The sequence below is a fragment of the Bubalus kerabau genome, chromosome X, assembly GCF_029407905.1.
Source record: "Bubalus kerabau isolate K-KA32 ecotype Philippines breed swamp buffalo chromosome X, PCC_UOA_SB_1v2, whole genome shotgun sequence".
Lineage (NCBI taxonomy): Eukaryota > Metazoa > Chordata > Mammalia > Artiodactyla > Bovidae > Bubalus > Bubalus kerabau.
The window spans coordinates 102,050,552-102,122,640 of record NC_073647.1 but is presented as its reverse complement, the minus strand read 5'-3'; the positions used below and the strand labels follow the sequence as shown (position 1 = coordinate 102,122,640).

At 40.8% G+C, this 72,089-nt stretch overlaps 1 protein-coding gene across 1 annotated transcript; it reads right to left on the bottom strand.

The window, feature by feature from the left end:
- Positions 1 to 14,812: 14,812 nt before the first annotated feature.
- ZNF157 (zinc finger protein 157) lies at positions 14,813 to 48,231 on the bottom strand. The gene is given in 6 exon segments (XM_055563349.1): positions 14,813 to 16,259; positions 16,261 to 17,317; positions 19,297 to 19,392; positions 19,685 to 19,811; positions 45,102 to 45,308; positions 48,108 to 48,231. Coding segments are annotated over 5 exon segments (1,617 nt in total). The 5' UTR covers positions 45,267 to 45,308; positions 48,108 to 48,231; the 3' UTR covers positions 14,813 to 16,087.
- Positions 48,232 to 72,089: the final 23,858 nt, after the last annotated feature.

Sequence of the window (72,089 nt, the reverse complement as noted above, 5' to 3'; positions counted from 1 at the left end):
TCAGCCTAGGGCTAATTATTCCCCATTACTGAGGCAATAGCTTCCTGAATTCTCTACACAATACCCTATTTTTCCTGTCCAGCTATTGAGAACAGGCACTATTTCCAGCCCTGTGTGAGCATTAGAAACCATTTCTCCTTATTCTTTTAGATGGTTCTCTTCTTGGCCTCAGTTTCCTCACACACATGTGCTGATTGGTACTTGATAGAGAATACTCAAGGAGGACCCTAGGCAGATCACCTGGATCTTCTTTCAGTGCAGTTTTCTCCACTGTGGTGGTATGTCCTACAAATTCTAGCTGCCTTTTTCTCCCTAGATTCTCAGTTCCTTCTCAACTCAGGGAATTCACCAGTCTCTTCCTCAGTTTCCTCTCTCTGTGCAGTGGCCTGGCAAGTCTCTCAAGGATATTGGACAAATCATAGGACTCACTTAATTTATTTCCCTTTTCTCAGGGATCACTGTTCTTTATTGCCTGATATCTAGTGTCTTGAAAACAATTGTTTTTTTCCTATGTACTTTGGTTTTTGTTGTTTGTTCCTGGCATGAGGGTAAATCCAGGCCCTGGGACTCCATGTTGGCTGGAAGTGGCAGGCAGGAATTTATAAATGTGGAGATTTGCCCATGGATGTCATCAGTAAGACATATATTTGAGTTGGTGTGATTTTTATGAGTGAGGAATATTGTAACCTGAGTTTGAGACAAGAATGCCAATGAGGCTGTATCTATAAATGGGGAACTTGTATCTATTAAGTGCTCATCAGTGTGGGATAGATTGAGAAATATTTATTAAGAAAATATTATTAATAAGAAAGGGGAGATATGTCAATGTAGGCTCTTAATGTAAGACATTCTCCAGTAGGTGAAAATTTACGTTCAACTGGTATTTTCAATGTATAAAAATTCCAGTGGGCAGGTAGTTCCAAATCAGATTTGTAAATTGGGTTGTCAATGAATGACATGCCTTTGGTGAGTATTTAAGAATAAAGCAATTTGTCACCAGTAATCATTAATGAAGTTATACCTGGTTGTGAGGAGAGGTTTTTATGAATATAATCCTGGTAAATATGGAGCTGCCAATTAGGGATACTTTGATAGGTGAATACAAATAGAGAGATATACAATAGATACTGTCAATGGGGTATATGTCAACAGAGATATTTATGATGGGTATATTTGTAAAATGAGCTGGGCAATAGGACATATGCCAATAGGCAAGTGTTTAAAAAACAGGGAAATTTGTCATCAAAGGTCATAAATAGATTACACCATCAGGTGGGTGTTTAAGACTATAGAGATTTTTCAATGGACAAACAACAATGAAGTATGTATTATGGAGGTTATTTGTAAAAAGATTTTTCAATAAGAATTATAAATAAAGAATCCAATGGATGTTTCTGCATAAGATTTTTCACTGGCAGACATCTACCGAAATGTCAACAGTTTTTATTTCTCAGTGAAGAGATTTGTCAAGAGGGGTCATGAAAGGAGATATTTTAAGGGTTTTTTTTTTTAATGGAGTGATTTTTTTCCCCACTAGGTTTATGAATGAAAGATTTTCCAATAAGTAGATATTTATGTGGAGAAAGAAATGACAACCCACTCCAGTATTCTTGCCAGGACGATCCTATGGACAGAAGAGCCTGAAGGGCTACAGTCCATGGGTCACAAAGAGTCGGACACAACTGAGCTACTGAGCACACACAGATATTTATGAGATGAGAGATTTGCCAATGGGGATCATCAATGGAGCAATGCCAGTGGAATATTTGGGAATAAGAAGGTAGTGGAGGTCTTTCCTCATGGTCCAGTGGTTAAGAATCTGTCTTGCAATGCAGAGGACACAGGTTCCCTGATCAGAGAACTAAGACCTCACATGTTGCAGAGCGACTAAGCCCCCTCGCCACAACTACTGAGCCCAGGATCTTGCACACTCCATAGCCCATGCACCACAGCTAGAGAAGGTGTGCGATGCAACTACTGAGTCCATGTGCCACAATAAAAGATCCCTCACGACACAAGGAAGATTCCGTGTGCTGCAATGGAGACCCAATGCAGCCAAATAAATAAATAAATTTTAATAGATAAAATTAAAATTTATGTTTAAAAAAAAGAAAATAGCACAATGTGATTGCAGGAAGCAGAATTCTAAGAATGGCCTCCAAAATCCCTCTCAGCTTATATAAACATCTTCCCTTGATTGTGGGTCAACCGGTAGGGGTGATGAGTTACAATTCCTTGATTATGATTATATAGCAAATTAATTGCAAATGTAATTAAGGGTACTAATCAGTCTGCTTTAAAATAGGGAGATTATCCAGGTGAGCCTAATCTAATTAAATACATTGCTGCTGCTGCTAAGTCACTTCAGTCGTGTCCTACTCTGTGCGACCCCGTAGACGGCAGCCCACCAGGTTCCCCCGTCCCTGGGATTCTCCAGGCAAGAACACTGGAGTGGGTTGCCATTTCCTTCTCCAATGCATGAAAGTGAAAAGTGAAAGTGAAGTCGCTCAGTCGTGTCCGACTCTTCGCAACCCCATGGACTGCAGCCTTCCAGGTTCCTCCATCCATGAGATTTTCCAGGCAAGAGTACTGGAGTGGGGTGCCATTGCCTTCTCCGAATTAAGTACATCAGCCCTTCAGAAATGCAGAGTTTTCTCCTGCTGGTGACACAGACGCTGGAGAAATTGTAAGCATGGGAAGCAGTTGGCACATCCTAATCGACTTTGAAGACAAAGAGGCCCACATGTGAGGCATGCAGTTGGCCTCTAGAAGCACAGAGCAACCACCACAGGCTGACAGCCAACAAAGAAATGGGAACCCCATTACTACAACTGCAAGGAACTAAATTGTGCCAATAACATGAATAAGATTGAAATTGAGTCTTCCTAAGAGCCTCCTAGAAGAGACCAGTGTAGCCAACACTTTTACATTAGTTTTGTGAGACTATTAAGTAGAGAAGCTAGTCAAGCTCACTTGGACTTGTGACCCACAGAACTGTAAGACCATAAGTAAGTGTTGTTTTAGGCCGCTAAGTCTGTGGTAATCTGTTACACAGTGATAGAAAATTAATACAGTATTTGCCATTTGGGTATTTGTGAAGGGAGATATGCTGCACTAAGAACAGGGTACTTTTCAAGGGAATTGTTTATGCAGGGCTTGGGGATTTGTCATAGGTTCTTGTCAGTAGTAGAGATTTATAAACATGGGGATTTGCCCATAGTGAAGACTGCATAATGGCGAACTATTATGGGTTGTATTGTGTCTTCCAAAAACATGCATAACCCTCACCATCTCAGAATGTGACCTTACTTGGAAATAAAAGCAGGAACAGTATCACTTGGGGAGGGGTGGCTGTCCTCAAAAGTCTTTGACAATGTTGGTATTTCTCAGTGGGAGCATTTGTACATTAGAAATTAATATATGAGCATCATCATAAGAAAAACATTACAAATGAGCATATTAAAGAGAGACTTGTCAAAATCATTAAAGGTGCCAGAGGGCATGAAAGTATTATTACTAGTATTATATATTATTTCCAACATTGTAAATTATCATTCCTAACAAAACATTATTTGCAATAATATAGTCATTACTAAGATTTATCACTACTGTTATAAATTATATTTATCATTACTATTACTGATAATAACTAGTATAGAGAGCTATGTACCTAGCACATATATAATATATAATATATATAATACAATATATATATAATGTCATTTAATGTTCACACTGTCCTTATGAGTTAGGCATTATTTTTACCCCCATTTTACAGATATAAAAACTGAGGCATAGAGAAGTAATAAGATATCCCCAAGGACACACAGTTAGGAAAAGGCAAGATTTCTTTCTCAAAATCATAAGCATGAATTGTTTTGCTTTAAAAAATATTACAATGAATCAAATTGAGAAATACTGACTTAGTTAATATTTTTTATTTTTATAATATTTCTTAAACTTTATTGATACAATTTACATACAATAAAATTTACTCCTTTAATATGACAATTAATTTTAGTATATTCACAAAGTTGTGCAATCATCACAATAGAATTTTAGAATATTTTCATCATCCCCAAAAGAAGCCCATTAGCATTCACTGTCTACTTCTCCCACCTCCTCCCCCAACCCTGGCCAAAGACAAGCACTAATCTACTCTGTCTCCATAGTTTTACCTATTCTGCACATTTCATATAAATAGAATCATACAATATGTGGTCTTTTGTGACTGGCTTCTTTCAGATAACAGGTTTTCAAAGTTCCTCCATTTTGTAGCATACATCAGTACATCATCCCTTTTTATTACTGAATAATATTTTATGGTATGGATATACCACATTTTGATCATCCATTCATTAACTGATGGATATTTGGGTTGTTTCCACTTTGGGGCTACTATAAATAATGCTGCTACAAACATTTGTGTGTAAGTTTTTGTATGGATATATGTTTTATTTTCTCTTGGGTGGATATCAAGGAATGGCATTCCTAGATCAGGTGGTAACTCTGTTTACCATTTTGAGAAACTTCCAAACTTTCTTCCAAAACAGTTGTACACTTTACATTTTACCAGCAATGTAAAATGAGTCCAATTTTTCTACATCTTTGTCAATACTTGTTGTTTTTCTTTTTTATTCTAGCCATACTAGTGGTTGTGCAGTGTTACCTCATTGTGGTTTTGATTTTCATTTCCCTGACGCTTAATGATGCTGTACAGCTTTTCATGTGCTTAGGCAATTCGTTTATCTCATTTGGAGAAATGTCCCTTCAAACCCTTTGCCCATTTTTAAGTTGGATTATTTACTTATGTTTTTATTATTGGGTTATGAGTCCTTTATACAGCCTAGATATAAATCCCTTATCAGATATATGATTTACAAATATTTTTTCCTATTTCTGTGGGTTGACCTTTTACTTTCTTGACAGTATTATTTGCAGAACAAAAGTTTTTAATTTTATTTCCTTTGTTTTATACTATGTGGGGCTTCCCTGATAGCTCAGATGGTAAAGAAAGTGAAAATGAAAGTGAAAGTTGCTCAGTCATGTCCAACTCTATACAGTCCATGGAATTCTCCAGGCCAGAATTCTGGAGTAGGTACTTTCCCTTCTCCAGGGGATCTTCCCAACTCAGGGATCAAACCCAGGTCTCTCGCATTGCAGGTGGATTCCTTACCAGCTGAGCCACAAGGGATCTGCCTGCAATGCAAGAGACCTGGATTTGATCCCTGGGTTGGGAAGGTCCCCTGGAAAAGGAAATGGCAACCCACTCCAGTATATTCTTATCTGGAGAATCCCATGGACAGAGGAGCCTGGCCAGCAACAGTCCACAGGGTCACAAAGAGTCAGACAGGACTGAGTGACTAAGCACTCACTGTATGCATGTGTTTTTGGTGTCACAGCTAAGAAACCACTAAGACTCAAAATTTTAATATAGATTTGGCTCCAGTGTTCATATACTTCATCATAACACTACACTGCCTATCTAGCAATTAAATCACCCTTAGTAATATTACACAGGAACTTATTAAGAGAGTTTTATGTTTTGACCTGAAAAAAATACCCAATGGGTGAATGCACCCATGATTTATCCTCCAACGCTATCATGGACCTCAGAAGGATTCTGGGTAGGGACTACAAGGCCCATCTTAGGGAGAACTAAGAGGTGGCAAGAATACATAGAACTGTACAAAAAAAAGCTTCACGACCCAGATATTCACGATGGTGTGATCAGTCACCTAGAGCCAGACATCCTGGAATGTGAAGTCAAGTGGGCCTTAGAAAGCATCACTACGAACAAAGCTAGTGGAGGGGATGGAATTCCAGTTAAGCTATTTCAAATCCTGAAAGATGATGCTGTGAAAGTGCTGCACTCAATATGCCAGCAAATTTGGAAAACTTAGCAGTGGCCACAGGACTGGAAAAGGTGGGTTTTCATTCCAATCCCAAGGAAAGGCAATACCAAAGAATGCTCAAACTACCGCACAATTGCACTCATCTCACATGCTAGTAAAGTAATGCTCAAAACTCTCCAAGCCAGGCTTCAGCAATATGTGAACCGTGAACTTCCAGATGTTCAAGCTGGTTTTAGAAAAGGCAGAGGAACCAGAGATCAAACTGCCAACATCTGCTGGATCATCGAAAAAGCAAGAGAGTTCCAGAAAAACATATATTTCTGCTTTATTGACTATGCCAAAGCCTTTGACTGTGTGGATCACAATAAACTGTGGAAAACTCTTCAAGAGATGGGAATACCAGACCACCTGATCTGCTTCTTGAGAAATATGTATGCAGGTCAGGAAGCAACAGTTAGAACTGGACATGGAACAACAGACTGGTACCAAATACGGAAAGGAGTACATCAAGGCTGTATACTGTCACCCTGCTTATTTAACTTATATGCAGAGTACATCATGAGAAACACTGGGCTGGAGGAAGCACAAACTGGAATCAAGTTTGCCGGGAGAAACATCAATAATCTCAGATATGCAGATGACACCACCCTTATGGCAGAAAGTGAAGAGGAACTAAAAAGCCTCTTGATCAAAGTGAAAGAGGAGAGTGAAAAAGTTGGATTAAAGCTCAACATTCAGAAAACTAAGACCATGGCATCTGGTCCCATCACTTCATGGCAAATAGATGGGGAAACAGTGGAAACAGTGTCAGACTTTATTTTTCTGGGCTCCAAAATCACTGCAGATGGTGATTGCAGCCATGAAATTAAAAGACGCTTACTCCTTGGAAGGAAAGTTATGACCAACCTAGATGGCATATTCAAAAGCAGAGATATTACTTTGCCAACAAAGGTCCGTCTAGTCAAGGCTATGGTTTTTCCTGTGGTCATGTACGGATGTGAGAGTTGGACTGTGAAGAAAGCTGAGCACCGAAGAATTGATGCTTTTGAACTGTGGTGTTGGAGAAGACTCTTGAGAGTCCCTTGGACTGCAAGGAGATCCAACCAGTGCATTCTAAAGGAGATCAGCCCTGGGTGTTCTTTGGAAGGACTGATGCTGAAGCTGAAATTCCAGTACTTTGGCCACCTCATGCGAAGAGTTGACTCATTGGAAAAGACTCTGCTGCTGAGAGGGATTGGGGCCAGGAGGAGAAGGGGACGACCGAGGATGAGATAGTTGGATGGCATCAAAGACTCGATGGACATGAGTTTGAGTGAACTCTGGGAGTTGGTGATGGACAGGGAGGCCTGGCGTGCTGTGATTCATGGGGTCACAAAGAGTCGGACACGACTGAGTGACTGAACTGAACTGAACTGAGACTTGGGTGAAGGACGGGCCAGCCCCCGGGCTACGCATGGAGCTGGACCCCATGCTGCACACCACACAGGACTGCCACCCTCTTCGTGCTTCTTCTCAGCCATCAGAGTCTTTTCCAATCAGGGATTCACACAGACACATGAATGTGGGGGTGAGGGATAACTCATTTTACTTACCTTAATGGATTTTCTAGAAAGGTAATGAGAAGAAACATAGTGACTCACATCAGGACTCTGAACTAAGCCTCTCTGTAGGGTCTGCTTCTCCAGGGCAGCTACAGCTAAAAGGATCTACTGAAAGGAAGGTGCTCCCTCTGGAGCCTGCAACTACCACTTGTTGTTTAAGGCCCAGATAGCAAAGAATCTGCCTCCAACATGGGAGACCCAGGTTCAACCCCTGGGTTGGGAAGATGCCCTTGAGAAGGGAATGGCAACCCATTCCAGTATTCTTGCCTGGAGAATTCCATGGACATAGGAGTCTAGTGGGCTACAGTCCATGGGGCCATGGACTGACAAAGAGTCAGACAAGACTGTGTGACCAACACTTTCACATCCAGTTTATACAACAGTCCTTGGTGCTGAGAAGTAATTGGAAAAAACAGAAAATAGGCAATAGGAAGTGTGAACAAGCCTAGAATTGAGGTAAGATCAGGGAAGGTAAAGTAATCTATTTCATGTACTAGGGAACTGCTAGAAGAGGCAGTCTCTGGTTCCAGACAATAGGTCAGGGCTGAGGAAAAATCCCCAGACACTAGAAAACAGCCGTACAGACCAGTAAACAGTCACAGCAGCGATGTGACCAGTCAGAGAAACTATCAAGGGCCAAAGAACCAGAAAACAGTCCCTGTAATTAGAGGACAGCCAGAGACACTCCAGAACAGTCAAATGGAAAGAGAAAATACCCCTAAATGTCATACAACAGCTAGAAATACCTAGGAGACAGCAAGACATATAAGAGAACAATCTCAAGCTGAGAGCACAGCCAGAGAAACAAGGAAACAGCTAGCCAGACAAGGGGATAGTGTCTGGACCTGAGAAATAGGTGGGGGGCATCATCAAATATCTAAAGAGACCACAAAACAGTCCTTGTATTTGGAAGACTGTCAGAGGGGCAACAAAAGAGCCAGAGCAACACGGACTAAACCCTGAGGATCAGGCCAATAACATCAAGGGATAAAAAAAATTTAAAAAGCAGTCTGCAGGACTAGGGAACCACCAGAGTCCAAGGAACAGTTACAGAGATTGAAACAGTCAACAAACCAATTTACAGAAATCAGGAAATGATTACTGGTCCTAACATAAGGTCATCAGAAACTGTGGGGAGTAATCACAGAAATCAAATACGGTATATTAATGACTAGTTAGGATTCAACAGACACAGTCATGGGAGCTAATACAGCACCAGCAGATATCATTATGGGAGCTCATGGGAGTCAGACACTGTACTGGTGACTAATAGATCATCAGAAACCATGCATGGTCTAATGGTAGGGAAGGCTCTAATGAGGCCCAGGTATTATGCTGGGGCTCATGAGGATAATACACTGTATTAGAGGATGAAGAACTGGCATCCACAGGATTGACAGTAGCAAATGGGCTGATGCTTAGACGGAGACACAAATCACTTTAGTGGTGGCTAATGGCTAATCAGCAGGATGATAAAGGTCTAATATGAGATCAGCAGACACTAATCAGATTTCTTATGAGGACTCAAAGACACACTCGCTACTCGTGACCAAGATTAGCAGACACAGTGACGACACATTAATACAGGATGAGCAGCAGATACTGTGAAAAAACATGAGGCAAAGACTCTAAACTAGTGCCTGGTTATCATTTGTCCCAGTGTTGAGGCCAGTATTAGCAAATATGGAGATGGGCTGTAACGTGTGGTCAGCATGCACTGAACTGGGGCATCATTGCATTCAGATACTGTATTAGTGGCTAAAGGGGAATCAACTGGCACAGTGATGATGGTTAATACAGGATCAGCAACATTGTGATTGTGACTTACGAAGGTCAGAGACATTGTACTCATTGCTAATGGATGGTCAGAAAGGTAAGACTAGTGTGGAATCAGCAGATACTGTGCTGGAAGCTCCTGGAGGTTAGTCTCTGATCTTATGGCTAATTGGAGATCAGCAAGTATATTGCCGGAACTTCATACATATTGAAGAAAATGTACTGCTGCCTAATTGAAGATCAACAGACACTGATGGGAGCTAATGTGGGGTCAGCAAACTCTATGGCCTCAATGGATCAAAGACACAATGCTGCTGTGGCTGCTCAGTCGCTAAGTCATGTCCAACTCTTTGCAACCCCATGTACTGAAGCTCTCCAGACTCCTCTGTCCATGGGATTTTCCAGGCAAGAACACTGGAGTTGGTTGTCATTTCCTTCTCCAGGTGATCTTCCTCACCCAGGGATCAAACTCATGTCTCCTGCACTGGCAGGTGGATTCTTTACCACTGAGCCACCTGGGAAGCCCCAAAGACACAATACTTGCAGTTAAAGGTGGGGGAGGAGAACTCAGCAGACACAGGGATTTGGCTACTGTAAGAACAAAAAACATGGTAATGGGTCCTCAAGGAGGTCATACTCTGTATTCAGTTCAGTTCAGTCACTCAGTCATGTCCAACTCTTTGCGACCCCATGAATTGGAGCATGCCAGGCCTCCTTGTCCATCACCAACTTCCGGAGTTCACTCAAACTCACATCCATGGAGTTGGTGATGCCATCCAGCCATCTCATCCTCTGTTGTCCCCTTCTCCTCCTGCCCCAAATCCCTCCCAGCAGCAGAGTCTTTTCCAATGAGTCAACTCTTCACATGAGGTGGCCAAAGTACTGGAGTTTCAGCTTTAGCATCAGTCCTTCCAAAGAACACCCAGGGCTGATCTCCTTTAGAATGCACTGGTTGGATCTCCTTGCAGTCCAAGGGACTCTCAAGAGTCTTCTCCAACACCACAGTTCAAAAGCATCAATTCTTCGGTGCTCAGCTTTCTTCACAGTCCAACTCTTACATCCATACATGACCACAGGAAAAACCATAGCCTTGACTAGATGGACCTTTGTTGGCAAAGTAATATCTCTGCTTTTGAATATGCCATCTAGGTTGGTCATAACTTTCCTTCCAAGGAGTAAGCGTCTTTTAATTTCATGGCTGCAATCACCATCTGCAGTGATTTTGGAGCCCAGAAAAATAAAGTCTGACACTGTTTCCACTGTTTCCCCATCTATTTGCCATGAAGTGATGGGACCGGATGCCATGGTCTTAGTTTTCTGAATGTTGAGCTTTAAAGCCAACTTTTTCACTCTCCACTTTCACTTTCATCAAGAGGCTCTTTAGTTCCTCTTCACTTTCTGCCATAAGGGTGGTGTCATCTGCATATCTGTTATTGATATTTCTCCCGGCAATCTTGATTTCAGCTTGTGCTTCCTCCAGCCCAGTGTTTCTCATGATGTACTCTGCATATAAGTTAAATAAGCACAGAGACAATATACAGCCTTGATGTACTCCTTTTCCTATTTGGAACCAGTGTGTTGTTCCATGTCCAGTTCTAACTGTTGCTTCCTTACCTGCATACAGATTTCTCAGTAGGCAGGTCAGGTGGTCTGGTATTCCCATCTCTTTCAGAATTGTCCAGTTTATTGTGATCCACACAGTCAAAGGCTTTGGCATAGTCAATAAAGCAGAAATAGATGTTTTTCTGGAACTCTCTTGCTTTTTCGATGATCCAGCAGATGTTGGCAATTTGATCTCTGGTTCCTCTGCCTTTTCTAAAACCAGCTTGAACATCTGGAAGTTCACAGTTCACATATTGCTGAAGCCTGGCTTGGAGAATTTTGAGCATTACTTTATTAGTGTGTGAGATAAGTGCAATTGTGCAGTAGTTTGAGCATTCTTTGGCATTGCCTTTCTTTGGGACTGGAATGAAAACTGACCTTTTCCAGTCCTGTGGCCACTGCTGAGTTTTCCAAATTTGCTGGCATATTGAGTGCAGCACTTTCACAGCATCATCTTTCAGGATTTGAAATAGCTTAACTGGAATTCCATCACCTCCACTAGCTTTGTTCGTAGTGATGCTTTCTAAGGCCCACTTGACTTCGCATTCCAGGATGTCTGGCTCTAGGTGAGTGATCACACCATTGTGATTATTTTGGTCGTGATGGGTGTCTACAAATCAGAAGACTAATGTGTGATCAGCAGATACACTGATGATCGGGGCTATTTAGGGGTCTTTAGGTAAAGAACTTGGAACTTGGTAAATGGGGGATCAGAAGACAGAGTGACAAGGTCAAGTTCTACAGACATTGTGCTGGGGCTCAAGAGGATCAAAGTCTATTGGTGACTAATTAGGAAACAGCAGATAAATATTGGTGTAACTATGCTGCATTGTGGGTTCATGAGGTCAAAGACACTGTGAAAGTGAAGTGAAAGTTTTAGTCACTCAGTCGTGCCAAACTCTTTTTGACCCCATTGATTGTAGCCCACCAGGCTCCTCTGTCCATGAAATTCTCCAGGCAAGAATACTGGAGTGGGTAGTCGTTCCCTTCTCCAGGGGATCTTGTCGTCCCAGGGATTGAACCTGGGTCTCCTGCATTGCAGGCAGATTCTTTACCATCTGAGCCACCAGGCATTGAACCTGGGTCTCCTGCATTGCAGGCAGATTCTTTACCATCTGAGCCACCAGGCAAGCCCCAAAGACACTGTACTGATGGCTAATTTTAAAAATCAGCAGATATAATGAGGAGATCTAATGTAGGATGAGCAGACATGTCAATTAGAACTCATTGGGTTAAATATACTGTACGGTGGCTGTGAAGAAGGATGAGCGCCGAAGAATTGATGCTTTTGAACTGTGGTGTTGGAGAAGACTCTTGAGAGTCCCTTGGACTGCAAGGAAACCCAACCAGTCCATTCTGAAGGAGATCAGCCCTGGGATTTCTTTGGAAGGAATGATGCTAAAGCCGAAACTCCAGTACTTTGGCCACCTCATGCGAAGAGTTGACTCATTGGAAAAGACTCTGATGCTGGGAGGGATTGGGGCCAGGAGGAGAAGGGGACGACAGAGGATGAGATGGCTGGATGGCATCACTGACTCGATGGACATGAGTCTGAGTGAACTCCGGGAGTTGGTGATGGACATGGAGGCCTGGCATGCTGCGATTCATGGGGTCGCAAAGAGTTGGACATGACTGAGCGACTGAACTGAGCTGAACGGTGGCTGATGGGGAATGAACAGACAAAACGGTGAAAACCAACATGGAGACAAAAGCCACTGCAGTAGGTCTAAAGGAGGTTATAAGATACACTGCTGGGAGCCAATGGAAGGGAGGTTAGTAGCCACCATGCTGAGTCTAAAGGAGGGCAAAAAGATGTGATAGTAGATCATCAGTCACTAAGCTGTAAGCAAAAAAGGAGTGAAAAGATGGTAAGCTGTGAGCAAATGGGGGTCAGCAAAAATTGTAATGGCAGCTAAAAGAGGTGGCAAGACATGATGATATGAGCTAAAGGGAGTGAGAAAGTGGAAGAAGACAAGCTATTGTGAGTTAATGGTAGGTTAGCAAACATTGTGCTCTTGACTAGTGTCAGAGATAAGAACTGCTATAAACTAATGAGGTGTTAGTAGACACTGTGCAGACATGTCATGGGGGTAAAAACTACATCATGGTAGCTAATGGAGTATGAGGAGAGACTGTGCTTAGGCTATCAGGAGCCACATACATACAGTAGTGTTGGCCAGTAGGGTTATCACATAAGTGATGGTAGCTAATGGAGGGCCAGCACAACCCACCATGGAGCCTTAGTAAAGGTCATTTTCATGGAGCAAAACCATTTCTAAAGCCTTGAAAGAATGAAGTCTTCCATTGCCAGTGTCTTTCATCTGATCTAGTGGTCAAGATTCTTGGTTTTTCTCCCAGGCAGCCTACATCTGACTCCTGATATGGAAATGGGAAACTTTTTATTGTTGTGCTTTAAATTTTTAATTGAGAGATAATTTACATACAATAAAATGCACAAATCTTAAATTTAATCATTTGATGACTCTTGTGTATTCTCATTAACACACACTCAGTCAAGATACAGAATAGTTCCACCACGCCTGGGGAAGTTCCCTCCTACCTCTTAGGAGTTAATTCCTACCCCAGAGGCAACCACTGATCTGCTTTCTGTCACCATAGATTACTTTTTTTTATGTTTGACATTTTCCATAATAATAATCATTTTAAAACATCAGATTTAATTTTTTAATGGATGAGCTGAAGATTGGAAGAAGTGAGGAGATGGCATCTTGATAAACGTAATGCTTAGTAAACAAGGGTGCTGCTGCTGCTGCTGCTGCTGCTAAGCCGCTTCAATCGTGTCCAACTCCGCGCGACCCCATAGACAACAGCCCACCAGGCTCCCCCATCCCTGAGATTCTCCAGGCAAGAATACTGGAGTGGGTTGCCATTTCCTTCTCCAATGCATGAAAGTGAAAGTCAAAGTGAAATCGCTCGGTCGTGTCCGACTCTTAGCGACCCCATCGACTGCAGCCTACCAGGCTCCTCCATCCATAGGATTTTCCAGGCAAGAGTACTGGAGTGGGGTGCCACTGCCTTCTCCAAAACAAGGGTGAGGGCATGCTATATACAAAGTGAGAAAAGTGTAATATGTATATTCAAGTGTATGCTGTATTGGAGGGCATCTAACAATTAATTCAAATACCCTGGGTTGTTGTAATCCTTATGGAACACTCAGGGGAAAAAGCAAAAAAATTATGTAATTTAGTATCAATATTTATTATGGCACAGTGCTACCCAGTACTAAAAGAAAAGGATTTGTTTCTGCTTATCAAAAAAGTACAAGGGGAAACATTCACAAGGTTGAGAGATTTGTCATTGATAGACCTCCACTAAAGAAAACTCTAAAGGATATTTTTCATGTAAAGAAGAAAATGATCATGAAGGAAATGTGGGAAAAAATAAAGAGCAACCAAAGTGGTAAATATGTGGGTAAAATAAAATAAATATATAAAACAAAAGTGTTTTCTGGGGAGACATGCACACGTGTATACACACACACTTAGCATATAGATAGATACATATATTACATATATATATATACCCCATAATACATCATTATATTTTAAAATATATGTATATACATATATATGAGCAAATTTTCTATTAAAAGATGAACTTTCAAAGACAATTTCTTAGAGAAAACCATAAAATACTACTTAAAATTTAATAGATTTTAAATGAGTTAAATAAAAAGACAAACACATTCAAGGATGGACGGGCTTAAAGCCATTTTACACGTTTCAGATGGGCAACAATTTATTAAAAAAAAATAACAGATAAGTCCTAGTGAATATGTGGGAAAATGTAAACTTTTTCTCAAACTGCTCATGAGAGTGTAAAATGGTACAATTTTTAAAAACTTTAATATTTAGTCAAGTTGAAAAACTTCTATATCAATCAGAACCCAGCTAGGAGACAGAAGCCATACCAGTTATTTTAATAGAATTTATTATAAAAAAATTTTAACTAGTTATGAAGTTACTAACCACATAACTTAAAAGCAAAAAGAACATTAAAATTCTCATGGACTCAGCAACTGCAGAAAGCAGTGGGGCTAGGGTAAAAAGGGAAGAAGTTGGAATTACTAAAAATAGAAGGTTGTAAGTGGGGTCACATGTGACTGAGATTCATAGTTCTAAGGAGGTGGCACTACCCAGATGTTGCAAGTGTCTCTGAGGGGATGCAGTACCATAGAGCTGTTAGTACTGGGAAAGTGCAAACTGGATTAAACTGCTGCTATGAGGATGTGCTGCTGCCCAAGTGAAGAAGCAATGCTGGGCTGATACTCAGATAAACAGGGAGCCAACTGGAATTGAAATAAAAAAAAGAGCAAGTCCCTTCTTCCTTCCATAGGCTCAACATTTATATTTCATATCTCTTATTGGCAAGACCCAACAGAGAATAGCAGCTGGCAAGACAGGAATGTGTTCTATAGAGTCATGGCTCCAGCGTCACAAAGTCCCAGTATAGAAGGGCAGGTTTGGAACTGGGGCACAATAGATTAATAACTGGCATACTGCCTACACCCTATGACCCATCATTGCCATTTCTAGATTTAAATACTAAACACAGAAATGATACAAATGCCTTTCACTAGGGGAATGGAGAGATAAATAAATAAACCAGAGCTATATTTACCAACATGGATAGATCTTGGAAAGGTAACATTTCATGAAAAAAAGCAAGCTGCATAAACAAAAATAGTGTAATACTACTGATGTAAAGTTTTTAAAATATAGCATTATATATTGGAGACTTCATATTATACAGAAAAAACTTAGGGTAGATTAAAATTTTCAATGTTGAAAATGAAATCTTCACTTTAGAGGAAAGTACAGGAGAATATTATCATCTTGAAACTGATAACATAAAAACATAAAACCTAGGCAGAAGAAAAGAGTTAACAAAATTAAAGAACCAGTCACAGACTGAGAGGAGATATCTGAAACACAAATGACTGAAAAGGGATTTTTATGTTCTCATTTTTTTTTAAAGAACAAGGAAAACAACATTTAAACCAAGAAGTAAAAGACAGCCTATTAGAAAACAATGAGCAAAGGATATGAACAGTCATTGCACAGAAGAAATATAACAATGACCAGTCAACAGGTAAGCTGATTCTCAACCACTAATTATGGAAATCCAAATGAAATGAAAACAACAATGAGCCACTCCCTAAGGGGATCAGGACAATTTTCACACCAAGGCAGGAGCCATATTGTTACAGGTATACTCTGTGTGCCCCAGTAATCAGATGGCCCAAAGGGCTTGATCAAATGGTGAGGGGAGTCTTCTTAGAGAAGCTTTCTCCACAGTACAAGGCAAGGGCTGGCCTAAGTGAGTTCTCTGATGTTCTGTGAGGTGTGCCTTCTGCCAGAAAGCTTTCCCACATTCTTGGCATTCAAAGGGTCTCTCCTGTGTTAATGAGGCATACTTTCACAGAGAAGGCATTTCTTCATTCACAAAGTTTCTCTCCTGTGTGAGTTCTCTGGTGTTGACAAAGGGATTTCTTCATACTGAAGATTTTTCCACATTCACTACATTCATAGGGTTTTTCTCCTGAATGCATTCTCTGATGTTCAATGAGGCGTGCTTTGACGTAGAAAGCATTACCACATTTGTTACATTCATAAGGTTTCTCTCCTGTGTGAATTCGCTGATGTATTCCAAGAGATGAATGCACACTGAAAGATTTCCCACATTCATTACACTGGTAGGGTTTTTCACCCGTATGAGTTCTCTGGTGATTATTGAGAGTCATCTTCAATCTGAAAAATTTTCCACATTCACCACATTTATAGGGTTTCTCACCTGTATGAATTCTTTGATGTTGGTTTAGGGATTTTTTTGCACCAAAGTTTTTCCCACAAGCACCACATTCATAGGGTTTCTCCCCTGTGTGAGTTCGCTCATGTTCAGTAAGAGATATCTTAACACGAAATGTTTTCCCACATTTGCCACATTCATAGGGTTTCTCCCCTGTGTGAGTTCTCTGATGAATCATGAGGGTTGCCTTCTCAGAAAAGGTTTTCCCACACTCAGTACATTCATAGGGTCTCTCTCCTGTGTGTGTTCTCTGATGTAGAATGAGTTGTGACTTCCTGCCAAAAGATTTTCCACATTCATCACATTCAAAGGGCTTCTCTCCTGTGTGAGTTTTCTGATGAGCAATGAGGTATGATCTTGCACTAAAGGTTTTTGCACATTCACCACATTTATAGGGTCTCTCCCCCGTGTGTATTCTCAGATGTTCAATAAGGTTTGATTTCCTGCAGTAAGTTTTCCCACATTCATTACATTCAAAGTTTCTCTCTCCTGTGTGTGTTCTTTTGTGTCCAACAAAGCTCATTCTCTTGTAGAAGGCTTTCTGATATTTGACAGTTTGATCCAAAGTTTGAATTTTCTGATGCTGAAGGTCATTATCATGCCTGAGGGAATTACCCCAAACAGAACTGTTGGCACCTGGCAGTGAAAAAGAGCCTTTAAAAATAAATCAGATCATATCACTCTCACTCAAAACCCAACATAGGCTTTCCCTTGTCACAGTATAAAGCTTAACAAAGCCTATAAAAACTCTATATAATTTAGTCCCCAGCTAACTCTCAGATCTGTGGAAAATTCTGAAAGAGATGGGAATACCAGACCACTTGACCTGCCTCTTGAGAAATCTGTATGCAGGTCAGGAAGCAATGGTTAGAACTGGACATGGAACAACAGACTGGTTCCAAATAGGAAAAGGAATACGTCAAGGCTGTATATTGTCACCCTGCTTATTTAACTTATATACAGAGTACATCATGAGAAATGCTGGGCTGGAGGAAGCACAGGATGGAATCAAGATTGCTGGGAGAAATATCAATAACCTCAGATATGCAGATGACACCACCCTTATGGCAGAAAGTGAAGAAGAACTAAAGAGCCTCTTGATGAAAGTGAAAGTGGAGAGTGAAAAAGTTGGCTTAAAGCTCAACATTCAGAAAACGAAGATCATGGCATCTGGTCCCATCACTTCATGGCAAACAGATGGGAAAACAGCGGAAACAGTGTCAGACTTTATTTTTCTGGGCTCCAAAATCACTGCAGATGGTGATTGCAGCCATGAAATTAAAAGACGCTTACTCCTTGGAAGGAAAGTTATGACCAACCTAGACAGCATATTAAAAAGCAGAGACATTATTTTGCCAACAAAGGTCCGTCTAGTCAAGGCTATGGTTTTTTCAGTGGTCATGTATGGATGTGAGAATTTGAACTATAAAGAAAGCTGAGCACCAAAGAATTGATGCTTTTGAACTGTGGTATTGGAGAAGACTCTTGAGAGTCCCTTGGACTGCAAGGAGATCCAACCAGGCCATCCTAAAGGAGATCAGTCCTGGGTGTTCATTGGTAGGACTGATTTTGAAGCTGAAACTCCAATACTTTGGCCACCTGATGCGAACAGCTGACTCATTGGAAAAGACCCTGATGCTGGGAAAGATTGAGGGCAGGGGGAGAAGGGGACGACAGAGGATGAGATAGTTGGATGGCATCATTGACTCGATGGACATGGGTTTGAGTGAACTCCGGGAGATGGTGATGGACAGGAAGGCCTGGCGTGCTGCAGTTTATGGGGTCACAAAGAGTTGGACATGACTGAGCGACTGAACTGAACTGTCGGATATCACTTCCTAGCACTCTCACTACCCAACCTTGATCCACACCAGCATCTTTGCTATATACCCCTGAGGTATATATCCCTCAGACTAGGCTTGGCACTATCTATTCTCTCTGCTTAGAATACTACTAAAATATACATGGCTCTGTCTCACTTCACTCGTGTTGGTGTACTAATGTTAACTTCCCCAAAGAGTCTTCCCTGACCACATTCTACAAAAGCACAAACCATCACTGTCTACTCTTCTTATCTTGAACGGATTTTCTTTTTTCCACCAAACATCATGTATTCATTTGTTTCTGGTCTCTTTTCCTCATTAGACTGCAAGCTCCAAGAGAACAGAGATATTACTTTATTCACTATTGGACCCCCCTACCTAGAAGGTGACCAGCATATAGTTGACCCTCATTTAAGATTTGGTAGATGACTAAATGAATGTATGAATGAGTGCTTGACAACAGAAGGCATCCAAGACAATGGAGGGAAGGAAGACAATTGAGAATACTAAAGAGAAACAGACTAGCTAAGAATAAATATCTAAGCTGAGGCAGGCAGGGAAAGACAAGAGTGGTAAATAACTACAAAAATCAAGATAAAATAGGAGAGAGCACTTAAGTGTGAGCATGATGTGGGGACGTAGGATTTAGGTATCTAAAGCATATAGACCTTCTGTCCTCCAGTCATTTTCAAAGAGCAAGGGCCTCTGAAAAGAGATTCCTGAAAAATACTACCCAAACATAACCTTTGATTTGAATTCCTGAAGTCTTATTTCTCCTACTTTTCATATGTTGAATTGTTGCTCACTCACCTGTGTAACCATGGTCTGAGGATTCCTCCTCTAATATCCACAGTTCTTCCCCTCGCTCCAACTTGAAGATCATCTCTGGTTTGGCCACGCAGAGGCCTGTTAATGGGAAATGGCACAGGATGTGGGCCAGATTGCCTGAGCTTTAGGGCCTCTGATGGAGGAGAAAGGTGCATCTTCATGAACTGCACAAGGAAGGCTATGCACTGAAACCTTTCACTGGGGGAAGTGAGAACACACACACTCTTCCTGGTGCTCCAAACTGATAAATTATCTATGACCCCTTGAATCTAGAACTGAAGTATCACTGAACTCTACAAAGGCTGCCCAGGTTATAGCAACCAAGAAAGGAAAAACATGCTACCAGGAGTTAGGTGGACAATATCCTCACCCACAGAAGCCAGGTTGCTGTAGTTCTCCAGCATCACATCCCTGTGCATGGTCCTCTGGGCAAGATCCAGTCTGTGCCACTCCTGTCGGGTAAAATCCACAGCCACATCTTCAAATGACACGGATCCCTGTAACAACAATCTGCAATGATCAGGATAGAACACCTGGAAAAGATATGTGGGAACTAATTCTTCCAGTAGAGCACTTTTGAAAGTTGACTAGAAAAAGCTTCACTGGTGTCAACTGGAAAAAATGTACAACGTGAGAGTTGTGAGTTAAGTTTTATTTAGGGCAAAATGAGAACTATAGCTTGGGAGACAGCATTTCAGATAGCTCTTAGGAACTGCTCTGACAAGGAAAGGGGAGGTCAATATATATGTGATTTTGGTGAAGGGGGTACATGCAATCAAGCACACATCTCGGTAGAAGATTGCTGCTAGTCACAAGAGGCAGATGTCTCTGTTAACGATCTTAGTGCTTTTCTAGATATGAGAAGATACAAGAAACTGGGTTCAGAACATTTTCTCCTGAAAATATCTATCTGAAGGTCTGCTCTACCAGTTTTTTCCAGAGCACAGAGTGTCTCATTCCTGATCTCTGCCCTCAACTCCTTTCAGGGTATGCTAAAGGTCAGTGACTCCAGTGGCTAGTGACCTAATCCTTATAGAGGCAAAGAACAAGTGACAATCTTTAGCTGGCACTGGAAACCTGACTCTGTCTTGCTTGATACTATCCTTTGGGAGAGAAAAACCTAGAACGGTTCTGCTAGTGTATTAACTTTTCAGTTCATGGAGAAAAGACCACTGACTGCTGAGTTAATACTGTGTCTAGGCCTGTCCTAATTGCTGAGGAAATAGAGTGCCTGCTCTCAAGGAGCTCATACTCCAGTAAAGAGACTTACATAGGTATGCATTGTTTTACAGCACTTTGCTTTATTGTGCTTCAGAGATACCATGTTTTTTCACAAATTGAAGGTTTGTGGGGACCCTCCACTGTCCAGATGGTGGTTAGCCTTCTCTAGCAAGAGTATTTTTTAATTAAGGTATGTACATTGTTTCTTTAGACATGTTATTGCACACTTAATAGACTACAGTATAATGTCGGTGTGACTTTTATATGCACTGGGAAACCAAAAAATTCACGTGACTCACTTTATTGCGATATTTGTTTTATTGCAGTGGTCTGGAAACAAACCTGTAGTATCTCAAAGGTATGCCTGTATATGAACACACCCCTGCTATGAGATGTTACAGGAGCTATGATGGACATGGGTACAAGGTGCAATGGGCTTTTACAAGGGATGGAATAAGATTACACCTTGTGTTAACAGACTGAACTTCACTTGGGGAGGCAGAGCTTTGAATCCTTAAACAAGAATATAATCTTCCTCACAAATATGGGGCAGTAACATGAAAAACAAGGCAGGAAGACACAAAACATGCAAGATGAGTTAAGAGAACTACATATAGCACAGTATGACAGGAAAATAGTGCTTTGGACAGTGATGAGATAAAGGGTTACAGAAACATTCAGGGGCAGGCAGTGGAGGGATTTCCAACTTTTTTTTTTCTAAAGATCATCAATCTCCAAAATACTTGACTATACAATCAGAATATTTTCTGACCTTCCCACAATATATTTACATTTATAAATTACACAGAAGTACTGTCAAGTAAGAGAAAGGGAGAGAATATTACTCCTAGGATAACAGCATGAGCAGCTGAGTTGAGGCTGGTGCCATATATGGTGGTGGTGGTTTAGTCGCTAAGTGGTGTCTGACTCTTGCAACCCCATGGACTGTAGCCCTAGCCTTCCAGGCTCCTCTGTCCTTGGGATTTCCCAGGCAGTAATACTGAAGTGGCTTGCCATTTCCTTCTCCAGGGGATCTTCCCAAGCCAGAGATTGAATCCACTTTGGTGCATTGCAGGGGCCTCCCTGGTGGCGCTGGTGGTAAAGAACCCACCTGCCAATGCAGGAGATATAAGAGATGCTGGTTTGATCACTGGGATGGGAAGATCCCCTGGAGGAGGACATGACAACCCACTCCAGTATTCATGCCTGGAGCATCCCATGGACAGAGGAGCCTGGGAGTCTATGGTTCATAGGGTCACGAAGAGTGGAACACAAATGAAGTGACTTAGCACGCATGCATGCTCCTGCACTGCAGGCGGTCTCCTGCACTGCAGGCAGATTCTTTACTGCTGAGCCACTAGGGAAGCCCCGGTGCCTCGTACTAAGATTAGCAAAAAAGGAACACAATGGGCTAGCAGAGGGGGAGAGTGAGATCAATCTTGGACCTGAGCTGGAGTGTTTATGTCACATACTGATAGAGACGTCCAGCTGGCAGATTAATATATGATGCTGGAGCTCTGAGAGAAGGCTAGGACAGACCAAGGATTGAGAGGCAATAGCATTTCAGTACTAGCTGAAGCCACCATAATAAACTGGATGGCTAAGAGAACACAGAGCTTGAAAGAGGCATCAAGTGCACGGTCAGTGGGTATACCAACATGACATGAAGATTGAAAAGGAGTTGGGGGGCTCCTGTGGGACAGAGAAAGCCTCTCGTTTCTTTGTCATGCAGTCCTGTTCCAAAGTAAATCCCAGTACCAAAGCTGCAATCTTGCAGTAGCAGGCCCCTCAGACTCTAAGGGAGAAGAATCTCTTCTTTGGGCAGAGGACTAATGTTCTGAAGAGCTTTAGAAGGATCCCCATTGCCTTTTTTATAACCTATCACAACTTGGACCCAAGGGCAAACCTAGTTGTAGAAAGTGAATGCCAGGGTAGAGGTGAAAGCCCTAACTGTCCAACTAGAGGAAGGGGAAGCCCTGGGAACAGAGGTGTGGGGAAGACTGCCCTAATAATATAGCTTCAAAATACATGAAGCAAAACTAAAAAAATCTGGAAAAAAAATAGGACAATCCACAAACATGGCTGCCAACCTTTATCACCTCTCTTAGTGATTAAAGGAACTAACTAGTAGACAAAAAAAAAAAAATCAACAATGATATAGAAAACTGAATGCTACCAATCAACCAATTGATTTTGTAAAACATTTCACTCAAAATTGAGAGATTAACTGTTTCTTCTAGAACACATGAAATGTTCACCAAGTTTATGATCCATATCCAGGATCATAAAACAAATCCAAAAACAATCAAAGGGTCCACTGGGTACCAAGGGAAATTGACATGGAACAATCAACTCTGAGATATATCCTAATTAAAACTATTAGAATTTAAAGACAAAGAAAAAAATTCCTCAGGGCCTCCAGGCAAAAAAAAATTAGATTGGCATCAATTTCTCAAAAACAACATACAAAGCAAGGCAATACAGTAGTTTCAAGAAACTTAAGAAAATACAAATTAAGGAAATTATATCCAGCCAAAGATATAAGGACGACAGAGAAACCCTTCAAATATCAAGGGTTTTAGGAAAAGTTGTAAATATGCCAGAATATGTGTGCCCTTCATAAGGAATTTGCTAGAGCTGCACTAATATGGTAGCTACATACCATATGTGGCTATTTAAATTTTGATTAATTAAAGTGGTAGAAAATTTAAAATTCAGCTCTTCAGTCACACTAGGCACATTTCCAGTGCTCAGTAGCCACATGTGGCTGGTTACAGTATTAGACAGCACAGATACAGAATATTCCCATCACTACAGGAAGTTTTATTGTATACCACAAGCTGGAATCAAGATTGCCCAGAGAAATATCAGATATGCAGATGACACCACCCTTATGGCAGAAAGTGAAGAGGAACTAAAAAGTCTCTTGATGAAAGTGAAAGAGGAGAGTGAAAAAGTTGGCTTAAAGCTCAACATTCAGAAAACTAAGATCATGGCATCTGGTCCCATCACTTCATGGCAAATAGATGGGGAAACAGTGGAAACAGTGTCAGACTTAATTTTTCTGGGCTCCAAAATCACTGCAGATGGTGAGTGCAGCCATGAAATTAAAAGACGCTTACTCCTTGGAAGGAAAGTTATGACCAACCTAGATAGCATATTCAAAAGCAGAGACATTACTTTGCCAACAAAGGTCCATCTAGTCAAGGCTATGGTTTTTCCTGTGGTCATGTATGGATGTGAGAGTTGAACTGTGAAGAAAGCTGAGTGCTGAAGAATTGATGCTTTTGAACTGTGGTGTTGGAGAAGACTCTTGCGAATCCCTTGGACTGCAAGGAGATCCAACCAGTCCATTCTGAAGATCAGCCCTGGGATTTCTTTGGAAGGAATGATGCTAAAGCTGAAACTCCAGTCCTTTGGCCACCTCATGCGAAGAGTTGATTCATTGGAAAAGACTCTGCTGCTGGGAGGGATTGGGGGCAGGAGGAGAAGGGGACGACAGAGGATGAGATGGCTGGATGGCATCACCGACTTGGTGGGTGTGAGTTTGAGTGAACTCCGGAGTTGGTGATGGACAGGGAGGCCTGGCATGCTGCAATTCATGGGGTCGCAGAGTCGGACACAATTGAGCAACTGAACTGAACTGATACTAAACAAACAGGGCTTCCCCGATAGCTCAGTTGGTAAAGAATCCACCTGCGATGCAGGAAACCCCAGTTCGATCCCTGGGTTGGGAAGATCCCCTGGAGAAGGGAAAGGCTATCCACTCCAGTATTCTGGCCTGGAGAATTCCACAGGATTGCAAAGAGTTGGACATGACTAAGCAACTTTTTTAATATATATACACTAAATAGTGAGCTTTAACCAAAACAATGAATGGGAAAATTTTGGCCAAAGGACTGACAGTAAGTATTTCATATATTTAACTGCAAAGCTAAGACTAAAAAATAATTTTAAAATGCAACTAAAACTGAACAAGATCATTGACTATTGTATAGGACACAGATGGGAGACAAATTAGATAGTAAAAGATTAATAAAGAAAAAAAGTAAAAGGGAGGGGATATATGTATACTAATAGCTGATTAACGTTGTTGTATAGCAGAAACAACACAACACTGTAAAGCAATTATCCTCCAATTAAAAATAAATTTTAAAAAAAGAAAAAAAAAAGGTAAACTGGTATAGCCATTATGGAGAACAATGCAAAGGTTCCTCAATTAAACTAGAACTACCATATGATCCATCAGTCCCACTTCTGGGAATATATCCGAAGGAAAGGAAATCACTATCCCGAATATTCATTGCAGCATTATTTGCAATAGCCAAGATATAGAAACAACATACATAAGTGTCCATCAACAGATGAATGGATAAAGATCTGGTATATAAACAATGGAATATTATTCAGTCATGAAAAAGAAGTAAACCCTGCCATTTGCAACAACAGGGATGAACCTGAAAGACATTACAAGTGAAATAAGTTAGACAGAAAGACAAATACTGAATGATCTCACTAATACGTGGAATCTAAAAAAAAAGTCAAACTCAGAAGCAAAGAGAGAATGGTGGTCACCAAGGGTGTGGGGGAAAGGTGAGAGATATTGGTCAAAGAGACAAAGTTACATTTATGGAGAATAAATAAAGTTATATTTATGGACAATAAATAAAGTCTAGAGATCTAATATACAAGCATGATGACTATACTTAATAATATTCTACTGAACAATGGAAATATGCTAAGAGAGCAAATTTCAGATGTACTCATCACACACAAAAAATTGTAACTGTAGTGAGATGATAAGTTAATTAAACTCAGTAATCATTTCACTATGTATATGCATAGCAAATCATGTTGTACACCTTAAATATATCAGATCAGATCAGATCAGATCAGATGAGTAGCTCAGTCGTGTCCGACTCTTTGCGACCCCATGAATGGCAGCACACCAGGCCTCCCTGTCCATCACCAACTCCTGGAGTTCACTGAGACTCACGTCCATCGAGTCAGTGATGCCATCCAGCCATCTCATCCTCTGTCGTCCCCTTCTCCTCCTGCCCCCAATCCCTCCCAGCAGCAGAGTCTTTTCCAATGAGTCAACTCTTCGCATGAGGTGGCCAAAGTACTGGAGTTTCAGCTTTAGCATCATTCCTTCCAAAGAAATCCCAGGGCTGATCTCCTTCAGAATGGACTGGTTGGATCTCCTTGCAGTCCAAGGGACTCGCAAGAGTCTTCTCCAACACCACAGTTCAAAGGCATCAATTCTTCGGCACTCAGCCTTCTTCACAGTCCAACTCTCACATCCATACATGACCACAGGAAAAACCATAGCCTTGACTAGACGGACCTTTGTTGGCAAAGTAATGTCTCTGCTTTTGGATATGCTATCTAGGTTGGTCATAACTTTCCTTCCAAGGAGTAAGCATCTTTTAATTTCATGGCTGCAGTCACCATCTGCAGTGATTTTGGAGCCCAGAAAAATTAAGTCTGACACTGTTTCCACTGTTTCCCCATCTATCTCCCATGAAGTGATGGGACCGGATGCCATGATCTTCGTTTTCTGAATGTTGAGCTTTAAGCCAACTTTTTCACTCTTCACTTTCACTTTCATCAAGAGGCTCTTTACCAAATGAAAATGATATAAAAGCAGGGATTGAAATCCTGATACCAGACAAAGCAGAATTCCAAAAGCAATTATATGAGATAAAGGAGGATACTTTGTAATGTTAAAAGCCCTGTTCACAACAAAGATATAAAAATAAAGATATTTGTAAATTTCTAGATGCTCAGGCCTATGGGCAGAGCTGCTGGCCAGGCTGCCCCACCTATTTAATTGTGGGGCTGAGTGGGGAGCATGTGGCTTCTGCCCTATTGCAAGTCATCTCATCTGTTGGCACCAGAGGTGTACCACAGCAATGACTCAGTCACCTAGGTCATATCCCGATTTCCAGGCCTTTTCTAGCCTAAGCAGTAATCACTCTCCCCCTTTCTATTACCTGTGCCATCAACTAGGAGAACGTGACTGTGTTAATGGCTCAGATTTCTCTAATCCAAACTCTTACCATTCGTCCTTGGTAAGCAAGGGTGTCTGGCATCTGTTGGTGGGCTTCCTTGAGTTCTGCCCAATTGCCATGTCCAAGCCAGGAGGACTAAAACATCTGCTTGAATGTGCTGTGGATAGTGCTCCTAGGCTCCTTGGGGCCCCTTTTCAGACTAAGACGCTTATTGGCCCCAGGACCTCATGAATCAAGCAAAGCCAAAACAGACACAAATTAGCAAGAGAGAAAAAGGAACATTCTGGGAAGGAAGTTGATAATGATGTATAGAAATGGAATTCTCTGTTCTGGGCTCTCACGAAAGGAAGCCTAGTTGCTCAGGGGACTTTTGGGGCAACACCTTCTGGAAAGGCCTTATTACATCCATGGGAAATTCATGGGGGTCAGGGAGGCTTAGATTTCTGCTATAATTTTTGCCCCTCATTAATCAGTGAAGACTTGGGCAAATCCATTCTCCTTGTGAGTCTCAGTTTCCCCAATAATAATATATGGGTGGCATGGGCGTACATTAGGCTTCCCTGATGGCTCAGCGGTAAAGAATCTTCCTGCAATGCAGGAGATGAGAGTTCGATCCCTGGGTCGGAAAGATCTCCTGGGGGAGGAAACGGTAACCTACTCCGGTGTTCTTGCCTGGAGAATCCCCATGGACAGAGGAATCTGGCGGGCTACAGTCCAAAGTGTTGCAAAGAGTTGGACATGACTGAGTGACTAAGCACACACACACAGCACATGGGCATAGATTTGACTAGACTAGTTTCCATATGTAAGAGAGAAGACTGGGCTAGCAGTGACCTATGGAATTTTGTCAACTACCTAAGTCCAGCACGCCCCACCCTATTCTAATTCAGTTGGACTTGGGGGGAGTTCTGTTGTGGTTCCCAGCATGACTGATGTATTAGACCTCTTCCTGTTCTACTGTGACTAATGGCTACGTTCGCTGTGACCCCCTGGGGAGTCCTTAGCAATACTGGAGAGAGCCATTGGTGGAGGGAGTCTCTAAAGACCTTTCTTAGATCATCAAGAAAACTGCCTTGGTCAGCTCCAGTGCTATTCTCTGGTCTGCTTGGGCGCTGGGGTTGTGCATAGTGAATGGCCCTTCTTTGTTCCTCATTTCTGTTTAGAGTAGATGGAAATCTGATAGACAAGAGACATTTGTGCAAGTCTTTTGGAGGATGCTGTAGACAAGCTGCTAGCTCTGTACTGCCTCTACCCTGACTGGATTCTGGGCCCCAGTGACCGTGTTCCTCTTCTCTCTGGATAATTCCTAGACTTTGGCCTGTATGACTTTTGCAGGCCAGACCTAGCCAATAGGAACAAGTGGCCTGAGGTAGCACTTTCTAGTCTGCAAATTCCTTCTATCTCCATTATTTTCTAAAAGGCCCCTGAAGCAGTTGGGCAGAATGGATGAATTTATCCCAACTTTACAGATAAGGACATGGAGGCAGTGAGAAGTGAAATGACTTGCTCATGGTGATCTAGAACATTGACTGCAAGTCAGTATGGGTAAGAGGATCGGCAGGCTGGGGTGAAAGATGTGGTGTAACAGAATACTACTAATAATTTTCCAAACACAAAATAAATAACATAATTGATATATGCCAGGCACTAGACACTTTAACTGCATTATCTTGTGTAATGCTTATCTTAACTGTATGAGGTTGACATTATTGTATCTGCATTTTCAGATAAGAAACCAGAGCCTCAGAAAGGTTAAGACTCTTGCCAAAATTCACACAACCAGGTCATTAGACTTCAAATCTCTTGCTTTTTCTGTTGCACTTGGAGTGAAGCTGCTGTTTTGATGTACGTTGGGGTGCTAGGAGTTGAATCTCAGCAGCAGACCCAAAGTCAGAGCATGCTAAAGCTAAATTGGACCTCTGGCTACCTCTTTATCCTACTGAGCCCAGCCAAGCTTCCCAGCTCCAAGCCCAGGTCAGAGGCCCTTGTGAGCCCAGGGAGCAACTACTTTCCCCCATTCCCACCTCTAGCCTTGGATCTCTGGGAATTGTTCCCAGCCAGGTGAGCCTATCCCTTCTCCTATTTAAACCTGCTAATAAGCAGCCTGGGGGAAAAAAGTTAACTAGCAGAGTGAATCAATAGATGTGAGCTTGGAGAACTGGGGTCTGGCCACTCAGACCTTCACCATCAATTGGAGCATTTCCCTCATGAACAGTTAATTGCAAATCATTTAACAGTCACAGTGAGAAACAGTCTCGTTTTCTGGAAGAATAATTGCTGTCTGATGAGCTCTTGAAGGCTACTCTCCTCTGTTTCTTCAGTTTCTCTCCTGCTTTTCCACTTCCTCCCTCTCGACGCCAGAACATATTTTCTCTCAGCCCATGGAGAACCTCATGAGATTTCCAATGGGCTCCTATGTAGAACCCAGTGCCAACAGGAAGTGGATGCTCTGTCTGTCCACAAATGCTGTGATTAAAATTAATATTTATGTCCTTCAAGAGGCAGAAAATGGAATGGACATCCATGTCCATCCACAAACTCAGATGTGGGTGAGCAAGAAAATAGTCTTTGTTTTATTTAAAGTAACTGAAGTCTGACTCCAAACCTCCCATTCTAGCAGAGAAGCAGAAAATTCCATGTTTTTCATGACTGGGGACCCACTTAAGGTTGGCACTGAAATCCAAGGGGTACTTGTATTGAAATTAAGGCAAGGGCAAATAATCTCTAATCTATTCCAGTCACCACGATATCCTCATTTTCCATGCCTGCAGTGATGGAAGAGAAGCTGAGAGCCCCAAGGTCCTAGGTCCTGCCTCCCTCTGGGTACCTTAAAACCATCTCCTCCCCATCTTTGAGGCACTACCCTAAGCAGTTTTTGTGCTTCTCTACTGCCCCAGACTTAGGAGCTCTCCATTCCCACGTGGGGCTGGGAGTGGGAGGGATCCCTCTTCATTTTTTTTTTCTTTCAGGACTTTTCCTTGTCCTTTATGATTATATATCAATGGTGTTTTCATACTTTTATAAAAGAGTGATGGGTTCAGTGATGTCGCTTTCTACACTGTGAAATCCATCTTGCAAGAGGTATTTTAAGGGCCTGGTTACCTCCATGTAGCGGGGGTATGGGGTGTGGGGATATAGAGGGGCAGCAAACAAATAAACATGAATATTTCCAGAAATTACCCTGCCACAAAATACTGCTTTATTGAAGGAAAAAATTATTTCACTGTCCTACAATTTAGGACACCAAGATTTTAGTCCCTGTTCTACCTACACTTGATGGAAACTTCATATCTCAGAGCCTCAGGTTCTTCATCCTTAAACGAGTTGGAGAACACAGAATCTCAGACTGTGGTCCTTTCTTCACCCTTTCCTTTTTGATGCTTAAATTCTTCCTATATCATCTATCTTGCTCCTACTCACCTCCACTGCATAGATTCCTGGGGCAGTTTTAATGCCTAAGATGTCCCTATTTACGTTGAGTTGGAATAGGCCTACCTTAGTCCCTGGGAGTCACACAGATCTATTTGCTATCTACTCTCTTTGCCCCATAACAGTCCTTCCAGATCTGAAGGCAGAGATGGTATTCTTTGGTTCAACAAATGTTAAGTACCTATTCTAGGTGCTGAGGGTCCAGCAGTGAATAAGCAAGATAAAAAAAAATCCCTCTCCCCATACCCCCCGCTTATGGGACTTACTTTTTTCTTACTTTTTTATTGGCAGATAATGAAGCAAAATAAATAAAGTTATCATATGTCAGATGGTGATAGTTACAATGGAGGGAAAGAAAGGAAAGACAGGAGGTTCCAATTTAAAATAGAGTGGTCAAGAGAAGACTCACTGTGCAGGTCACATTTGAGAGAAGAACTGAAACCTCAAGCAAGGTAAGAGAAGATAATAAATACCAGGAACAACCATGAGTCCAGTGTACCTGAAGTGGAGTGAGTGAAGGGATGAGGTCACAGAGGTAATGTTGGAGTGAGGGAGATGAGAAGACTGTTGAAAAGACTTTGACTCCTGTCCTGAGTTAGAGGGGAGCAGAGAATGACACGGAGAAGGAAATGGCAACCCACTCCAGTGTTCTTTCCTAGAGAATCCCAGGGACGGGGGAGCCTGGTGGGCTGCCGTCTATGGGGTCGCACAGAGTCGGACACAACTGAAGCGACTTAGCAGCAGCATGCACAAAGTAACACAACAAAAGCCTACATAAGCTAAAAACTACAGGGATACAAGAAGAAATAGAAGTTTTCTCTAGTGGAAGACTTTTAACATACTATTCATAGAAGTAGGCAGATTAAGTAAACAAAAAAGAAATAGGAAATGCTATAAAAGAGCTAATCAATTAAGGTGGGACTTGAGGGAGTGGGGAGGAAAGAAAGAAGGAAGGAAGGAAGGAAAGAAAGGGAGAGAGAAAGAAAACACTACATCCAGATCATACAGAATATACTTTTTCTCAGGTGTACATGGAACATTCACAAAACATGATCATATACTAGCACACAAAGAAAACAATCTTGGTAAGTTTAAAATAGAAATATGACAAATAACACTAATTATAAGCAATAAAGAAATTTAATAATTAAAAATTGACAAGCTTATTCTAAAATTAATAAAGAAATAAAACCACATGATTTAGAATAAATGAAACTATTTTGAAAAAGAAGAAAAAAGTTAGAGGACTTACATTATCTCATTTCAAGACTTATAATGCTATAGTTTTCAAAACAGTGTAGTATTTTTGTAAAGATATACATGAGACAAAATAGAATTTAGGAATAGATTCACACATATATGACCAACTGATGTCTGACAAAGGTGTCAAGAATATTCAGTGGGGAATGGATAAGCTTCTGAACAAATGTCTCTGGAATAATAAGGCAGTCACATCCAGAAAAACTTCAGAATTCCTATAATTGCCCTCTGCTCTTCCCCAGTAGTATATTGGACACCTTCCAACCTGGGGGGAGCTCATCTTCCAGTGTCATATCTTTCTGCCTTTTCATACTGTTTATGGGGTTCTTGCAGGAAGAATACTGGAGTGGTTTGCCATTTCCTCCTCCAGTGGACCATGTTCTATCAGAATTCTTCACAATGACCCATACATTTTGGGTGGCCCTGCATGGCATGGCTCATAGCTTCATTGAGTTATGCTATCCCCTTCACCACAACAAGGCTGTGATCCATGAAGGGGAAGGATATTTACTGAATTGTTAAGACTGATTATCTCCAAAAGATGAGTTTATGAGGACTTTTCAAATTAAAATTTGTATGTTTCTATTAAGGTTGTGTTTACCAGGTTTCTCCACTGTAAAGTTACCAGTTTCCCTATGTAATAAGTGAGTAATCTGTAGGAATATAACTTGAAACTATGTAAACACTTTGTTCCTCGTTAAACTTTCATCCAATAGCCTTGGCATCCATCAGTGATTCTTTCTTGGCTCAGTTATTACTAACTACAGTGGTTGCAAAAGGTTATTTTTCTAACTCCATCATTTGTTCCATATTACTATTTGGAGTGCATGCGTGCTTAGTTGCTCAGTCGTGTCCAACTCTTTGCGACCCCATGAACTGTAGTCCACCAGGGTCCTCTGTCCATGGGATTCTCCAGGCAAGAATACTGGAGTAGGTTTCCATTTCTTTCTCCATACAATTTGGCATTGGGCCTTAAAGAAGAGCTTTCCCATCTCCCTCATTCAATCATTTATTATCAGTATGAACTCATGGTTTATCTTAGTCTCTAGCCAGGCTCAACACCCAGATGGGCACCCAAAGGCCGTATGGACATATATAGGTAAAGAAACTTTTCTGGGACTCTTTGACATGAAAGAATAATGCACTGTGATTTCAAAATCTGTTGGTCAAGTCCTAACAAGGGCCACAGTTAGGTTAGAAGGCTACAGGGATGCAACAGTTGATGGAATTAAAGTGAAAGTTTGCAGGAAAATAGGAATATTTGAATAGATTTTAAGTGAAGTACATCTCCTTCATCTAAATGAATTCCTCAGATGGATATTATATCTGGCAGGGGAATACTTCTATCTTGTTGTTGTTCAGTCACTCAGTCATGTCCAACTCTTTGCAACCCCATAGACTATTTTTCACTATCTCCTGGAGTTTGCTCAAACTCAGGTCCATTGAGTTGATGATGCCATTCAACCATCTCATCTTCTGTCATCCCCTTTTCCTCCTGCCCTCAATCTTTCCCAGCATCATAGTCTTTTCAAATGAGTCGACTCTTTGCATCGGGTGGACAAAGTATTGGAGCTTCAGCTTCAGCATCAGTCCTTCCAATGAATATTCAGGGTTGATTTCCTTTAGAATTGACTGGTTTGATCTCCTTGCTGTCCAAGGGACTCTCAAGAGTCTTCTCCAGCACCACAGTTTGAAAGCATGTATTCTTTGGCGCTCAGCTTTCTCTATAGTCCAACTCTCACATCCATACATGACTACTGAAAAAAACCATAGTTTTGACTACATGGTTTGAATTCAGGTGAATTCTTAAATAGGTTTTTAAAATATATATATACCATCAAAAACTAAAAGTGAAGTAAGTACGTACAAGCTGTTTTATTTATTTTACCATGTGCACTCAGAACCCTCCCTTTTCACCTGTGTATATTTCTATATTTGCATTTATTTTAGTTTAAGACTCAGTCATCCCTTAGTAATTGGAGTAACTAAAATAGCAAATGTAGTTGCTATTGTGTGTTCCTGGGTGGCACATGAAAAAGGTGGATGGCTCAGGGAGACTAACAGCAGACCATCACTAATTAATTAGTATCACCATAGCATCAGTAGTTCCTAATTTGGTTTCAGAGTGGAAAAACACAGAAGCTAAAGGAAACTGGTTCTCAGTGACTGATCCTACAAATGTTTTTTTCCTTTATCTCAACATAGGAAAAGAGTCAACTGCAGTTTGTTTTCATGCAAGAAGGTCCGTACTGCCAAAATGTTATTTGAATTCACCAGCTTCATAATTCAACTGTCATAATTTAGTTAGAAGGGAATATACAATGGAGAAAAGACAATCTCTTTAACAAGTGGTGCTGGGAAAACTGGTCAACCACTTGTAAAAGAATGAAACTAGAACACTTTCTAACACCATACACCAAAATAAACTCAAAATGGATTAAAGATCTAAATGTAAGACCAGAAACTATAAAACTCCTAGAGGAGAACACAGGCAAAACACTTCCCGACATAAATCACAGCAGGATCCTCTATGACCCACCTCCCAGAATATTAGAAATAAAAGCAAAAATAAACAAATGGGACCTAATTAAAATTAAAAGCTTCAGCACAACAAAGGAAACTGTAAGCAAGGTGAAAAGACAGCCTTCAGAATGGGAGAAAATAATAGCAAATGAAGCAACTGACAAACAACTAATCTCGAGAATATACAAGCAACTCCTGCAGCTCAATTCCAGAAAAATAAATGACCCAATCAAAAAATGGGCCAAAGAACTAAACAGACATTTCTCCAAAGAAGACATACAGATGGCTAACAAATGCATGAAAAGATGCTCAACATCACTCATTATCAGAGAAATGCAAATCAAAACCACAATGAGGTACCATCTCACGCCAGTCAGAACGGCTGCTATCAAAAAGTCTACAAGCAATAAATGCTGGAGAGGGTGTGGAGAAATGGGAACCCTCCTACACTGTTGGTGGGAATGCAAACTAGTACAGCCATTATGGAGAACAGTGTAGAGATTCCTTAAAAAACTGGAAATAGAACTGCCTTATGACCCAGCAATCCCACTGCTGGGCATACACACTGAGGAAACCAGAATTGAAAGAGACACGTGTACCCCAATGTTCATCACAGCACTGTTTATAATAGCCAGGACATGGAAGCAACCTAGATGTCCATCAGCAGATGAATGGATAAGAAAGCTGTGGTACATATACACAATGGAGTATTACTCAGCCATAAAAAGAATACATTTGAATCAGTTCTAGTGAGGTGGATGAAACTGGAGCCTATTATACAGAGTGAAGTAAGCCAGAAAGAAAAACACCAATACAGTATACTAACGCATATATATGGAATTTAGAAAGATGGTAACGATAACCCTGTATGCAAGACAGCAAAAGAGACACAGATGTATAGAACAGTCTTTTGGACTCTGTGGGAGAGGGCGAGGGTGGGATGATTTGGGAGAATGGCATTGAAACATGTATATTATCGTATGTGAAATGAATCACCAGTCCAGGTTCGATGCACGATACAGGATGCTCGGGGCTGGTGCACTGGGATGACCCAGAGGGATGGTACAGGGAGGGAGGTGGGAGGGGGGTTCAGGATGGAGAACACGTGTACACCCATGGCAGATTCATTTTGATGTATGGCAAAACCAGTACAATATTGTAAAGTAATTAGCCTCCAATTAAAATAAACAAATTTATATTAGAAAATAATTTAGTTAGAAGGGATTTGGACTTGATGCAGGTCCCAAGTATATTTAATAATATACTACACTGATGATAACATGATGATATTAGAAACTGAAGATCAAGCTAAGATTGACTTAAATGCAATAGTGACACGTACAATCAGCAGAGGTTAGTTGATAAATCCAACAAAAATCTAAGGGCCCACTTGAATGGTGAAACTCTTAGGACTACCCTGGGTAGGAGCCACACATGACATTCCACAGGAAACAAAAAATGAACTGCTATTGCCAACCTCTGCTACTAAGAAATGCAGCACCTGAGCAGGTCACTTGGGTTATGCAGGATGCATGTTCCACATGTGCAAACATTGCTAGTTCCTCTCTATCAAATGACCCCAAAGAAGGCCATATTTGTATAAGGGCCTGAAAAAAAGTAAGCTATGTCTGAATCACAAAAAGCAGTAGCTGTCTTGATGTCTTTGGGCATCCTGAACAGAATGCTGCTGACAACAGGCAAAAGTGGAATTCAAAATGGAAAACTTATATTATAAAAAGAAACACTGCTGCAATAACTCAATTCTGTCTTCTGATGGTTCTTCATTTCTTTCTTTATAAGTCAGTTCCCTGTGGATGCTCCTGGAGAAAAAGCATGGCTGTTTGCTGCACAGTCAAAAATATCAACTACATTTATGATGCACTCTCCCAGTGGAGACATTTGCACACTGCTAGAGACAGTACTTTATCCATACTTTGTCATCTCAACATTTATTAGCAATTTCTTATTCAGTAATGCTCCTTCTGCTCAGACTTCTTTGATAAATCATCAGAACCCTCAAATTGTGTACCATCTAGCAACTCAGAGAAAAACAGAACCAGCCAGAAAGGAGTGTCAGAAAAGCAGGCAGAAGACTTCAAAAAGGAAGGGAGATAGATTAAGGACTCGATGACGGTCAAGATGAAAACACTTGGAATGCAAATTCCATGTGCATGGATGGACTCCCCATGACGGTGCAAGACTAGTACAATATGTGCAATAAGTATTGCATTTCTCTTACAATTTAATTCATCTGAAATTCTACTGGGATGTAGGATTACTTTATGTTTTCCAACTAATCTTTATTTTAAAGTGTCTTTAATACTGTTTAGTGGATGTGGGTTAAAACTGTCTAATTCAGAAAAGTCAACAGATAAAATAAGGAACAGGTTGTGAAGCCCTTGCATATAGCAACCAATTGTTAGAAGCCTAAAGAATCTAAAGGTCTTATATGTAAAATAGATAAACAAGGTCCTACTGTATAGCAAAGGAAACTATATTCAATATCTTATAATAATGCAATCTTGTAATGAAAAAGTATATATATATATATATATATATAAAATATATATACACGAAACTGAATCACTTTGCTATACATCAGGAACTAACACAATATTGTAAATCAACTTCAATTTTTACTTATCTATTTATGACAATAGATTTTAAATTTTTATTTATTTATTTTTGACTGTGCTTTGTGTGGGCTTTCTCTCATTGCGGTGAGCAGGGGCTACTCTTCGTTGTGGTATGTGGGCTTCTCGTTGTGGTGGCTTCTCTTGTTGCAGAGCACGGGCCCTAGGCACATTGACTTCAGCAGCTGCAGCACACAGGCTCTGTAGTTGCACCTTGTGGGCTCTAGGGAACGAGCTCAGTAGTTTTGAAACATGGACTTAGTTGCTCCGCAGCATGTGGAATCTTCCCAGACCAGGGATCAAACCTATGTCCTCTGCACTTGCAGGCAAATTCTTATCCTCTGCACCACCAAGGAAGTCCTATACTTCAATTTTTTAAAAAAATGAATCTAAAGGTCTGACACAACTACCTTCCATCAGCTTTCTTATGTAGTATTTTATGCACCGAGTATCCCTGTGCGCTCAGATATCATGTTTTGTTTAGAAGTATTTTGGTCAAAAATGCTTAAGCCCATACAAAGTGACTGGTATACCACTGAGTAATTTGACTCTAGGTCAGATGAGTTAATTATCCAATCAGAGGATAATTTATGCTCAGGCTTTCTCCTGCAATGCAGGAGACATGGTTTGACCCCTGATCTGGCAAGGTCCCCTGGAGAAGGCAATGGCAACCCACTCCAGTATTCTTGCCCGGGAAACCTCATGGACAGAGGAGCCTGGCAGGCTATGGTCCATGGAGTTGCAACAGTCAGACACGACTTAGTGACTAAACAACAACAATGAATAATTCTGCACTTATAACTTAGATGAAATGAAATGAAGCAATTCATAAAAAAAAAAACACAAATAAACACAAGTCATCCAATATGAAACAGATAATTTGTTGAGTAGCCCTATAACTATTAAGGAAAATTTATCCATAATTTAAAGCTCACCAAAGAATCTAAAAATAGTAGGTCTATGATATGTATTTTATAACTGATTCACTTTGCTGTACAGCAGAAACTAACACAACATTTTAAAGCAATTATACTCCAATAAAAATTTTAAAAAATAAAAAATGAAACTCAACCCCCAAAAAAGGTATCTCTGGCCAAACGGTTTCCCTGGAGAATTTTACCAAACTTTTAACAAAAAATTAACACAACTACATGATCTCTTGCAGGAAACAAAAGAGGAAATAACTCTTTCATACTCATTCTATGAGGCTAGTATTTTCCTTGGATAGGTAAAAAGAGGCCCCCAAAAGATATCCACATCCTAATCCTTGGAAGCAATCAATATCACCTTATATGGCAAAAATATAAGGGTCTTTGCAGATGTGATTAAGAATCTTCAGATAAGGAGGGTATCTTGGATTATCCATGTGGCTTCTAAATGTAACAAATATCCTTTAGGAGAGGGAGGCCAAAGAAGATCTGATGCACACAAAAAGCAGTGATGTGAAGACAGTAGAGAGAGATTTGAGGATGCTGATCATGAAAACTGAAGGGATGAAGCCACAAGCCAAGGGACAGTTGCAGCCCCCAAAAGCCGGAAGAGGCAGGGAACAGATCCCCCAGAGCCTCTGCAGGAAGTAAGCCCTGGCAACACCTTGATTTGGGCCCAGTGCACTATGCTTATTTTGGATTTCTGGCCTTCAAAACCTATGAGAGGAAAAAAAAAAAAAAAAAACTATGAGAGGATAAATTTCTACTGTTTTAAGCCACTAAGTTTGTGGTAATTTGTTGCAGCAGCCACATGAAACTAACACATTCTGTGATTACAAAATCAGATAAATATAGTACAAAAAACAAAACTACATAACAATAGCACTCATGAATATAGAGGCAAACATTCTTGACAAAATATTAGCAAAAATAATTCATTAATATATTAAAGGAATTATACACTGTGACCAACTAGGGTTTATTCCAGGGATGCAAGACAGGTTCAATATTCAAAAACCAATCCATGCATGCAATCCACCATATTAACAGGATTTTTTAAATTAAAGATATATATATAGATAGATAGATATATAAGTTTGATATTCTTTTTTATTTTTTAATTGAAAGATAATTGCTTTACAGAACTGTGTTAGTTTCTACCAAATATCAACATGAATCAGCCACAGGTATACATATGTCCTCTCCCTCTTGAACCTCCCTCCTATCTCCCTCCCCACCCCACCCCTTAACAGGATTTTAAAAATCACATGATCATATCAATCAATATAGAAAAAACACTTGAAGAAATACAACATTCATTCCTGCAAAAACTGGAATAGAAATAGAAATACAGAGAAACCACCTCAATTTGATAAAGAGCATCTAAAACAAAACTACAGGTAACATTATACTGGGTTGGCCAAAAAGTTCGTTTGGGTTTTTCTGTAATAAACTTTTTGACCAACCCAATACTTCATGGTAAAAGACTGAAGACCAAGAACAAGACAAGAATGTCCATTCTCATGACTCTTATTTAATATAGTGCTGGAAGTTCTAACCAGTGCAACAAGGCAAGAAATTAAAAGGCATACATAATAAAAAGGAAGAAATTAAACTTTTCCTATTTTCAGATGACAAGGTCATAGGAAGCATAGAAAACCACACAAAAACCAAGTGTATTTTTATATGTTAGCAATGAAAATGTGGACTCCAAGGCAAAAAAATATGAAACCATTGATAATTACTCATAAGTATAAAATGCTTAATTATAAATCTAACAAAACCAAAAAAGCAAGACCCAAGTACTGCAACACACTGGCAATCTTGAAAAAGAACAACACTGGAGGCATCACACTATCCAATTTCAAACTCTTGAACAATGAGGGACTGGAGTATCAATGCACTGTGCAGTTGAAAATCCATGTAGAATTTACAGTTGGTCCACTGTAAACTTGGTTCCTCCTGACCCCCAGTTTCTCTGTTTCCAGAGATTCAACTAATTGTAGATTGTGTAGTACTGTAGTATTTACTGTTGAAAATAATCCACTTATAAGTGGACCCACACAATTCAAACCTGTGTTGTTCAAGGGTCAACTGTATATTACAAAGCTACAATAATCAAAACAGTTTGGGAGAAAACTATAATTCAAAAAGATACATGCACCCCAATGTTCACTGAAGCACTACTTACAATAGCCAAGACATGAAAGCAAACTAAATATCCACTGACAGATGGATAAATAAGATGTGGTATATATACAACAGAATATTACACAGCCATGAAAAAGAATGAGATAATGTCATTTGAAACAATATGGATGGACCTAGAGGTTATCATACTAAGTGAAGTAAGCCAAAGACAAATATCCTATGATATCACTTATATGTGGAATCTAAAAAAAAAAAAAAAAAAAGATACAGGGAGTTCCCTGGTGGCCTAGTGGTTAGGACTCAGCACTTTCACTGCCATGGCCTGGGTTCAATCCCTGGTTGGGGACCTGAGATCTTCCAAGCCTTGTGGCATGGCAAAAAAAAAGATACAACTGACCTTATTTACAAAATAGAAACAGACTCAAAGACATAGAAAACAAACTTATGGTTACCAAAGAGGAAAGAGGGGAAGGGATAAATTAGGAGTTTAGGATTAAAACAGATAACCAATAAGGACCTACTGTATAGCACAGGGAACTATACTCAGTATTTTGAAATAACCTATAAGGGAAAAGAATCTGAAAAAAATTATATATATTTATATACACATGCACATATATATAACTGAATCACTGTGCTGTACACCTGAATCTAACACAATATTGTAAATCAACTGTACTTCAATTAAAAAATAAAAATTAAATAAATAAATTTAGTGAATTAAAAAAAAACAGTATGGTACTGGTATAAAAACAGACACAAACAACAACAGAATGGAATAGAGAGCCCAGAAATAAGCCCAGGCATACATGGTGAATTAATTTATGACACAGAACCCAAGAATATGTAATAGGAAAAGAACAATATCTCCAAAAAATAGTGTTAGGAAAACTGGACAGCCACATGCAAAAAAATGAAACTTTAGAGCACTGTCTTACACCATACAAAAAACTAACTTGAAATGGATTAAAGAGTTAAATGTAAGACCTGAAACCATAAAAACTCCTACAATGTATGGGCAGTAAGCTCCCTGACATCATTCCTGGCAATGACTTTTTTGGATCTGACTCCAAAAGCAAAGGTAATAAAAACAAAAATAAACAAGTGGGACTACATCAAGCTAAAATTCTTCTGCACAGCAAAGGAAACTATCAACAAAATGAAAAGGCAACCTACTGAATGGGGAAAAAACATTTGCAAATCGCATAGCTGATAAGGGGTTAATATCCAAAATATATAAAGAACTCATATAACTCAACAGCAAAAAAACAAACAATACAATTTAAAAAGGGACAAAGGATCTGAATAGACATTTTTCCAAAGAAGTCATACAGATGGCCAATAGGTACATGAAAAAATGCTCAAAATCACTGATCGTCAATGAAATGCAAATCAAAACCACAGTCAGCTATCACTTCACACCTCTTAGGATGCCAAAAATTATCAAAAGGACAACAAATGACAAGCGTTGGTGAGGACACAGAGAAAAGAGAACCCTTGTGCACCGTTGGTGAGAATGCAAATTGGTGTAGTCAGTATGTGAAACAGTATGGAGATACTTCAAAAAATTAAAAATGGAACAATCATATGATCCAGCAACTCCATAACTGGGTATTTATCTGAAAAAAAATGAAAATACTCACTTGAAAAGATACCTGTACTCCCATGTTCACTGCAGCATTATTTACAATAGGCGAGATATGGAAGCTACCTAAGTGTCCACCCAAAAGATGAATGGATAAAGAAAACATGAGATAGATATAGATATATACACATACATAATGAAATATTATTCAGCCATGAGCAAGAAGGACATCCTGCTGTTTGCAACAACTTGGATGGGCCCTGAGGGCATTATGCTAAGTGAAATAAATAGGACAGAGAATGATAAATAGTGTATGATCTCACTTATATGTGGAATCTAAAACCAAAAAAACAAAACAACCAAGCTCATAGATTTAGAGAACAGGTTGGTGGTTGCCAGAGGTGAGAGGAGGGGGTAATATGCATGAAGGGAGTCAAAAGGCACAAATTTTCAGCTAAAAATAAATAAGTCATGGGGATGTAATGTACAGCATGGTGACTACAGACAATAATATTGTTGTATTGCATATTTGAAAGCTGTATGGTGATGGATGTCAACTAGAATTATGGCGATCATTTAACAGTACATACAAATATCAAATCATTATGTTGTATATCTGAAACTAATATAATATTGTAAGTCACTTATACCTCAATTTAAAAATAAATAAGTAAAAGTGTGGTATTGGTAAAAATAGACAAATTTATCAATGGAACAGAGAGCAAGGAAATAGACCCACACAAAAATAGACTACTGATCTTTGACAAAGAAACAAAGGCAATTCAATGGAGAAAGGATAGCCTTTTCAATAAATGGCATTCAAACACTTCAATATCCACACACACACACATACACACACACACACAAATCCAGACCAAGTCCTTACAACTTTCACAAAAATTAACTCTAAATGGATCTTAGACCTATATGCAAAATGCAAAAATATAAAACTTCTGCAAAATAGGGACTTCCCTGGTGGCCTAATAGTTAGGACTCCAGGTTTTCATTGCTGTGGCCCAGGTTCATTCCCTGGTCAAGGAAATGAGATCTTGTAAACTGCATGGTGCAGCCAAAAAGAATGAAAGAAAGAAAACTGCAAATAACAGGAGCAAGTCTAGAATGTCTAAGTGACTTTGGGTTTGGCAACGTTTTAAAATATAACACCAAATGTACATTACATGAAAGAAAAACTGACAAATTGGATTTTACTAAAATTAAAAAATTCTGCTCTTTGAAAGGCACTGCTTAGAGAATAGAGAGACATGCCCAGAACAGGAGCAAATATTTGCAAAACACATATCTGAAAAAAAAAAACACATATCTGATAAAGGACTTGTATTTAAAATATATCAATACAAAGCACTCTTAAAATCAACAATAAGAAAACATACAATCCCATTAAAAATACGCAAAAGATGTGAATAGACACTTGACCAAAGAAGATATACAGATGGGAAATAAGCATGTAAAACCATGTTCAACATCATTTTTCATTAGGGAATTTCAAATTAAAACAATGAGTTACCACTACACATTTATTAGAATGGTTAAAATCCAAAAAACTGGTAATACCAAAAGCTGGCAAAGATGTGAAATAAAAATGTTCATTTGTTACTGGTGAAAATGAAAATGGTGAAAAATTTTGAAGACAGTTTGGCAGCTTCTTACAAAGTCTTATCATATGACCTACAATTGCACTCCGAGTTATTTACCCAAATGAACTGAAAACTTCTGTACATACATGTTTGTAGCAGCTTTATTCATAATCATCCAAAACTGGGAACAACCAAGATGTCCTTCAATAGGTGAATGGGTAGGCAAATTGTGGTACAGCCCTCCAATGGAATATTATTCAGTGATAAAAAAAATGGAGGAACTTTAAATGCAAATTGCTAAGTGAAAGAAGCCAATCTGAAAAGGCCACAGACAATACGATTCCAAATACATGACATTTTAGAAATGGCAAAACTATAGAGACAGTAAAAAAAGTCAGTGATTACCAGAGTTTCAGGCAGAGGGAGAGGAAAGATGAATAGCTAAGCACAGATGAAACTGTCCTGTATGAACTGTAATGATGGAAACATGTCATTGTGCATTTATCAAAACCCATAGAATATGCAACACAAAGAGTGACCCGTACTGTAAACTGTTGAATAATAACATATCAATATTGGTTTATTTAACAAATGTACCACACTAATGCTATCATCTCAATTATTCTGTAAATCTAAAACTGTAGTAAAAATTAGGTCACTTAATTGTTTTAACACTTTTAGCATATAATCCAGCAATGGCACTCACGTTCATTCATTCGATACAAAAACCTTACACAATCATAACATCCTTATTTGTAACAGTCAAAAACTGGAAACAACCAAGATATCCTTCAACTCTTGACTGGTTAAGCAAACTGCAATAAATCCATACCATTGAATGTTATTCAGCAATAAAAAGGAACAAGCTATTCATATATGCAACAATCTGGATGAATCTCCAGAGAATTATGCTGAATAAAAAAACAGCCAGTCCCAAAAGGTTACATACTGTATGATTCTATTTATATAACACTTGAAATAACAAAACTATAGAACTGGAGCACAGATTATGGGTTGCCAAGGGTTAAGGAGGGAGAGCAGGAGAAGGGAAGTGGGCATGGCTATTAAAGGGCAACATGATGGAAATGTTCTATGTCAATATCCTAGTTGTGATATTGTACCAAGATTTTACAAGATGTTATGATGGGGGAAACTGGGTAAATTGAATCTACAGTTCAGTTCAGTTCAGTCGCTCAGTCCTGTCCGGCTCTTTGCGACCCCAAGGACTGCAGCACACCAGGCTTCTCTGACCATCACCAACTCCTGGAGCTTACTCAAACTCATGTCCATTGAGTCAATGATGCCATCCAACCATCTCATCCTCTGTTGTCCCCTTCTCCCTCCCGCCTTCAATCTTTCCCAACATCAGGGTCTTTTCAAATGAGTCAGCTCTTCACATCAGGTGGCCAAAGTATTGGAATTTCAGCTTCAGCATCAGTCCTTCCAATGAATATTCAAGACTGATTTCCTTTAGGATTGACTGGCTTAATCTCCGTGCAGTCCAAGGGACTTTCAAGAGTCTTCTCCAACACCACAGTTCAAAAGCATCAGTTCCTCGGTGCTCAGCTTACTTTATGGTCCAACTCTCACATCCATACATGACTACTGGAAAAAACATCGTTTTGATTATATGGACCTTTGTTCATAAAGCAATGTCTCTGCTTTTTAATATGCTGTCTAGGTTGGTCATAATTTTTCTTCCAAGGAGCAAGCGTCTTTTAATTTCATGGCTGCAGTCACCATCTGCAGTGATTTTGGAGCCCCAAAAAGTGAAGTCTGTCACTGTTTCCATTGTTTCCCCATCTATTTGCCACAAAGTGATGGGACCAGATGCCATGATCTTAGTTTTCTGAATGTTGAATTTTAAGCCAACTTTTTCACTCTCCTCACTTTCATCAAGAGGCTCTTTAGTTCTTCTTTGCTTTCTGCCATAAGTGTGGTATCATCTGCACATCTGAGGTTATTGATATTTCTCCAGGCAATCTTGATTCCAGCTTGTGTTTCATCCCCTCCAGCATTTCTCATGATGTACTTTGCATAGATGTTAAATAAGTAGGGTGACAATATACAGCCTTAACGTACTCCTTTTCTGATTTGGAACCAGTCTGTTGTTCCATGTCCAGTTCTAACTGTTGCTTCTTGACCTGCAGACAGATTTCTCAGGAGGCAAGTCAGGTGATCTGGTAGTCCCATCTCTTTAAGAATTTCCCACAGTTTATTGTGATCCACACAGTCAAAGGCTTTGGCATAGTCAATAAAGCAGAAGCAGATGTTTTTCTGGAACTCTCTTGCTTTTTCAGTGATCCAGCAGATGTTGGCAATTTGATCTCTGGTTCCTCTGCCTTTTCTACAATTATCTCAAAATTAAAATCTGTCTAAAGTAAAAAAATTTTGTCTAAAAAATTAAAAAAAGAGAAAAATGGGAAAAGTAGGTGCCTCTTACTTACCTCAAATGATCCACCAGGTTGTCCTGGAACCAGGGCAGGAAACCTCTGGGGTGACTTCCCATTAGCTGGCATGTTGACTCTGGATACCAGTCCACCTTCCAAAGCTTGAGAGGTGTGTGTATATGGGCTGCAGTCAAAATAAATGGAAGATCCTGCAGCCTCCATTAAGGGGAAAGCTCAACAGCTCCACAGACATACCAACAAATCCTAAAAGGACAGTATCCATGTCATCAGTGTCATTCCACATTCACCCCACGAAGTTCAGCAATTCCCTCTCTGAGCATTATTATGGAAATAATTAATAATAACCTCTGAGCAGATTACGGAAATAATCATGCTACTTGGAGTCAAATTAATGAGCTCAAAGGGGTGCTTCACATTTTACCCGACAAGCCTATCCCTCAATTCCAGGTTCAAGGCCGATCTGGGTTTGGGGAGAAAGTAGACCTGAAGCAAGTGAATGGTGCTGAAGTCCCATGGGATAGGCAGGGGAAGGACTTGTCCATGGGGTCCTGGTGGGTGACTGTGGAAGCAGAAAACCTGGAAACTTGGTAATCTAAATGAAAGGGATCTTTTTTGCCCATTTTAATTACTTTGCCATTCTGGGTGAAAAATCTCTCTTAAATTCTTTTACAAGGGTACTTCCCTGGTGGTCCAGTGTTTAAGAATCTGCCTGCCAATGCAGAGGACACAGGTTTGATCCCTGGTCAGGGAACTAAGATCCAACATTCCCTGGAGCAACTAAGCCCATGCACTGCAAGTACTGAGCTGGCACCCATGCCAACGTGACACAACAAAGATCCTGTGTGCCACAACTAAAACCTGAAGCAGCCAAATAAATAAAAATAAAATTTAAAAAAGGAGAGGATTTGGAGAAAAGGGAACCTTCTTACACTGTTGGTGGGAATGCAAACTGGTATAGCCACTATGGAGAACAGTGTGGAGATTCCTTAAAAAACTGGAAATAGAACTGCCTTATGACACAGAAATCCCACTGCTGGGCATAAACACTGAGGAAACCAGAACTGAAAGAGACATGTGTACCCCGATGTTCATCACAGCACTGTTTATAATAGCCAGGACATGGAAGCAACCTAGATGTCCATCAGCAGATGAATGGATAAGAAAGCTGTGGTACACATACACAATGGAGTATTACTCAGCCATTAAAAAGAATACATTTGCATCAGTTCTAATGAGGTGGATGAAACTGGAGCCTATTATACAGAGTGAAGTAAGCCAGAAAGAAAAACACCAATACAGTATACTAATGCATATATATGGAATTTAGAAAGATGGTAACGACAACCCTGTATGCAAGACAGCAAAAGAGACACAGATGTATAGAACAGTCTTTTGGACTCTGTGGGAGAGGGAAGAGGGAGGATGATTTGGGAGAATGGCATTAAAACATGTATAATATCATATAAGAAACGAATCACCGGTCCAGGTTTGATGCTGGATACAGGAAGCTTGGGGCTGGTGCACTGGGATGACCCAGAGGGATGGTATGTGGAGGGAAGTGGGAGGGGGGTTCAGGATGGGGAACACATGTACACCCGTGGCGGATGCATGTTGATGTATGGCAAAACCAATACAATATTGTAAAGTAAAAAAATAAAATAAATAAAAATAAATAAAAAATATTCTACAGGGAAGTTCTTAGCCTGTTCTTTCTAGAAGACGGTTCAACATTAATAATATTTATTAAATCAACAAATTAGAGGGGGAGGAAACACACTGCTTTTAACTTACACCAAGAAAAAGGCATTTGACACAAGTCAGCAGTCATTACTAATAAAAACTCAAAATTAGGGAAGAAGTTAAATCACTTAAATATCACAAAAATTATTTACAAAAATATAGCTCTGAAATACTATGCTAAAAAGTAAAATGATGAAGCAGCTGCCATTAAAATTAGTAAAAAGATAAGGATAGCCAATACAATTCAAAATTTTCCTGACTCTAGCGCACATGAAAGATGAAATAATCAGAATAAATATTGCAAAGAAATGAAAATATAGCTTTCTTTGTCAGGGATATGATTTTATACATAGAAAACCTACCAGACACTACCAGAATTCATAGGGTAATTTGATACAGGACTGGATACAAGATAAAGTTATAAGAGCAGATAGTTTTTTTTCTGTTTAATAACAATAATCACAAGAAAACAGAAAAAAAAACAGTAATAATAACAAGAAAATATAAAAGTATGTAAAATGAACAAGAGCTATATCTAAAAATTTTTAAATTAAAAAATTGATATAGTCACACAAACAAAAAGAGTAATTAAAACGGAAGAAAAGATTTAATTACAATTCAACCCTCCCAAAAGCATTATAGCAAAGAATAAATGAAAAATAAAAATTAAACACAAAGCTCAATAATAATAAGATGGTGTCTAGAACACTTTGCAGAATGCAGCTAAAGAGATTCTTAAAAGGGAAATTCATGCTTTTAAATGTTTTTTAACAAAGAAAGGTTGGACATTAATAAATTAACAACCAATTTAAGAAGTTAGATAAAAGAGAAAATAGTACAACTAGAAGGATTTACGGAAACTGAAAACAGAGGTACATCAGGGAGGATCAACAATACCAAAAGGTGGTTCTTGGGAAACGCTAATAAAACCAGCAAATCTCTGGGGAGACTAAGGAAACCATCTAAACACACATACACTATTAGGACTTGACAACAGATGCAGCAAGAAATCTAAACTGACTACCTAAGAAGCCTCCATTAAACAGAAAAAAACTATCTGCTCTTATAACCCGAAAGATTCTCATTCATCAGACTCTTTAATTCCCCACCAACTGACCCCACAAACTGACAGTCTGCAACTCCCCAGAGCCAACAAAGCCATCACCTCACCGCGCGCCAACAAGACTTAAAACAGTCTGAGGGCCACTTCCGTTTCCTGTCCTCACCTCTGCCACTGCCCCTTCTGGGGCTGTTAATTTTGCACACAATCACACAAGAGCTCTGAGACAGTGGTCCACTCACTCTGAACAATGTGCAGTTAGAGACCTGCAGAGACTTGAACCATGAGCAGCAGTAACGGGCGAGGAACATGGCTGCGCCGAGGTGTTCCACTATGAGGGCAGTCATCTTAGCGTCTTTTCCGTACAGTGGGCTGTTCCATAGAAGGCGACGGCGGGGGGCGTCGCTCATGCGTAGAAACTTGGAACTGGGTTCTATGGGTCTGTGCAAAATTTACAGAAGCAGAGGTTCCAAACCGCATCACAGAGGAAGGGGAGATGTGTCCAGATCTTCAAGGGAGGTACCACTAAGAAGGGGGAAGAAAGGCAGGATCACAGTTTCCTCTTGGGAGATATCACTGGATGAGAGAAGGAGTCAGGGTGGTACAATCTCCTCCTTGAGGATACCACTGGTACGAGGGGGGAAAGTCAGGTCCCCTCCTGGGCGATACCACTGTAGAAGAGAGAGGAGGAGTCAAGGTGGTACAGGCTCCTTTTAACGTACTGTGGAATTGATACTAAGAAGTGTTTGATCCCCTCAATTTTCATTACCCCACAAAAATGATTGTAGCTAGGAATAATATTACTAGTCTTTGATGTAGATAATTAATGTTTTTCAGAAAATTATCAATAGAAAGACATTTAGAAAAGTTATAAGCACACTTTCAGTGAAAATGAATCTCTAAGATGCGCCCTCAACATCTACTATCAACCAGGTTAGCCTCAGCCTCTCTTATATGGAAATTCAGGAGCTGCTGCTGTCTCTTGGGACAGAAGAGAATTCTGGGTGTTCTTCACCTCTTAATTCCTATGCATATTCTTTAAAACCCAGTCCTAGTATACCCTCCTGCAGGGAACCTACTCTGACAAGAGGTAAAGAGCTCTTTTCTCTGCTGAAGGTGTTTCAAACCCAGCAGGTAGACCCTGACTAAGTGTGGGTATGGATTGCTGAGTACCCTAAGAACATTCATTTCTTCTCTCTGGGCCTCAGCTGAATAATCTGGAGTAGTTATGAACTGGATGGAGACAGAATGGCAAATGTGAGAACATTGCTGTAACACACACACCTTTACATAAATTTCCAAAACTTATTATTGTTGTGATTTCTGGTCAACATCTCAAATCCTAGACCCTGTTTACTTCCATCAGTGCCTCTCTGAACTGATGTCAAAGCTGAGCCTTTCTTAACTCTACCAACACCTTTGTGATCTGGATTCATGTTCTCTATTAATGCTTTACTGGAAGTTTTATTTTCCTTTTAGGTATGAAGGATTCATTAACAAAATAAACCACTTGTTATACACACATAAACAATTTTAATTTTTGATAGAAGAGTATTTATTTAATTTCAATATATAGCCATTAGAAGCATCGAAAGAAATAGAAACAATAGAGAAAAGCAACAGTATCTACATGGCCAAATTTGGCTGACACTTACATCCAGACTTGACCAGCACTAGAAAGTCTCAAATGACAGCAATCTGGAGTCCCAACTGAGAAATGGTCCTGGGCAGAGAGTCCACTCCATGAATAAGACTTCACACTGCAGCTTTGAAGGCTCCCCCATATAATCCCAGGCCACAGACTGATTTCGTCATCCATTTGCTGGCAAAAATGTAGCTCTGTTTTTTTTTTTTAATTTTTATAATGCTGTTTGTTTCACCTTGTGAGTCATAAGATTAGTTAGACCTCAGGAGACTAGCAAGGTCCCCAGCAGCTTAAGAAATTCCAAGATCTACTCCCTTTCTTATCTAAAGTGCCACTTGACTTGCTGGTAACAATTGGTGTGCTTGCAGGCAGGCATGAAGTCCAGGCAGGGTCAGGATTCGATCAGAGGCCTGCTCCCCTGATTCTGACACCTGAACAAGACTACCTCCATTTTAATTTCCCTAACAGTAATGATTTAATCAATGTTCTTATATTTTGACTTTTGAAAATATTGCACTAAAATGTTGTTTTGATTACTGAGTTTTGGGTTCCCCTTTAACTTATGTACTTTTGTTACAGGAAGTACACTGATTGAAACTGCCCACCCTGGCCAGGCACCATAGTAACTATTCGCATGAGTTGTTTTACAGCAGGAGGTCCTGGCAAGGAACAGGGAAATAATAAGCCTCCACCAACCAGAAGAGTTTGGGAAAGGTCAAAAGGAGACACCACCTGTCCAACCACCTCCCAGAATCCTTCTCGCTGGCATCCATCTTGGCTGAACAAGGGCATGCACCACCAGGAAGGACTCTGAGTCAGAATGATTGGCTAAGGACAACCCGGAAACTAATCCCATCACCATAAAACCCGAGACTGCAAGCCATGTGGCAGAGCTGTTCTCCTGGATTCCCTTACCCTACTGTTCTCCACCCGGGTGCCCTTTCCCAATAAAATCTCTTGATTTGTCAGCACATATGTCTCCTCAGACAATTCATTTCCGAGTGTTAGAGAAGAGCCCAGTTTCGGGCCCTGGAAGGGGTCCCCCTTCCTGCAATACTTTGAAGTGAGTGTCTCTTTTGCCTGAGCCTAGTCCCAGCCCTACTAAGAAAACTTGTTCTCTAACATCAGAACTTTATTAATTGAAATTATGTCAGTAAGAATAAAACATCCCACTCTTGCCTGGAGGATCCAAGCTACTTTGACACAGAAAAGCAGGATTGATTTGCAACCTAGGTTCAGAGATTCAAATAAGGGGCATCTGAAGTGTCATATCTTTTTTTTTTCTTTTATTTATTTATTTTGGCTGTGCTGGGTCTTCCTCACTGCACATGGGCTTTCTCCAGTTGCAGAGAGTAGGGGCTACTCTCTAGTTGCCGTGCTTGGGCTTCTCACTGTGGTGGCTTCTCTTGTTGCAGAGCACCATCTCTAGGGCACGTGGGCTTCAGTGGTTGCAGTGTGTGGGCTCAGTACCTGTGGCACACAAGCTCAGCTGCTCTGCAGCATTTAGGATCTTAGTTGCCTGACCAGGGATCAAACCCACATCCCCTTCATTGGAAAGGGGATTCTTTACCACTGGACCACCAGGGAAGTCCCATGCTTCATTTAAATTTTAACTAAACTCCACTTTTCCCCAACATCCTGTAGTAATCCTATTTCTTCCTTTGTTTGGTGGGACTAGGGTAATCAACCATCCCTGTGTGTGTAGGACAGACAGGTTTATTGAAACAAGGGAATTTCAGTGCTAAAATTAGGAAAGTCCTGGGAAAACCGAAACAAGTTGGCCACTCTAAGTGAGATCCTGCACAGTTCCTGTGATGTGTGGTCTCCCTTGTTACAGCAAGTTAAAACCTATTTCTGGGGAGTTCTGGGCTTTCACTGCCATGGCCCCCAGGTTCAACTCATGGTTGGGGAACTGAAATCCCATAAGCCATGGGGACACTGTCAAAAAAAAAAATTCTGTCCAACTATGGATGTGACTCTTGTGGTCTTTATCAGATGGACTTTATCAAGGTCATTAATGTTGGAAGGGTTCACAGAAGTTGAGTTTGAGATCACTCTTAGTATGCATTGATGGTGGAAAAATTGCCAGGCCTGGGTTCCAGCTCCAGATCAGAGAGACTTTGATGGAAGAATAGTTCATTGAAGGCTGAATGTTAAATGATACTAGGAAGGAATTGATGGTAGAAGAATTATCAGAGCTCTAGATTACCAGTCAGACTAGAGCAATACTGAAAGGGTTGAAAATTGGCTGAAAGGTAGTAGAAATGTTAACAGTGGCCTGGATTTTAGCTTTTGACAAGAGAGTCATTGATTGTTGGTTAGTAAACAAATGACCAAATTCAAGGTGCTACCATATGAGTGACTTCCCTCACAGCTCAGTTGATAAAGAATCTGCCTGCAATGACCTGGGTTCAATTCCTGGGTTGGCAAGATTCCCTGAAGAAGAAAATGGCAACCCACTCCAGTATTCTTGCCTGGGAAATCCCATGGACAGAGGAGCCTAGCAGGCTACAGTCCGTGGGATCACAAGAGTCAGACACAATTTAGCAACTAAACCACCACCACCACCTTATGAACAGTGGTGGTGGAAGAGTTAATGCAAGCCAGTAATTTGAGCTCTGTTGTCTAGACCAAGGGGTTGCAGATAGATAGTACAGCTGGCCAATGGCTGTGTATAATAGCTGGGATCTGGTTTCTAGTGACCAATAGGATGAAACAGCAGCCTGTTACCAGGGAGAAGCCCCTGTTGCTATGTGCAGAGTGAGAGAGGCAGGGTCTAGCCTGAGTTGCTACAGACAAATAGTTAGCCAATGACTGCAGACATTGGGCTTTAGCTTCTATAGCCTACAGTAAACTATTGCCAAGTAATAACCCCTATTGCCATGTGAAAGGAGGCGGCCAAAGTGGCACCTGAGAGGCTGTGGACAAAAGTCAGCCAATGGATGAGTAAGAATGGGGCTCTGGCCTCCCCAAGCATATGAGGCTTCCTGGTCTGTAAATCAGGGAGGTCCTCATGGACGGAGGAGCCTGGTGGGCTGCAGTTCATGGGGTCGCTAGAGTCGGACACGACTGAGCGACTTCACTTTCACTTTTCACTTTCATGCATTGGAGAAGGAAATGGCAACCCACTCCAGTGTTCTTGCCTGGAGAATCCCAGGGACGGGAAGCCTGGTTGGCTGCCATCTATGGGGTCGCACAGAGTCGGACATGACTGAAGCGACGCAGCAGCAGCATTGTCCAATGCAGGGAGAGGGCAATGCATAGCCTGAGGGTGTGCAGATAGGTAACACAGCTGTGTGCGGGAAGTGGAAGTGGGTGGAAGTGGAAACAAGGCCTGAGGTTGCTTTGGGCAGACGGTGCAGCTAGCCAATGGCTCTGTTTGGGAGGCAGACTTCAGTCTCCCTGCCCAAGCCAGTGCTAACATCCCTGTTACTATGCAGAAATAGCTTTGTTCCAAATTGTATCAGAAAGAATAAGCCTCTCAGTCTTGCCTGTGCTGTGCTGTGGTAGTCACTCAGTCATGTCCTACTCTTTGCAACCCCATGGATTATAGCTTGACAGGCTCCTCTGACCATGGGGATTCTCCAGGCAAGAATACTGGGGTGGGTTGCCATGCCCTCCTCCAGGGGATTTTCCCAGGGATTGAACCCAGGTCTCCCACGTTGCAGACAGATTCTTTACCATCTGAGCTACCAGGGAAGCCCCTGGAGAATCTAAACCACTTTGACAAAGAGCAGCAGCCTCAATTTCCAACACAGGAAGAGGAGGAGGAAACTTAGCATGAGGGGTTGCAGACAGGTGACAAAGGAAAAGAAACAAATGAAATAACTTTAATAATATAGTTTATTTAAATTACATGTCCAAAATATTATCATTTCAGCCTATAATCAATCTTTGAAATTATTGATGAGATATTTGGCATTCTTTTTGTTGTAGTAAGCCTGTGAAATCAGATGTGTACTTTACATTTACAACACATCTCGAATTGAATGCTAAATTTTCATCAGAAATACTTATGAAATCTAAATATAATAGACTTCATAAAATTTACTGTGGAGGACTTACCCCGCAGTCCAGTTATTATGACCCTCTGCTTCCACTGCAGGAGGCTCAGGTTCAGTCCCTGGTTGGGGAACTAAGATCCCACATGCTGCACTGTGTGGCCAAAAATAAATAAAAATAAAATAAAATTTATAGATGATAATTTAGGTTAATATTCACAGGTTGTTCCAAACATACTTTAAAAGTTTTCTAATAACTGAATTGAGTATCTATCTTTTAACAGAAGAAATGTCTAATATTACCAAAATGTACAATGTTACATTTAGAACAGTTTTTCTTTCAAATGGCAGCTAGATATTTGAAAGGTTTGCTGCAGAAAGGAATGACTATAATCTCAAAGCTCAATTGGTGGCCAGTAGAGACAGGACATTATTTCAGATCTCTTAATCCAAAGTTGTAATGCATTTTATTGAAGCACTGGATCTTCTGTTTGTGCGTCAATTTTAAATTTTTAATTAATTAAAATTAATAAAATTTTAAAATCAATTTTCAGCCTCATTTCAAGTGCTCAATAAGCTACATCTGGCTAGTGTCTGCCATATTGAATGGCACAATTCTGAGCTATGTGCCATTGATGGTGGTCAAGTTGAAAGAGCCATGGTTTTGAGTCGTAGACCAGAGGAGCAGGGATGGTAGAAGAGTTCACAGAGACTAGGATTGAAGATATACTAAGATGAGCACTGATGATGAATTGCTGACAAAAGCTCACATTCAAGGGCAGACCAAAGTAGCACTGATGGTGGAAGAGCTAACAGAGGCTTGAGTTTGAAGTTAGACCAAGATGTTGATGGTAAAAAAAAAAAAAAAAAATAGAGATCCAGTTCAGGCAAGATAGCATAAACCTGTTTTTCTCCCTGTTCCTTCCTGCTACACACAACTATCAAGCTTTGACATAAAACAAGGGAAATCCATACAAAAAATATGAAACATGGTATAAGGAAGGTGGACTCACTTAGGATCCCAGGACTGAAGGAACAACACACCTGCCAGGCATCATGTCCTCCCACCCAACAGAAGATAGCAACTCAGACCCAACATTTCCTGATGTCCAACCCAGCAACAGAAGGCAGCTCAACTAGGCTCATTCGTACCTTGAATTAAATGGAAGTCTCTCTGACAAAGGGGGCTTCTCCAGTGGCTCAGCAGTAAAGAATCTGCCTGCAATGCAGGAACCACAGGAGACACGGGTTCGATCCCTGGGTTAGGAAGATCCCCTGGAGAAGGAAATGGCAACCCACTCCAGTATTCTTGCCTGGAGAATCCCATGGACAGAGGAGCCTGGAGGGCTATAGTCCACGGGGTCACAAAGTTGGAGGTGACTGAAGCGACTTGGCACAGTACCCAATGGCTCTCTGACAACATGTGACAAGCCCAACACCATCAAGGGGATGGATTTGGAACCCACTTATAATAAGGGACATGAAAAGTGCTCCCTTTCCCCAGTGGGCCCTGAGAAGGCAGGGGGAACCTACAGGAGAGATACAGCCACAGCAAGAGAATAGGCCTGGAAATTTCTTTTACCTTGAAGGCCCAAGAGATCTGAGATTCCCTTCTCCCAACAGGAGACATGAGGCAAAAAGAATCCCACCAGGCAGCCAGACTTGAAAAACCTCTCCCCTGCCCAGGGCACCAGGGCAGGCACATAGAAACAGCAAGACGGACTTAACCACAGCAAGCATCCTGAACCAGGATGCCACTTTGACCTTGTAGATCTGAGATTCCCTTTCCTGGCACCAAGACACCTGGGCAGTCAGAAGGCACTGGTCAGTGGGGCTTATCACATGCCTCTATCACTGAGCAACCCCCAGAGGTCTGACCTGTAGAAATCCTACATACCCTTACACAGCACCAGTAAAGACAAGTGGAAGCCCCAGAGGAACCAGGTAGACAAAGCAGATGGAAATAACACCACAAAAGCTCAGAAAATTAAACTGATATTGGAACCACAGCATCAAAATTAGGCCAAAATTTTCATAGCAAACCAAAACAGGGTGACTGACTGCTAAAATAAAACATTTCAATAGGACCCAGCATCTCCTAACATCATAGATGAAGGCCTGGAATACAATAGAAAATCATCTGTCACATCAAGAACCAATACCAAATTGAATGAGAAAAGATAATCAACAGATGCCAACACTGAGATGACTTGGATGCTCAAATTATTCGACAAGATTGTAAAGCAGCCAGTATAAAAATGTTTCAACAACAATTACTGATGCCAAAAGCTCAGCTTCTCTGTACACCAGTGCTGAACCAAATCTCAGAGACAGAGTTTTGGTGAAGTAGAAAAGGATATCTTTATTGCTTTGCCAGGCAAAGGGGGACACAGTGGGCTAATGCCCTCTCAAACCCGCATGTCCCAACTTGAGGAAGATAATGAGAAGTTTTATAGTAAGGATTCAAAGTGGGTGTGATCAGCTCGTGGACTTTCTTCTGATGGGTTGGTGGTGAGGTAAGTAGGAGTCAGCATTATCAACCTTCAGGTCCAACTAGTCTGGGGTCACGTGCTTGTGGGCAGCATACCATTATTAATTGTTAACTTCTCCCACCTGGAGGGGGTTTCAGTATCTGCAAAATAACTCAAAGATATTGTGTGTATCCCTTGATGAGGAAATAAGACCTTGCCCCAGCGCTGCTCTTGGGGAAACACTGACTGAACCCACCTACTCTGGCCAGACACCACAGTAACCATTTGCATGAGCTATTTTAGGACAGGAGATCCTGGTAAGGAACAGGGAGCTAACAAGCCACCACCAACCAGAAGAATTTAGAAAAGGTCAAAAGGAGAGAGGAGACACCAGTCTACATGTCCTTCCAGAATCCTTCTCTCTGGAATCCATCTTGGTTGAGCGATGAATGCACCAGCAGGAAGGACTCTGAGTCATAATGTTTGGCCAGAGACAACCCAAAGATGAACCCCTTTACCATAAAACATGAGACTGCGAGCCATGTGGCATAGTCCACCTGGGTTCCCTCAGCCTGCTGCTCTCTCCCCCGGTGCCCCATCCCAATAAAGTCTCCTGCTTTGTCAGCACATGTGTCCACAGACAATTCATTTCTGAGTGTTAGATAAGAGCCCACTCTCAGGGCCTAGAAGGGGTCTCACCTCCTGCAACACCCTCCCTTCCTTAATTAACAACTGCTTGAATCTGCCCATTGGAACTCAGGGAAGATCATGGAGGCTGAATGACGGCTGTTTCCTGTAATCAAAGAAATGGAGGTGTAGCCTAAAAAATTAGTTTACAACCTTAAAGCAAACTGTGTTTTATTCAGTGGGAAAATCTTAGGATTTCAAGCCCTGGAGATAGCATCTCAGGTAGTCCTGAGAGACTGCTCTGAAGCAGTGGGAGAAGGAGTCAGGCTATATACAAGTTTGCAACAAAGGGAGCAGACAGCCTGAATATCAAAGATTACTGTTAAGTAAGGAAAACCAGCTATCATATCAAGTTAAGGAATTTAGAATTCCTCTATGTATGGGAAGAGGCAAGAGTCTGGGATTATTGAAGTCATTCTTTTCATATGCATTTCAGCTATCTGGAGCCAGCATCCTGTTTCTTTGATTTCTCACAATCTCCGGAGCTCCTCAGCAATCCCCATGGGGAGGGGTGGCATCATCTGGATCACAGGTATTGTTTTCCCTTTGTGAGCTTTCATTCACATTTGGAGGCCGAAATTGCTGATGGCTGTTACATCCTTGTTTACTGGTATGGCAGGAGATATTCCATTTAACAGGGGACACAGAAAGCCTTTGTGCCCAGGAGTCCCACAGAGCCCTGCTCAGAATCATTACAAACTCTACAAATTCTATTGGAACAAATGAAAAATGAGAAGAATCTCAGCAAAGTTTTCTTAAAAAACCCCAGATAGATATCTGTTGTTATACAGTCACTCAGTCGTGTCTGACTATTTGTGACCCCATGGACTGCAGCAGGCTAGGCTTCCCTGTCCTTCACCATCTCCTGGAGCTTGCTCAAACTCATGTCCATCGAGTCAGTGATGCCTTCCAACCATCTCATCCTGTCTTCCCCTTCTCCTCCTGCCTTCAGTCTTTCCCAGCATCAGGGTCTTTTCTAATGGGTCAGCATCAGGTGGCCAAAGTATTGGAGCTTCAGTTTCAGCATCTGTCCTTCTAATGAACATTCAGGACTGATTTCCTTTAGGATTGACTGGTTTTATCTCCTTGCAGTCCAAGGGACTGTCAAGAGTCTTCTCCAACACCACAGCTCAAAAGCATCAATTCTTCAGCATTCAGACTTCTTTTTGGTTCAACTCTTACATTCATACATGACTACTGGAAAAACCATAGCTTTGACTATACAGATCTTTTTTGGCAAAGTAATGTCTCTGCTTTTTAATATGCTGTCTAGATTGGTCATAGCTTTTCTTCCAAGGAGCAAACATTTTTTAATTCCATGGCTGCAGTCACCATCTGCAGTGATTTTGGAGCCCAAGAAAATTAAGTCTGTCTCTGTTTCCATTATTTCCCCATCTATTTGCCATGAAGTGATGGGACTAGATGCCATGATCTTCGTTTTTTTAATGTTGAGTTTTAAGTCAGCTTTTTTACCTTCCTCTTTCACCTTCATCCAAAGGTTCTTTAGTTCCTTTTCACTTTCTGCCATAAGGGTAGTGTTATCTGCATATCTGAGGTTATTGATATTTCTCCTGGCAATCTTGATTTCAGCTTGTGCTTCATCCAGCCCGGCATTTCGCATGATGTACTCTGCATAGAAGTTAAATAAGCAGCATGACAATACACAGCCTTGATGTACTCCTTTCCATTTTTGAAAAATGGATATTACAGAAACAAAAAATGCAATGACAGAAATAAAAATCTCACTGGATGGGTTCACTAGTAGAGTAGACATGACAGAAGATGGAATCAGTAAACTTGAAGACAGATCAAAAGAATTTACCTAATCTGAAAATATTAAACGGAGCTTCATAGACCTGTCGGAGAAGGCAATGGCACTCCACTCCAGTACTCTTGCCTGGAAAATCCCATGGACGGAAAAGTCTGGTAGGCTGCAGTCGATGGGATTGCTACGAGTCGGACACGAACTACGAGTCAGAAACGAACTGAGTGACTTCACTTTCACTTTTCACTTCCATGCATTGGAGGAGGAAATGGCAACCCACTCCAGTGTTCTTGCCTGGAGAATCCCAGGGACAGGGGAGCCTGGTGGGCTGCCATCTATGGGGTCACACAGAGTTGGGCACGACTGAAGCGACTTAGCAGCAGCAACAGCTTCAGCATAGACCTGTAAGACAATAATAAAAGACCCAGCATTCATATCATGGAAATACCAGGAGGATAAGAGAAAGACACTGAGACCAAATGAGTACTTGAATAATTAATGAAATGTCAGACATTTGGCAAAAGATACAAACCCAAGTGGTGCAATTGGTAAGAATCCATCTGCCAATGCAGGAGACAAAAGAGACATGAGCTCAATCCCTGACTTGGGAAGATTCTCTGAAGTAGGAAATGGCTGGTGCACTGGGATGACGCAGAGGGATGGTACAAGGAGGGAGGAGGGAGGAGGGTTCAGGATGGGGAACACGTGTATACCTGTGGCGGATGCATGTTGATATATGGCAAAACCAATACAATATTGTAAAGTTAAAAAATAAAATAAAATATATAAAAAAAAAGGAAATGGCAACCCACTCCAGGATTCTTGCCTGGAAAATCCCATGGCAGAGGAGCCTAGTGGGCTACAGTCCATGGGGTTGCAAAGAACTGGACACAACTGAACACACACACACACACACACATACACAAACCTACAGATCAAGAAGCTGTGGGAACCTCAACAGGATGAACCCAAAGAAATTCATGTCAAGATATATCATAATTAAACTTTTGAAAACTAAAGACAATAAAAATAACTTAAAAGCAGTGAAAGGAGAGAGAAATTGATCCTTCTAGGTTCTTTGGCTGCTTTAATAATTAAACTGATGTAAGGTAGATTGACCGGAGAAGGTGATGGCACCCCATTCCAGTACTCTTGCCTAGAAAATCCAATGGACGGAGGAGCCTGGTAGCCTGCAGTCCATGGGGTCGCGAAGAGTCGGACACGACTGAGCAACTTCACTTTCACTTTTCACTTTCATGCATTGGAGAAGGAAATGGCAACCCACTCCAGTGTTCTTGCCTGGAGAATCCCAGGGACGGGGGAGCTGGTGGGCTGCCGTCTCTGGGGTTGCACAGAGTTGGACAGGACTGAAGCGACTTAGCAGCAGCAGCAACAGTGAGACAGATTGACAGGAGAAAAACAAAAGTTTAATAACATGAATACCTCCTGTACACTTGGGAGATACCCAGGAAAACTAACTCTCTGAAATGGCCAAAGCCATCATCTTAAATACCATCTTCCAACTGTTGACTAAAAAATTAATCACAACCTGAAAGTAGAGAGCTTTTTATTTGGTGGGAATGTTAAGGACTCTGAGCCCAGGAAGCAGCATCTCAGTAGCCCTGAGAGACTGCTCCAAGGAAATGGGAGAGGGAATCAGGCTATATACAAGTTTGCAATGAAGAGGGCAGGCAAAATCAGGGATGGCTGTGACATTTCTTGCCTACGGATATGGCAGGAAACATTTCATTTCCCACAACTAAAGATGAAAGAAAATCTTGGAGGGTGTGGGAGGGGAATCAGTTATGGGAGATGACCGGGGAAAGCATGGTAAACAGGGGTAAGGTTGTTATGCATACTGAAGTTGTTGCCTTCTCCATTGATAAGAGCTTTCTAGAGATTTAAAGTCGTCTTTCTCTTCCTGGTACAGAAGGGAGATTTCCCTTATAAATGTAAATGTCTCTTACAAAAGGGTAACTTCTACTCAGTTTTCAGAACTTCTTTCAGGGCTGCTGTCTTTAAAAAAAATAACCAGCTTAAAGTAATATGCCAAAAAGATGTATTTTGAGGTGGCAAAATCTGCTCCCGTTTAGTAGCCAGAAAAAAAACAGTATTACCTCTAGGGGAACACCAATTTAAGTGACAGCAAAATGAGTAGGGAAATTGGAGAGATGCTGTTTAAGAGTACAAACTTGCAAGTAGTAGATAAATAGGTTCTGGAAATCTAATACACAGCATAGTGAATATAGCTAGTGATAATGTATCATATACTTGAAAGTTGCCTGAAGAACAAATCTTAATTGTTCTCATCACAAAAAAGAAATGGTAACTTGTGATGGGATAGAGGTGTTAGCTAATGCTATGATGATAATCATTTTGCAGTACATAAATGTATCAAATCAATACATTGTCTACCGTGAACTTATACAATGATATATGTCAATTATATCTCAATTTTTTAAAATTCAAAAGAGACAAAAAATGAAAGTAGATTTCTCACCAGGGGCAAAATACTTTTTAATGTACAGAGAAAAGAGTTGTACAGTGCAAATTCTTTATCTGGTGAAACTATCCTTCAGGTAAGAAAGGGAAATAAAGCACTTTCAGGGTAATGAACATGTGAAGATGTGGGAAAGGGGGTGCACCTAGAGAGGGCATAGAAGCTCCGCCCCTCCCTCCCTTCCCAGACATCCTGCTCTATACATCTCTTCCATCCAGCTGTTCCTGGGTTATATTCTTTTATAATAAACCTGTAATCCAGTAAGTAAAATGTTTTCTGAGTTCTGTGAATTAATCAGATTTCTGCTTTGTGGAAACTCCTAGTTTATACCTAGTCAGTCAGAAGTACAGGTGACAATCTGGGCTTGTGACTGGCACCTGAAGGGAGCTGGGGGGAGGGCAGTCTTGTAGGACTGAGCCCTTAACCTGTGGGATCTTGTTACCAAATTGCTCAACTAGACCTACCCTGGGGTCCGAGCCTGGGCCAAGGCCACTTGGCTAGGTCAGGGAGTTTATTTTTCCTCAGATTTGCAGTCAGTCATGAAACTGATGCTAAGACTGGAACAGCACAAGCTTTATTCAGTGGCCAAAAAATTAAGAAATGGGAACCTAGTTTGCAAATCAACTTCTCAACTCAATTTGGGTGAAGACACCATGTATAGATTGCAAGGAGAAATATCAATAACCTCAGATATCCAAATGACATCACCCTTATGGCAGAAAGGGAAGAAGAACTAAAGAACCTCTTGATGAAAATGAAAGAGGAGAGTGAAAAAGCTGTCTTAAAACTCAACATTCAAAAAACAAAGATCACCTGATCCCATCACTTCATGGCAAATAGATGGGGAACTAATGGAAACAGTGACAAACTTTATTTTCTTGGGCGCCAAAATCACTGCAGATGGTGACTGTAGGCATGAAATTAAAAGACGCTTGCTCCTTGGAAGAAAAGCTATGACCAACCTAGACAGCATATTAAAAAGCAGAGATGTTACTTTACCAACAAAGGTCTGTATAGTCAAAGCTATGGTTTTTCCAGTAGTCATGTATGGATGTGAGAGTTGGACTATAAAGAAGGCTGAGAGGCAAATAATTGATGCTTTTCAACTGTGGTGTTGAAGAAGACTCTTGAGAGTCCCTTGGACAGCAAGGAGATCAAACCAGTCAGTCCTAAAGGAAATCAGTCCTGAATGTTCATTAGAAGGACAGATGCTGAAGCTGAAGCTCCAGTACTTTGGCCACCTGATACAAACAAATGACTCATTGGAAAAAACCCTGATGCTGGGGAAGACTGAAAGCAGGAGGAGAAGAGGACAACAGAGGACGAGATGGTCAGATGACATCACTGACTCAATGGACATGAGCTTGAGCAACCTGCAAAAGATAGTGAGGGACAGGGAAGCCTGGTGTGCTGCAGTCCATGGGGTTGCAAAGAGCTGTGCCAGAGTCCAGCTCCAGCAGCCAGGGAATCAGCCTGAAGGGATGAGTGGTGTCGGTGAAAAATGATGTAGCCTCTGACTCGAGGTTCAGGACTACATGTTTATTCCAAGCATCAGGTATTCTTTTATACTTTGACAAAAGCATTAGGTCAGCGGTTTTACATTTTCAGTTCCCCCTCACCCAGATTTGTTGTCTCATTGTTGCCCTTCAAACAGAGTTCCTGCTTCAGCGATTCTCTTAGAATCCTGTTTACTTGTGATTACATTGTAACTCATGCTTATGTCTGGGCTGCATACCAAATTCCTCAGTTTATTTATTATCTTTCTAAATCCTGCTTGCCCCCAGTATCCTAAACTCACTATCTCCTAAAAAGGCTTCTAACTATTTTTAAGTATTCCTAAACCCTAAACTCAGCAAACTTCCTTTGCCATAAACATTTCCCTCACAAACAGGTCTCAGATAACAATCCTTCCCATGGCCTCAAGCTGCAGTATATGTGTTCATCCTGGGACAATCTTTGTAAAAATCCTTGAACAAATGTCAATGGTTACTTCATATATTATTTTCTGGACACAACTGTAGAAGGCTTTGTGCTTTCTCCAGCTTCTCTCAAGAGCAATAAGCACCTTAACATTCTTTCCAGCCAACTCAGCCGAAGAAAGGAAAGAACAAGTCAGAATCACAAAACTTAACTCCTTCATCCTGGGACTATGCCTGTGGAATGAGGAGAGGGGGTTGGGGCCGTGCCTCCATTTTGTCAGTAATGCCTAACACAGCTCCTGACAGAGCTGGACACAACTGAGCAACTGAACAATAACAATCTGAGGACAGGGGTGTGGTTTGGACAGGCTTTTTCAGTCTTTGTGTGGGCTTTTCTGATTGCTGTCATGGCAGCTGCTGCCTGTCATGGCTCTGGTGGGTGTGTCATTTAGCATATGCTAATGTATTACAATGAGCTCAATGACTACTAGAAGCTCAATGTCTACTAGAAGTTAAATCTGCCATCTTGGGCCTAGTTGGTCCTAACCAGTTATTTTTCTCTTGCAGCTTCCTCTTGAAACTTAGGTTAAGAACAAATGGTTTCCATTTGAGGGAGGGACCGGGGTATGATTTGGAGCAAAAGCCTTGGTAGCAATCTGACACTTAGGGAAGGTCAAAGAAGTGGTGGAAGGTATCACTCATTATCAGATAAATGCAAATCAAAACCACCATGAGGTACCATCTCACACCAGTCAGAATGGCTGCTATCAAAATGTCTACAAGCAATAAGTGCTGGAGAGGGTATGGAGAAAGGGGAACCCTCTTACACTGTTGGTGGAAATGCAAACTAGTACAGCCACTATGGAGAACAGTGTGGAGATTCCTTAAAAAACTGGAAATAGAACTGCTTTATTATCCAGCAATCCCACTGCTGGGCATACACACTGAGGAAACCAGAATTGAAAGAGACACGTGTACCCCAATGTTCATCACAGCAGTGTTTATAATAGCCAGGACATGGAAGCAACCTACATGTCCATCAGCAGATGAATGGATAAGAAAGCTGTGGTACATATACACAATGGAGTATTACTCAGCCATTAAAAAGAATACATTTGCATCAGTTCTAATGAGGTGGATGAAACTGGAGCCTATTATACAGAGTGAAATAAGCCAGAAAGAAAAACACCAATACGGTATACTAGCGCATATATATGGAATTTAGAAAGATGGTAATGACAACCCTGTATGCGAGACAGCAAAAGAGACACAGATGTATAGAACAGTCTTTTGGACTCTGTGGGAGAGGGCAAGGGTGGGATGATTTGGGAGAATGGCATTGAAACATGTATATTATTGTATGTGAAACAAATCACCAGTCCAGGTTTGATGCATGATACAGGATGCTTGGGGCTGGTGCACTGGGATGACCCAGAGGGATGGGATGGGGAGAGAGGTGGGAGGGGGCTTCAGGATGGGGAACACATGTACATCCGTGGCAGATTCATGTCAATGTATGGCAAAACCAATACAATATTGTAAAATAATTAGCCTCCAGTCAAAATAAATAAATTAAAAAAAAAGAAATATACACAATGTAAAATCAGAAGTTTATGATTACATATTACTTGTGATATGAAATAAAGATGTTCTTAAAAAGGATGCAATTGAAAAAAAAAAAGAAGTGGTGGAAGGAAGCCTGTTTCTTACAAATGAGAAAATGAGGGACACAAAATATCTTTTGTGCCTATGAGGGCGCCACAGCATTCTGCTCAGTTTCAATTACCTATCTATCTATATACACACACACATGTATAACATGATACATTTGTTATAAATGAAACATATGAATACGCACATATGGAAATAGAATAAATATTTTATATTTAGATATATGGGCATCTTTCTAAATCTTAAGATGAAGACATTTAGTGGTCATAAGCGGATTTAGTTGCATAATGGTGAAATATAGTGGCCAATTCTGAAACAGGAGGGAAGGGCCAGGGCACAACCTTTAAAAGAATGACATAGCTATTGAGGATACCAGTTAGAACCAACTAGGTCCAAGATGTCAGAAGATTCCACTTTCAGTAGACCTTGAGCCTCATTCTACACTCATTGTAATACGTTAGCATATGTCAAATGAGACACCAACCAGAGCCAAGACAGCTCCAAGGCTGATCATAAAAGGCCAAAAAGTGGGCAGTGACCAAATCTTAGAAATCCTTGCCCTTTCTCCAAAATAGTCCTCCCATTCACTAGCCTATGAATTTACTCAGCTCATAAACTAACCAGCCCATATTTTGGGGACCTTCTTACCTTTTGAGACAAACTGCATTTTGTCTATGGAATGTGTATCCCTCTAAGTAAATCCGTTTTGTATCTCTCTGAATTCTTTCTGTGCCAAGACATAAAAACCTGAGCATTAAGTCCTGAGGCCAGGTGAGTGATTTCAATCCCGTTTTGGCATACACACACAAAAAGACAGTAGGGTTCAAGTCTCAGGCCACAGGCTCAAGTTTCAATCTGAGTTTTGCCTGGTTTTGAATCCCATCTGAGTTACACAGTTCCAATTCACCCTATGTACTTATAAATATTAACTGCTGGTGATATGTGTGTGTGTGTGTGTGTGTGTGTGTGTGTGGCTCATTTGGTAAAGAATCCACCTGCAATGTAGGAGACCTGGATTCAATCCCTGTGTTGGGAAAAGCCCCTGGAGAAGGGAAAGGCTACCCACTCCAGTATTCTAGCCTGGGGAAGAGCCCCTGGAGAAGAGAAAGGCTACCCACTTGAACAACATATTCACTGTTTTGTTCCATTACCTTCTGCCATTTGCCAGGCAACTTCATAATTCCATCTTCCCAAAACTTTTTATCTTCTTGAACAGAGAACTATTCCAAGTGCCTTCTACAGTCTTCCAGGGAATTGGAATTTTTTCCATTAAACGAATTTTGTAAAGACCAAAATAAATGAAAATCCAAGGGTGCAATGGTGCAATGTCTGGTGAATATGGCAGATGAATCAGAACTTCCCAGCCAACCTAAAAAGTTTTTGTCTGGTCATCAAAGAAACATGCAGTTTTGTATTATCCTGGTGGAAGATTTTGCATTTTCTGCTGACTAATTCCAGACACTTTTCACCAAGTGCTGCTTTCAGTTGGTCAAATGTGGAGCAGTACTTGTTGGACTTAATCCTTTGGTTTCCTAGAAAGAGCTCTTAATAGAGGACCCCTTACAATCCCATGCTATATTCATCACCTTCTTTGGATGAAGACCAGCCTTTGGTATAGTTGGTGGTGACTCATTTCACTTGCCCCATGATTTCTTCCACTCCACATTATTTTACAGTATCCACCTTTCATTGCCTTCACAATTTGTTTTTAAAAATGGAATGTTTTCATTACATTTAAGTAGAGGATCTTGTGCAGAAATACGGTCAAGAAGGTCCTCCTCCCTTAACTTATGTGGAACCCAAACATCGAAGCAATGAACATAACCAAGCTAGTGCAAATGATTTTCAGTGCTTGATTTGGATATTTTGAGTATGTTGGCTATCTCCCATGTGGTATACATTGATTGTTCTCAGTTAATGTCTCGATTTGATCACTATCAACTTCAACTGGTCTATCTGATCATGGAGGATCGTCCAGCAAGAAATCTCCAGCATGAAATTTTGACAACCATTTTGATATTTTCAGCCACAACACCCTCTCCATACACTGCACAAATCTTTTTTGCACTTCATTTGCATTGCTGCTGCTGCTGCTGCTAAGTCACTTCAGTCGTGTCCGACTCTGTGCGACCCCAGAGTCGACAGCCCACCAGGCTCCCCCGTCCCTGGGATTCTCCAGGCAAGAACACTGGAGTGGGTTGCCATTTCCTTCTCCAATGCATTACCTTTCTTTAAATAATAAAGCATAAAATGCCAAAAATGTTGCTTTTTTTTCAATATTAAAATGACTACACAAAAATTCACCAATGTTAGTAAGTTTTAATGCATGCTGATATGACAGCTGTCACAATACAATCTAATAAAATTGTTTTGAATGAAGTTAAGGACAACTAAGTGCTCCTAGAGCCATCTTATGGAAAAAGTCAAATGAACTTTTGGTGATGGTTCAGTCGCTAAGTCATGTCTGACTCTTGCACCCCAGTGGACTGTAGCCTTCCAGGCGCCTCTGTCCATGGGATTCTCCAGGCAAGAATACTGGAGTGAGTTGCCATTTCCTTCTTCAGGGGATCTTCCCAACCCAGGGATTGAACCTGGGTCTCCTGCATTGCAGGCAGATTCTTTACCAACTGAGCTATGAAGGAAGCAATGAACTTTTGGGGCAAACCAATACTTCTATATGTTGCTAGACATAAATGACACAATGCTTTAAGGAGTGTGCCTGGAGTTGGAGTAAAGTAAGGATGAAAAGAGGAAAATAAATGTTACCGAGTTCAAGCTCTCTCTGCTTGCTGCATGATAGGCCAATAAATCTGAGAGATGAGGTGTTGCGATAACGAATAGGACTTTATTTGGAAAGCCAGCTGGCCAAGATGATGACAGGCTAATATTTCAAAATAACCATCTTATCTAGGTCTGGATGCAGATTTCTTTTATAGAATCAGAGAGAAAAGCAGTGAGGAACTAAAATTAAAAGGCAGACTAGAGAGGGAGAGGTAATGAGGAAGTAAAACATCATCTGGAGTGGCCAATATGGGGGAAGGGATGTGTTAATCTCTTTTTTCTTGCAGCCAGTCACAGGTGGGCAGTCTTATTATCTCTCTGTGAGCTGAACAAAGGCACATTAGTTCAACAGTCAGGCAGAGGGGCAGTGTTCTCTGAAGAAGGGCATTATATATGATTATAATAACAAAAGCAACGAAAAGCAAGACAAAGAAACAGAGCCAACATGGAGTCAGAATTGGCTCTTCACTGCAACAAATACATATTAAAAAGTACAATTAAAAAAAAGTAATGGTACATATAAAAAAAAAATTAAAAGCAGGGAGAGGGGCGTCCCTGGTGATTCAGTGATAAAGAATCTGCCTGCCAATGCAAGAGACTCAGGTACATGGGTTCAATCCCTGTGTCGGTAATATCCCCTGGAGTAGGAAATGGCAACCTGCTTCAGTATTCTTGCCTGGAAAATTCCATGGACAGAGGAGCCTGTTGGGCTACAGTCCATTGGGTCCCAAAGAGTTGGACAAGACTGAGCATGCATGCATTCCTGAACTGAAGATTATAAGGATAGGATGAGATTTGTATTGAGCAAGATGAGTTTGTTGCATCTATGTGACATCCAAATAGAGATATCCATCAGATAGTTGGATAAAGGGGTTAAGGGCAGCATTTCCTGAAGCAGTTTTCCCCCAAAATGATAGTTCTCTAGGGCATTAGCAAATGTTAAAGGAAAAATAAAGGAGAGGGCTCTGTGTAAAAGAACTTAAGGGGAATGTTTGGTGACACGAAGTTAAACAGGTACTGAACCTTTAATATGTTAATACACATTGTAAACTTCCAAGAGCCAAGGTATTTCCCAAAATCATTTGACCAAGGACCTGGTTTTCTTTCCATACAGTATCTTATGGGATTCATGTTCCAAGGAACCATTTTTGAAATGCTTGCTTTCAGCTTGAGAGACAAAAGTATGGAATAGCAACATGAGAGCACTCTGCGATAACATGGCAACTGAAGGCATGGGAACAGCAACATTAATACAGAGTACACGGAGTGAGAAGAGATGTTGGCTGAGAAGAAAGTATGAAGACAAAAGAGAGCTTCGAAAGGACACCTGGAAGGATTGGCGTGGACAAAGAATGCCACTGCCATTTCAGTAAACAAAGGGTGTTGTGGCCAGCAGCCGCTGCAGCTGCTCCCTGCTCCCCCACTGCTCTCAGAAGGCAATTCAGGATGGAGAAAAACAGAATACTGATCCTAGATTTTTGTTGTTGTTCAGTCACTCAGTTGTGTCTAACTATTTGCAACCCCATGGACTGCAGCACACCAGGCTTCCCTGTCCTTCACCATCTTCTGGAGGTTGCTCAAACTCATGTCCATTGAGTTGGCGATGCTATCCAAGCATCTCGTCCTCTGTTGTCCCTTTCTCCTCCTGCCTTCGATCTTTTCCAGCATCAGGGTCTTTTCTAATGAGTGGGCTCCTTGCATCAGGTGGCCAAAATATTGGAGCTTCAGATTCAGCTTCAGCATCAGTCCTTGCAATGAATATTCAGGACTGATTTCCTTTAGGATTGACTGGTTGGATCTCTTTGCAGGCCAAGGGACTGTCAAGAGTCTTCTCCAACACCATAGTTCAAAAGCATCAATTCTTTGGCGCTCAGCCTTTCCAACTCTCACATCCAACAAAACTACTAGAAAAAACATAGCTTTGACTATACAGACCTTGGTGGGTAAACTAATAGCTCTGCTTTTTAATATGCTGTCTAGGTTGGTCATAGCTTTTCTTCCAAGGAGCAAGCGTTTTTTAATTTCATGCCTACAGTCACCATCTGCAGTGATTTTGGAGCCCAAGAAAATAAAGTTTGTCACTGTTTGCATTGTTTCCCCATCTATTTGCCATGAAGTGATGGCACCGGATGCTATGATCTCAGGTTTTTGAATGTTGAGTTTTTGCTTATTTTTTTAAGGTGGAGAAGAGAGATGAGATGCAGAGAACCATGAAAAAGTCAACACACACCCGAGACATCCAACAGGCATCCCATGATGGGGCCTGGAATTAAATACCCCAGCATACAAGAAACCAAATGCCCTGTTCTTATTTAGTCGCTCAATTGTATCTGACTTTTTGTGACCCCATGGACTGTAGCCCACCATGCTCCTCTGTCCATGGGATTTCCCAAGCAAGAATACTGGAATGGGTTGCCATTTCCTTCTCCAGAATGCTGAGTTTTAAGACAGCTTTTTCACTCTTCTCTTTCACTTTCATCAAGAGGCTCTTCAGTTCTTCTTCACTTTCTGCCATAAGGGTGGTGTCATTTGCATATCTGAGGTTATTGATATTTCTCCTAGCAATCTTGATAACAGCTTGTGCTTCATCCAGCCTGGCATTTTGCATGATGAACTCTGCATATAAGTTAAGTAAGCAGGGTGACAATATACAGCCTTGATGTACTCCTTTCCCGATTTGGAACCAGCCTGTTGTTCCATGTCTGGTTCTAACTGTTGCTTCTTGACCTGCATACAGATTTCCCAGGAGGCAGGTAAGGTGGTCTGGTATTCCCAACTCTTGAAGAATTTTCCACAGTTTGTTGTAATCTACACAGTCAAAGGCTTTGGCGTAATCAATAAAGCAGAAATTCTCTTGCTTTTTCTATGAGCCAACGGATATTGACAATTTGATTTCTGGTTCCTCTGCCTTTTCTAAAGCCAGCTTGAACATCTGGAAGTTCACGGTTGTCATACAGTTCAGGTTCATGTTGAAGCCTGGCTTAGAGAATTTTGAGCATTACTTTGCTAGCATGTGAGATGAGTGCAATTGTGTGGTAGTTTGAACATTCTTTGGCAATGCCCTTCTTTGGGATTGGAATGAAAACTAACCTTTTCCAGTCCTGTGGCCACTGCTGAGTGTTCCAAATTTGCTGGCATATTGAGTGCAGCACTTAACAGCATTTAACAGTTTCTTCCTTTAGTCACACTCTAGTATTTCATTTTGTGACTGTACCACAATTTAACCATTCTATTGTTATGGACATTTGTATCTTTTCCAGGTTCTTATTTCAATAATGAATATTGATGTAAACACTCATCTACATGACTTTTGGTGTGCATGTGAATGCATTTCTGCTGGGTAGATGCCTAGGAGTGGAATAACTGGGTCATCATGTGTGCATATGCTAAAATTTAGTAGATAATGCCAAATAGTTTTCCAGAGTTGCTGTACCAGTTTGTATTTTCACTAGCAGTATATGAGACATTGCTGCATATTCTCACCAATACTTGGCACTGTTTAATGTATTTGTAAAATTATTTATCCATGGAAATAATTTTCAGTCCATGGAATTCTATATAGTCCATGGAATTCTCCAGGCCAGAATACTAGAGTGGGTAGCCTTTCCCTTCTCCAGGGGATCTTCCTAACCCAGGGATCGAATCCAAGTCTCCCACATTGCAGGTGGATTCTTTACCAGCTGAGCCACAAGGGAGGCCCAAAATTAGTTGTAAAGGCATTTATTCCACTTCTCTAAGTATTGGCAATAAGCAACCTTTCTGAAACATCAGGAAAAGTCATTACTAGAGACGTTACAGTGAAAAGGGAAAAAGAAGAATGAGTTTTTCTCTTTCCCTTTTCTGAGAACACAGATAAAGAGAACAGTGAGCATGACTGAACATTCCTAGGTTTTCTAACTTTAACTGTTCTCAACTTTGCATATCTGTAACTAAGTTGGTTTTTCTGTCCCCTAACTCTGTAGGAACCATAATTTATATTTTTTTCCTTTGAATCTATGTTAAATACATGCCCTATACGGTGTTTACCCCTAGAACACCTTTTCCCTTGTAGTTAAATATCAGAAAGAAGGCTGCAGACTCACCGAACTGTCAGACTCAATTATTGGGTTATTATGCCAGTTTATGACTGTCTTTAAAAAAAAAGTAAGAGGAAGAAATCAGCTTTGTTCCTCCTCATTGACTCGTCAGCTGTGAGACTGTTGCAGAGAGGAAGCCAATTCTGACTCCATGTTGGAAACTGTTTAACTTTTTTTTTCATTGCTTTTGTTATTATCAGTTCAGTTCAGTTCAGTCGCTCAGTCGTGTCCGACTCTTTGCAACCCCATGAATCACAGCATGCCAGGACTCCCTCTCCATCACCATCTCCTGGAGTTCACTCAGACTCACGTCCATCGAGTCAGTGATGCCATCCAGCCATCTCATCCTCTGTCGTCCCCCTCTCCTCCTGTCCCCAATCCCTCCCAGCATCAGGGTCTTTTCCAATGAGTCAACTCTTCACATGAGGTGGCCAAAGTACTGGAGTTTCAGCTTTAGCATCATTCCTTCCAAAGAAATCCCAGGGCTGATCTCCTTCAGAATGGACTGGTTGGATCTCCTTGCAGTCCAAGAAGACTCTCAAGAGTCTTCTCCAACACCACAGTTCAAAAGCATTGATTCTTTGGTGCTCAGCTTTCTTCACAGTCCAACTCTCACATCCATACATGACCACAGGAAAAACCATAGCCTTGACTAGACGAACCTTTGTTGGCAAAGTAATGTCTCTGCTTTTGAATATGCTATCTAGG